General features: G+C 37.6%; 2 protein-coding genes across 2 annotated transcripts; both read right to left on the bottom strand.

The window, feature by feature from the left end:
* Positions 1–16,181: 16,181 nt before the first annotated feature.
* Positions 16,182–49,683, bottom strand: CR2 (complement C3d receptor 2; the record flags this gene model as incomplete). The annotated part of the gene is made up of 20 exons (XM_081025427.1): positions 16,182–16,933; positions 19,810–19,918; positions 24,355–24,430; positions 25,105–25,128; positions 25,755–25,943; positions 26,973–27,158; positions 28,272–28,664; positions 29,307–29,389; positions 29,741–29,825; positions 29,903–30,079; positions 30,464–30,871; positions 31,753–31,829; positions 32,122–32,212; positions 32,292–32,468; positions 33,574–33,981; positions 34,495–34,577; positions 34,815–34,914; positions 34,999–35,187; positions 36,564–36,953; positions 49,626–49,683. 19 exons carry the CDS (start codon positions 49,681–49,683, stop codon positions 19,825–19,827), a joined length of 3,288 nt encoding a protein of 1,095 aa, XP_080881553.1. The 3' UTR covers positions 16,182–16,933; positions 19,810–19,824.
* Positions 39,032–44,366, bottom strand: CR1L (complement C3b/C4b receptor 1 like; the record flags this gene model as incomplete). The annotated part of the gene is made up of 6 exons (XM_081025245.1): positions 39,032–39,216; positions 40,172–40,567; positions 41,258–41,343; positions 41,746–41,845; positions 43,182–43,361; positions 44,315–44,366. 6 exons carry the CDS (start codon positions 44,364–44,366, stop codon positions 39,032–39,034), a joined length of 999 nt encoding a protein of 332 aa, XP_080881371.1.
* Positions 49,684–60,948: the final 11,265 nt, after the last annotated feature.

Raw genomic sequence — 60,948 nt, 5'->3', positions numbered from 1 at the left:
AATTCACTCAACTCAACTCCAAAGAAACAAACAACCCAATTAAAAAATGGGCAGATGATATACAGAAACATTTTTCTAAAAAGGACATACAAATGGCAAACAGACATATGAAAAAATGCTCAACCTCACTAACCATCAGAGAAATGCAAATAAAAACCACAATGAGATACCACCTCACCCCAGTCAAAATGGCTATCATCAATAAATCAACAAATAACAAATGCTGGCATGGATGTGGAGAAAAGGGAACGCTAGTGCACTGTTGGTGGGATTGCAGATTGGTGCAGCCTCTATGGAAAACAGTATGGAGGTATCTCAGAAATCTGAAAATGGAACCACCCTATGATCCAGTAATTCCACTCCTAGGTATCTATCCGGAGAAATCCAAAACAATTTATGCACCTCTATGTTTATTGCAGCACTATACACAATAGCCAAGACATGGAAACAACCGAAATGCCCATCGGTAGATGACTGGATTAAGAAACTGTGGTACATTTATACAATGGAGTATTACACAGCCGTAAAGAAGAAGGAAATCTTACCATTTGCAACAACATGAATGGACCTAGAGAACTTTATTTTAAGTGAAATAAGTCAGACAGAGAAAGACAAATACCGTATTATGTCACATGTGGAATCTAAAGAAAAGAATAAATGAATGTACTAATCAGAAAACAAAAAGAAAAAAAAAAACAAGTGAATGATGAAATTGCCTACAAAACTCAAAAAAAAAAAAATCAGGAGTCCAGGTTACATCCCCAAAAGCTCTGACTCAGTGGGTCTGAGTTACAGGCCAGGAACCTGTATGTTTAAAAAGTTTCACAGGTGATTTGGATAAATAACAGCACTTTGAGAACCACTGTAGTAAACAGTAAAAATCTACCAAATGACAATTCCTGTGATTTCAAATAGTATGCCTTCACTTTTTCTCTGGCTCATATGTGGGATGAATGTAATTTTGAAATTTGCTGCATCCATTAATGCTGGACAAAGGAAGAGACTCCAAGTGGAACTCCTGGTGCCAAAAGTATTACTAGGAGAGGCTGTCACAGCAAAACTCACGGGGAAAGGATAGAAAGAGATCTAAAGCAACAAAGCAAATGGAATGAACTGTTCTTGAAATAGCATCCCTTTTCTTTAATTACCTAAAATTTTTACCTGAGTTCTAGGAATGGTATATGCAATAATAAAAATCCAAATTTGGGCTATCCAAAATAGCCCAAATTAAAAGGAATATATGAAACTGTCATGCAGGATCTTTGGTCCCGCTCCCCGCCTAAGAACGCAGGATATGGCGAGGCCAAAAAGGAACACCAACGGAGCTACGGATGGGGTGTTCATACCACTATAGTCTCGCTGGCGCCTGGATTGGAGATAGAGGAAGCACATGATCCGCAATCCACCGTCTGCTTCTCTGCCAACCAACAACCAACCTCTGAGAGTAGCCATGGCAGTTATATTAGTGGCTAATAGCTAACCAGAAACAGCTGATGGCCACCCAGCCACAGCAGATGGCCATCTACTACCCGAACCAGCACTCTTCCACATAAGACCGAGAGCCTGGAAACTGCTCTCCGGGACTCTGTCCCCACAATAACTCATTGCTGAATATCACTACAGTCACCTTCCAAGTATTCCCCTCGTGAAGCTGTGCACCAACGCCAGCGCTTAGTCCACCTTTCAAAGCAATTTTGAAATTCTTTTTCTGGAATGGCCATCAGAGTTTTGTCATATTACCCTTGATGTTCTGAATGTCATCAAAATGTCTCCTTTTCAATACTGCCTTTATCTTCAGGTAAACAAAGAAGTCATTGGGGGCCAGGTCAGGTGAGTAGGGAGGGTGTTCCAATACAATTATTTGTTTATTGGCTAAAAACTCCCTCATAGACAGTGCCATGTGATTGTCATGATGCAAGAGCCATGAATTGTTGACAAAAAGTTCAGGTTGTCTAACTTTTTCACGCACTTTTAAATAGTAAACTTGGTGAACTGTTTGTCTAGTTGGTACAAATTCGTAATGAATAATCCCTCTGATATCTGAAAAAGGTTAGCAATGTTGTTGCAACAAGTTCACCAAGTTAATTGTCAGAACTCGTATGTTACATTTGGTATATTATAATATTTATGTTATGTAATATGAGACATAATATGGCATATTATATAATGTATTAATTTATAATATATATTATATATGATGTATATATTATATATTAAATATATTAATATTATGTACTATAATATATATTATATATTATATATAAACTATATATACAAACTACACTTAACATATTATATTATACATTATATAGCTTAATAAAGCTATTATATATAATTGTATAATTACAATATATAATCTAATTATATATTATACAGAAACAAAAATGTAACATAATGTTATATATGTTCTAGATTATAAATGTAACATAATTTATATATAAAAAGTCATAAAATAGAAATATAATTTCATGATATGCTATATATTACACATATTAAAATATTGTTTATTTAAATATTTATATTTGATAATTGTATCTTTATAAATTACATACATATTCTAATATTGTATATTACATAAAAATATAAATTTAAAGAAATAGGATACAGATGAAATAAATATTTTAAATGCTTTCCTAATCACGCTGACTTAATATGATCATTAACTAACATCTAAAGGGACAAAAGATAGTCATAGTGACTTTCTTCGTTAATAATGGTGCATATAAAGCTATATTTTAACTGGTTTCTTGATACTTCTTACTTTTTTTTTTTGGTCAGTTGTGATTAGACTGACTGTTTCTTCCTTTTAATGTCTCTGACAAAGAGCTTGTATATGTGTGTGTCTGTGTGTCTAGGTATGTGTGTTTGTGTGACTGTGTGTGTGTGTGTGTGTATATGTGTGTGTGTGGCAAGGTGGTGGTGTTAGCTATGCCATTTTCTTGTTTGTTTGAGTTGAACTTACTAGAATTATTTCACTCAGTGTTTCTATGCAGGAAAATTTTGAAGTTACTTGTCCAATTGTGAAAATTATAATAGATAAAACTAGGTAATATAAACCATACATCTTCAATCTGAGCATATGTAAATTGAAATATGTCACAAAACACAGAAAGCAAACAGGAACACTCCTTTCAACCCTGAATCTCTACACAGCAGGGTAACAAAGTGAGATCTGAATAAAGGACCAGGTGAGGGCGCCAGAGACTGCTCTATATTAAACACTGTCCTAGTAATTCATAATTAATGCACTAATTTTTATATAAAATATACATCCCTGTGAATCACCCTGTACAACCTTTTTTTAAAAATTCACCCTAGAAGCCACCTTGAGACTTGTAGGAGAGGCAGAGACGATCAACAGACTGGTTCTACACCTGCATGTGACCATTAAGAATTGGGAGGGATACCTTGGTTGTGGAGGTTCTCCCCCCAACCCCAGGAGTGAGGAGTCCCACCCTGTCCACAGCCCAGAGTTCAAGTGTCCAGGAGAGATGTCCCCATAATTTCTGGTTGGAAAACCAGCAGAGATTGTGGCTGAGTGAGAAGGAGGGCGGCTGGAGTCCCAGGTGTTTCTCTTGAATGGACCACACGACTTACTCACTGACGGAATCACTGGCTCTGAGTTCCAGTGCTGGGGCAGCAGCTGGAGAGGTGGCAGGAACATATGGTGGGGAACTGTGTTGTCTGGCTTCAGGACGGAGGTTGGAGGGGCAGCTTTCTCCCAGATGGAGGAGCTGACACAGGCCATTGTTTCTTTGTTGAGCCCTCCCCCTTCCCAGCATGCAGACACAGGTGGCCATCAGATCTGAGTCTCCATCAAGCTGGCAAATGCTGTTTGCCACACCTTGGTGATTCTGCCCTGTCCAACATTCCAGCACACCCAAGCTGCTTTCAGTGGCTTTTTCATGTAAACCGCCTGCCTTGGCCCATGCTGCAGACTTTCCTAAGGTCTCTCAAAGGTTTGCAGAACCCAGACAAGCAGCATCTGGCTGAGTGTGTTCTGTACCTCTGGCTGAGCAGCCCTAAGCCAGGCACTAGCAGCAGCCATCTGTGGATTACTTTGCAGCTCCTGCTGGGTGGCCCCGGATGGAGCACAGGCTTCATCTGAACTTGACTAGCAGTAGGTCTCCTCCCAAGTGACCCTGGGACTGGCATGCCCAATGGCCAGCTTTGAAATGATCTGGAACATCACCCAGCCACCTCCAAGAATGACACACGCAAAGGGCAGATTGGGCAGACACTAGAGTCCTGCTGAGGCAGATCCTGCTCTGTAGGGTCAGCCCCTGCACTACAACTCCTCCACTGTAGTCACAGCCAGTCCACACAACCAATGACCCCAAGGGTCAATTCGTCCTATTGATATACAAATAGCAACCAAGGCTCAACTACAAGAGGAAGGTACACGCAACCCACACAAGGGAGACACCTGGAATGTGTGGCTTAGGTGACCAGGAAGACTGTACCACTGAGCCCCACAGAACACCTACTAGATAAGGCCCTCCTACTAAGACTGGGAGACACAGCAGCCCTACCTAATACATAGAAACAAACACAGGGAGGCAGCCAAAATGGGGAGACAAAGAAATATGTCTAAAATAAAAGAACAACAAAGCTCCAAAAAAAGAACTAAACAAAATGGAGGCAAGTAGTCTACCAGACACAGAGTTCCAAACACTGGTTATTAAGGATGCTCAATGATCTCAGGGAGAACTTCAACAAAGAGATAGGAAGCATAGAAATGGAGATAGAAAACATGAAAAAAAAAGTCAGAAATAAAGATACAATAACTGAAATGAAGAATACATTACAGGGGATCAACAGTAGATTAGATGAACCAGAGGATTGAATCAGCGACTTAGAAGAGAAATAGGACAAAACACCCAATTAGAACAACAAAAAGAAAAAAGAATCCAAAAAAAATGAAGAGAGTTTAAGGGGTCTCTAGGACAATATCAAGTGTACCAACATTTGCATTATAGGGGCACCAGAAGGAGAAGAGAGAGGGGAAGGAATTGAAAACGTATTTGAAAAAATAATGATGGAAAGCTTCCCTATTCTGGTGAAGCAAATAGATATACAAGCCCAGGAAGCACAGAGAGTTCCAAACAAGATGAACCCAAAGAGGCCAACACTAAGATACATCATAATTGAAATAATTAAAGGTTAAAGACAAACAGAGAAGCTTAAAAGCAGCAAGTGAAAAGCAGTTAGTTACATACTAAGGAGCTCCCATAAGACTGTCGGCTGATTTCTCAACAGAAACTTTGCAGGCCAGAAGGGATTGGCACAAAATATTCAACGTGATGAAAAGCAAGGACCTACAACCAAGATTACTCAGCAAAGCTATCATTTAGAATCGCAGGACAGATAAAGAGCTTCCAGACAAGAAAAAGCTAAAGGAATTCTTCACCACCAAACCAGCATTACAAGGAATCTTAGAGGGACTTCTTTAAGATGAAAAAACTAAAATAAAAAATATGAATGATAAAATGGCAATAACAATATACTTATCAATAATTACTTTCAATGTAAATTGATTAAATGCACAAATCAAAGATGGGGGGCTGAATGGATAAGAAAATAAGACCCTTACATATGCTGCCTAGAATAGACTTCAAATTGAAAGACATACACAAACTGAAAGTAAAGGGATAAAAAAATGTATTTCATGAAAACGGAAACAACCAAAAAAAGCTGGGGTAGCAATACTTATTTTAAACAAAATAGATTTTAAAACCAAGTCAACAACAAGAGACAAAGAAGAACCTAGTAATCACACTTCTGGGTATTTGTCTGAAGAAACCCAAAATGCTACTTCAAGGGGACACTCTCATCCATATGTTAATTGCAGCCTTATTTACAATAGCTAAGATATAAAGGCAACCTGGGTGGCCTTGAATGGATAAATGGATAAAGAAGAGGTGGTACATATATACAATGGAATATTACTCAGCCTTAAAATAAGAACGAAATCTTGCCATCTGCGACAATATGAATGCATTTAGAGGGTGTTGTGCTGAATGTAGTAAGTCAGACAGTGAAAGACAAACGTCATATGATTTCACTCATAAGTGGAATCCAAATGTAGGGAAGGTGTTAAGAAAATTCACCTTCATTGGCTGATGTTAGTTGTTGTTTTTTTTCTGTTTGTCTATTTCCGTCATGTGGGATGATATTAGTCTCCCCCATGTGAGGTGGTTGGTCAGATTAAGGTTGGCTTTTGGTTTCCTAACATGAGATTGTTCCTTCATATGAGGTTGTAAGTTGGCTTTCTGTTTAACCCTCAGTTGGCTTTTGGTTTCCTTACATGAAACACTGCATGTGAGGAGATGGTAAGCTTTTGTCTGTTAGCTTTTCATTCCTTTGTTCCCCCACATGAGAGACTGCATGCGGAGTGATGGTTAGCTTAGGGTTAAAAGCATTTCTCCCTTATCTCATTCTCAGCAGGAGAGATACGGGATGATGTTGCTTTCTGTCTGTTTTGCTCGCATCAGCAGATGAGGTGAAAAAGTAACTAAATTATATCAGAATGACATGACAGTCATGTTGCCAGGCTTTAGAAGGCCTTGGGCCGATGGTCCCAGGTGACATCAGCAGGTATTTCTTGTCTGAATAAACTGACCCTTCAACTGGATAAGCAATATTTTTATCACAGTAACTGCTGAACCCTCCCAGAACTGGCCATTTCCTGAGGGGGAAGCAGGAACAAGGAGTTTGGCTCTATGGTACGTCTGAAAAAATATGTAAGACAGACCTCAGTTGGCAGTGTAATTTCGTCATTTGTCATTAGTGATTCTTCATCATTCTAACATTTTGGAAACTTCCAGCAACATGCAGCTTACAACACCAGGAGACGCCCTGACTTCTAGCCGGGGACCTGGGGAGGTCTGGCTGATTCCTGACCTCTCCAGTGTTGTTCCCCACAGTTAGCCTTCTTAAGAACTTGTTAGCATTTTAGAAACTTGTATGTAGCTTGTAGCATCAGGAGACGTCCTAACTTCCAGCAACAACAACAGCAACAACAATAGCAACGACAACAACAACAGCAACGACAACAGCAGCAACATTCTTGAGAACTTGTTAGCATTTTGAAAGTTTGTATGCATCTTGCAGATCAGGAGATGCCCGAGCTTTCTCAGCTGCAGACCTGGCAAGGTTTTGATTCCTGACCTTTTACACTGTTTTTTCCCTATAGTTTGGTGAGTTTTTGGCATCTGCTGTAATAGTTACTATCCTAGAAAACTTATTACTGCTTTAGATGTTCCTTATTAATGTTATTTGTGTATTTAGCCAGGAGATTTTTGATCAATGGTAAACATATGTTGGGATCTCTTAAACCTGTATGTATGTGTACTCATTTGACATGACATTGTTATCAATGTATATAGTTTAGTCTTAACCACCTTTACTCTTTACTTTCTGTCATTAGCACATTCTATTAATTGCCTTTGTCTTTTGCTATTGTATATTGCTAAATAAATTGATTAGATATTGCTAAATAAATTAATTAATCCCTCTCTAGCATGTCCTCCTCTCTCTTCCCCCCACTCCCGCTCATCGTTACACTAAAGAACAAAATAAACAATAAATGAAACAGAAACAAACTCATAGATACAGAAAACATTTTCACTCGGGTTGGGGGTAGGTGAAAAAGAGGAAGGGATTAAGAAGTACAATAGAACACCAGAAGCTAAACATTAATGAATGCCAACTATAATTTTATATATATAATGTGATGGCTCAGTGTGAGGTCGGAGGGATAGTGGATAGGGGGAGGGGGGTTCACAGTGTGAGGGATATAAATGATGAACGTCTAAGTATTACCTTGTCTTGTACACCTGAAACTAATAAATAAATTAAAAAAAAAAAAAAGTACAATAGATTGTTACACCGTAGTCATGGGGATGAAGGGTATAACATAAGGAATATAGTCAATAATATTGTAATAACTATATATGATTCAGATGGGTACTAGATCTATTGGGGTGATAGATGGGAGGGGGTTGGAGGCAGGGTGAAAAGGTGAAGGGATTAAGAAGTACAAATTGGTAGTTATAAAATAGTCATATGGGTGTAAAGTACAGGGAATATAATCAATAATATGGTAATACTATGTATAGTGCCAGGTGGGTACTAGTTAGGGAGATCACTTTGTAAATTATATAAATGTCTAAACACTATGCTGTATACCTGAAACTAATATAAAAATAATATTGAATGTCAACTGTAATTGAAAAATTTAAAAAACGGGGTGGGGGGGGAAGTTGAAGGAGAATAAGAGGTTCAAAGTTCCAGGTATTGGTGATATAATATACAGCATAGGAAGTATAGTCAATAATATTGTGATAATGTGGTACAGTGTCAGATTGTTGCTGGACTTACAATGGTGACCACTTCTTTAGCATATTGTTGAATAACTATGATGTACCTCTGAAACTAATATAATATTGTATGTTAGCTATATTTTAATAAAAAACTTAAAAAGAATTCATCCCTTAAGGGCTGCTAAAGCCACGCTCCTTCAACTCAGATTTTTCTGATCACTGGAGTTGAAATGTCTCTGTTTCAGTCATCTGGTGTCCTGTAATGCTCTCTATGTGACTTCCTAATCATGGTTTCTTCTACATGGGGTTTTTCAGATTATGAAACAGTCACATACTTTACTTCATGCAATTTTCAGATAACAGATATCAATTATGTTCATTTTATACTCATGGACACTGAAAGACACGGATGTTAATTGACTTGCTGGGCCCAAGACCCCCATTTGGTAAGTAGCAGATGCTGGAAAAACCAGAGCCTTGGTCTTCTAATTAAGGAGATTTCATAAAACCCGGCCACCCTATTTCTACCTAGGAGATATAGCTCTCATACTTCTTTTCAACTCCAAAGTGCCATGACACTGTCAGCATTTTCTTGATCTAAATTACTTTGGCAAATAAGTTACTAGACAGTTTAGGCTGTTTCACATTAGGAGGTTATTGTGATGACCTACTAAATATATATATATATATATATATGCTTTTTGCAGTTAATAGGGTCTGGGACTGTTCTTGAACAGTAACTTAATAAACACGGGCAAGTTATAACTACATTCCAGTAAGAAGGGCGCCAGATACTCACAAGGTCCACAACAATTTCCAAGCACTGACAACTGATTGCTTAACTTACTTGGTATGCCTTTCTTCTGAAAATAAAACTTCAGGTTTTGTCACATTTCCTCACTTGACAGGTTACTTTCTGATGTCTAAAGCAATAAAGCATTAATACCAATTTATGGGGAACTTTTTTCTCTCCTTACTCTCTTAGAAGAGAAAGCTATTTCATTCCACAATGAAAGCAAAATGTTTAGTGACAGGGAAGAGCAAACTCAGTTGTCAAAAGAGGCTGGAAAAAAAGAAGTTGCCAAAGTTGCTAGGATTTGAGGCCAGGCTTGTTGCATTTCCAAACCCCTTTCTTTCACAAGGAGAAGCGCCTTGTTCTGCTTTAGCCAACCTTTGTTAACATACAAAGGCAAGGAATTTCGCGCAGCACCCATTTAGCATCTGCCCCCTCCTCTACTCTGGGGGCGACAAGAAGCCCCTGCAGAGAGCGACCTCAAGCTTTACCCAGAGGCAACGAGGATCCAGGTACACAGAGGGGATCCCAGAGCCCCCCTGCCCTCACCTTCTCGCGCGCTTAGCCCACTGAAAGCGACACCCCAGGACCCAAGAGCCCAGCGCAGGGTGAGTCCGCTGTGCTCTGGCTGCCTTGCTCCCTGGAGCCGCTCCCCACGCTCGCCCGCGTCTCACCCCAGGCTGCCGGCAGCTGGAGCAGCACCAGAACCGCTAGCAGAGCTCCTCCGGAGCAGGAGAGAGGGGGCCCCAGCGGCCGGAGAGGCTGCGGGCTCCTCGGAGAAGAGGCTCCCATCTTCCCCAAGCGCCTCTAATAACCCGATACGATCTGGAAGAAAATCGAAGTCATGGGAACCCTCAACGAAGAGACCTCACGCACGGCTCAGTGGGCAGGGTTCTGGGGAGCGCTGCTTGGGTTCCGGGGGAAAAAAGGTTTTGGCCACAACTTCCTCTAATGGGAGAGGTCTTGTTTACTATCAGTTTACATTGTTTCTAGCAAGTCTCCCTACCAAAAACCACCTCACGGAGTCATATACAGGAACAAAATCTGGCAATGCTTCAGCTCCTGATGTGTTCCGCGTGTGTGGATGGGCATTCCAGACAAAGGTGGTGGATTCTCCCAGCTCAACTTCCATACACTTTTGCCTGACCTTTGCCCTTTGCAAGAATCCACATGGGTAGGTCAGCTAACGAAATGCCAGGTGTCTGCATTTAAGAGACAGTTATAGACAAATATACAGTGTACAGTTCAGGGACTATGAAGAACAATTTTTTTTTTTATATTGAATTGTGTATACCAAGCCATTGAAAGATTTTTAAGAGAGTGATATGGAGACTGGATTGGAGTAAGGCAATAGTGGATAGGGAGACCAGAAAGGAGGCTATGCCATCATCCAAGGGAGATTTGATGGTGGCTTTGAATGGGAATAAAGTGGACGATTTAAAAAGATGTGGGAGATGGACTAAACAAAATTTGCTTGTTCGTTGGATTTTGGTTACATCCATTTTTAAAGTTAGTGGTGAGAAAAAGAAGGGAATCAATAATTAGTCCCAGGATTCTAAATGAAAGGTTTTACCCTCTATTGAAATAAAAAAAATATGTTTGGGACAAGTTTGGAGAAGAGGATTAAGAATTCAAGGATGAGAGAATTGAGGGTGTGTGACTGGCTGCATAATGGCTCCCAAAGATGTCCATGTCTTAATCCCCAGAGCCTGAGTGGTTTTGCAGATGTGATTAAATTGAGGATCTCAAGATGGGGAAGATTACACTGGATTGGCCATGTGATGACAGGGTCCTTGTTAGAGGAAGGCATTAAGTAGATCAGAGTGAGAGAAGGCAATGACTGAAGCAGAAATAAACCAAGAAATGATAGTCACCTCTAGAATCTAGAATCCAGGAATTCATTGTCACTCTCTCTAGCCATCACTCCAGGAATTCTTCTCACTCTCTCTAGCATCATTTCCCATTTTTTATTGGATTTCACTATAAGCAGGCAAATGTATTATTTTTCAGAATATAGCAAGCATAGTCCTTTTTGCCCCCTTCTATTGTTCCTTTTGCTTTCTAGAATAGGCAAGTCAGAAATTCTCTCCTGGAACTTTCAGTCCTGTTAACACCTTGGTTTTAGTCCTGTGAGGCTCATTTTGACTTCTGACTTCCAGAACTGTAAAAGAAAAAATCTGTCATTTTAATCTATAAGGTAATTTGTTTCAGCAGCAACAGGAAACTAATATGGGGGAGAGAGCATTGCTTGATCAAGAGAGAATGTCAAAGTTTCTTTGGATTTTTTTTTATCTAAAGAAAAGTTGAGTATGGGACAGATGGAATTTAGTGAGGTCCAGCGGGTGTGAGAATGTTCTAGGAAAAGTTTGGGAATATAGGTAGATTGATTATGAAGCTGGACTTCCAGAAAGGCCCAATAAAAGGCATTTTGAAAGGGAAATAGATAAGTGAAAATCTCAGGAATTGGTGAAAGAGTTAAAGGAGAACATTTAGAATAAGCAATAGGAAGATTAGGATTGAAACATATAAACCACATCCATGCAGAGGTTTTTAATATTTTTGCATCTATTTGTGTCTTTGTCTGTTGGTCAAGCCTATGGATTCCTTCTCAGAATTATTTGGAAATGTGTAAAATGAAGCACATGGGATTGATTACAAAGGAAACCAGTTATACTGAAAAGTCAATTCTAGCCATGATCCTTTGGAGGTCGATGGCCCCTGAGAAAAGAACCCCAGATTTAAAAATTAGTAGGAATGAGTTCAGTTGTTTCTAAAGCAAGAGTTGGAATGAGTTGTATGGAATTCCAAATATTAAATGCTGTAGAGAGGGGTGTAGGAAGAGGCTTGTGAAGATACTGTAGCAGATATTACAGTAAACGTGCTAGCTCTCTTCTCCTCCATGCATAGTTATGATTCCTGGTGAAGTAAAGACACTCAAAGTGCAAACTATACTCTGTGCAGCTCATGACGGAAGACCTACAGTCTAGCAAATCTATGTCACCCAGCACGTATAGCCTCAGCTCACACAAAGTTTCCAGAATACTGCCTTACTTCATTTGTCCCTCTTACTCAAGTCTCAGCTCCTATTCTTACTAGTTGAGAAAGGACAGTGTTCCAAATGCCAGGTATGTTTCTTTCTTTTTTTTTTTTTTCCCCCCAGGTATGTTTCTTATTTTTCATTAGTTTCCATTAGGCTCTCTTCCAAAACTCTGATGAAAGAAATACCTACTTTGATCATACCATGTATCAAATCTCCTTTTTAACACACCCAATACCATTCTTTCAAGGATCTAATAGCATCCTTTCAAGTTATTTACATAGAGCAATGGAAGAAGAAGCCATGTCATAGTAGGCTGAGGAAAAGGGAATAGACAATTCAATTCCCCAGCCTTACATCACATGCTATTAGAATATGCCACTCATCAGAACTTCTTTTGCACTAATCTCCTAGCATATGCTTTCTCCCCTCATTCTTTGAAGGTTTTATTTCCTAGCTCACAACAACTTTCTGTACTGTTAATCTTGTCCTAGTTCTCAGTGATTTGACATTCACAATGATGATATTTTCAAGTGCCTGGATTTTCAGCACCTTGATCTTCTCTGCCAATGATCTTATCCTTCACTCTACTATGCCACTTATGCCCATGACCATACCCTAGATCATGTCCTCATTAATAACTGCAACCCCTCCAGAATTTTGACCATCCCACTCTCCAACCACCAATCCTGTCTTTCTAGTCTGCACTGATTCCAACAATCTTTGTATTTCTCAGTACCTATATCCATTGATCTCACCACCACATTTTTTAGTCTCAAACATCCTTACTGTTTTCATTTTCATCTTTATGATGGTTGGTTATTTATGATGAGGTTAAATTCCATGGTCCATTATTATAATCACTTTCTTGCATACAACCTCAGTTCCATTGCCCTTCTCTCACTTTATTATATTCATTAGACAAACAACAATTCTGGTTAGAGTTAATTCTCCATAATTTTGACCCTGTTCCCATGAAACTGAATGTGGCTGGAGAAAAATATATATTCATGATGACTGGTCTTATTTTAATGACGACTGATTTCAATGGACCATTGTAGTGCTGCCAGATATTCTTGCTGTATTTGCCTAGTCCATTTACTCTCTCATTCTCCTAAGTGACTACTTCCTGTTTTATTTAGATGTTACACTTGCACGTCTCTATCATTCTTAATCTTTGTTTATAGTTTTGCTTTTTTTCCCAGAGAAAATAGAGGCAATCAAAGAGAATTTCCACACACTTGACCCAAAGACCTGTATGTGGCCTGTATAGCTTCCTTAGGTCCTGATAGTATGGTTATATTGTTCACACCCTTGTCTAAGCTAACCTCTCCACCATTGCCTAGATTTTATCTGCTCTCACTTGCTCAAGGCCATCACTCCAGGAATTCTTCTCACTCTTTGTAGGATCATTTCCCCTTTTCTATTGGATTTTATTATAAGCAGGCAAATGTATTATTTTTCAGAACACAGCAGAAATAGTCTCTTTTGCCCCCTTCTAGTGTTCCTTTTGCTTGGACCACTTTCTGACCAGATTTCTATCTGCATGGCTACCTCCCTCATCTTCAGTGCTTTTGCTCAAATGTGACCCCCTCAAAGAAGCTTTCCTTGCCCACTATTAACAACTGCACATTCATTCAGAATGTGCTTTCCTCTTTCCCTGCTTTATATAATTTTAAAATTGTACTTTTCATGTATTACTATTTGGCAATCTATTTATTGTCTGGAATATCACACAATAAAATGAATAGAATAAAAGCTCACTAGATTAAAGCTACATGATGACTGCCATTTTCTCAGTCTTATACCTCACAACCTAAAACATTGGTTGGCACATAGGAGGATTTACATAATTATGTGTTGAATGAATGAGTGAAATAATCAAGGTAGCTAAAGTTAACCACTTTTCAAAAAAATATGATGGCAAGGCGAAGGGAGATGGTTTAAAAGAGTAACATGGGTGGTTAGGGGAACATTTGTTTCCAGATGGAGGGTATGTTAGATATTTGTTGCTTAAACTGGGCCCCTTCTTGTGGAACTGGCCCCCTGCTTTTTCCTTTGGGAAATTCTCTCTCTCCCATGGTTCCATGTGGTTCATATAGACATGGTTTCTCCGCTGTGACACTATTGACATGTTGAATCAGATAATTTTTTTTGTGTGTGGGGGGTGTTTGTCATGTGCTTTGTGGGATTTTTAACAGCATCTCTGGCCTCTATCCACTAGATTCCAAACTTGCCCCTCCTCCAGCTGTAACCAAAAATGTCTGGAGATATTACCAGTGTCCTCTGAGGGAGTGTGATCACCCCACTTGAGAACGACTAAAGTAAATCAACCTACCCCAGCTCCAAGCCTGGACAGGCATCTCAGGCCTTGTCCTTTGCTATTTCACTGCCCTGGCCTTACTAAGTAGTTCAGTTGGGGACATGTGACCCTTTGTAGACAAACTAGAGTTAGTGCAGGGACTTTGAAGGAGTTACTGGACAAAAAAAGCTCTTTGTTCTGGAATGCTAAGCTGACAAAGTGTCTGATTGGCATTGTGAACCAAATAGTTGACCAGTTTTTAGGGAGTGTGTACCAGAGAATGAGGCCAGCAAGGAAAAGCAGGACCAGGGGATAGAAGAGTTTCCTGAGGATATGCTCTGAATATATAATTACTGTTTTGAGTAAAGCCAGCCAGCTGTACCCTTCACCTTTTCTATCTTGTTCTATAATAAAATCCCTCTTTGGTCTCAGTCAGTGTGAGATGGATTTCTGTCACTTGCAGATTAATTAGTACTGGCTTGAGCATGTTTGCAGATGGAAAGGAGCCAGTGATGAGAGAGGGTAAACCTGATGAAGCAATGTTCTGGAAAGGACAGAAAGGGATGAGAGAGAACAGTATAGTCTGTGAAAAGTGGTAAGTACAAATGGTGATCAAGATGAGTGGATATACGTAGATAAGCTTGGAGATGGAGGGAGAGGAAGTTGAGTGTTACCCTGTAATGTTTTCATCATCTGCTAAGAGGACATAGAATAGATTACAGATAAAGGTAGAATAGACTAGATGGTTTGAGGTGCATGAACAGATAATCTGGAGAAATGAAAATGGGACTGACTGTGAATGAATAAAAGATGCTGAACAATACCCCACTTCTGTGTAAATATCCAAAAGAATTAAAAGTAATGCATTGAAGAGATATTTGCACACACGTGTTCAAAGCATATTATTCACAACAGCCATGAGGTGAAAACAAGCCAAAAGTCCATCGACGAATGAATGGATAAACAAAATGTTGTATGTATGTGCAATGAAATATTATTGAGCCTGAAAAAGGAAGAAAATTCTGACACATGCTACAACACGTATGAACCTTGAGGACATTATGCTATGTGAAATAAACCTGTCATAAAAAAGCAAATACTGTACCGTTCCACCTATATGAAGTATCTAAAGTAGCTAAATTCATAGAAACAGAAAGTAGAATGGTGGTAGAGGAAAAGGGGAAATGCGGAGTTATTGTTTAATGGGGATAGCATGTCATTTTTGTAGATTAAAAAGTTCTGGAAATGTGTTGAACAATGATGCGAATATACTCAACACTTCTGAACTGTATACTTAAAAATGGTTCAGATGATAAATTTTATGTTACATGCTTTTTACCGCTATTAAAAAACAGAGAAGATGCTAAACAGCACACATAGTCTAGGAAATGATGGGGAGAGTAAATTTGTGGTAGCCATTGAGCACGGTTTTATTTAGTCAACAGTTTAATTGCTATATCAGAAAATTGACAGCTGGATTTAGAGTGTGATCAGAGGGAAGAGTATGGTGATGAGCTGGGGAAGGTGTTGGCTGACAAATGTAAGAGAAAGTCTTGAGGATGAGGGAACAGAGTTTGTAGGTTAAGGCTTTGGCCCAAAAGACAAACTGGTGGGATCCAGAATGCATAAATATTAAATCAGGGATGCTATAAACCGTGACTAAGTCTGTATTCAAGAGTTCATTGACTCTAGAAAAAAAATCATAAAAGGCAAGTGGTTTTTTTTAAAGATAAAATATATTTGAATAACTAATGTACATATTATTAAATGACATTTTACAAGCAACTAGAGCTTCTGACAAAACTGCCAAGGAAACACCCAAACCTTGAACTGCACACCAAAACTTAAGAATTAAAAATTGACACCCATAACTTTAAAAAAATGTGCAAATTAGAATTACTAATTATGGAAAGACAACAAATAAACCAATAACCAATAAATTATAGCCAATAAACCAATGCCTACAGGCAATATATTGTGAGAAAAACTTAAGTAGAAATAAAAGTGAAATGTTTAGCCATATCTGAGAAAGATGCTATTATTAAAATCAGATTTCCCAACAAAACTCATGATAATCTCAGGAAATGTTTCATACTTTGCTGAAAAATCAAAACCACACTACAGGCAAAAGTATATGGTAACAGTAAGTATGCTGACTACAAGGACAGCTCTTTTTAGTGTCTCTCTTTAAAAAGTGACACTTTCAGAGCTGTGTAATCGCTCATAGCCATAGCCTGGCTCCAGGCACATCACAGGTGAGGCTTTGAAAAGTCCTTGAAGAGCACGTGGAAGTGAAACTGGGCTCCCATCTTTATCATTAATCAAACTTTCTCCGTTCTGCTTGAGAATAAGTGCGCAGAGGAAGTTACAGCTTATGAGGTCATTTCTCTGATGTTGAGAGCATACAAATAGACTTGCTGGTATTCAAATGGTTTCTTTCCAACCCATGTTCAGTTTGATTCCAAGCGGAAGGCACACTGAAACAGATCATTTCTGTTTAGGAGGCAGCATGAATAGCAGTGGTGTAAATCAAAGTTAAATAATAAAATTGTTAACATTCTCTGTATATACCGATTATGAGTGCTATAACTAATAAAGCATCAACCTTTTAGAAAATATTCTATTAAGAGGTTCTTCTTCAGATAATGTGATCTGGAGCAAATAATAATTAAATTTTATAGTGATAAATGTGAATAAAAAAAAGGGAGAGACTGAGCAGTATTCTCATTTGATCTCAGTATTCTCATTTAATCATATGTTCATTCAACAAATATTTAAGTAATAGCTTTACTTTGGACCCCCACTGGTTTGGATTTAAGATCACTCTGGCATGGACTCTCCTGTTCTCAACCGTTTCCTCTGACTCACCAGCAACAAGTAACCTTTTCTTTCTCCACTGCCAGAGCATTTTTTCTGTATCTTGTTTATGGTATGTATTCTTACTCTATGGTATGTATGGGTTTTTGTTTTTTTCTAAAATAAGTTCTAAGAGGGCCAAGGTGATATCTTTTATTTTACAGATTTTGTAGGAGAAGGCAGTTTGAAGTCAGATTTGAGCTTAAATTCTACCTTTGCCAATTGCTGACCCTGAGACCTTGGCCAAGACAAACTTTTAGCTTTGGTTTTCTCACCTTGGATATTATATGCTCACCTGGCATTATCTTGTGATAATACTCACCTTTCTGTATTGTAATCGGGATAAATGAGATAAGCCATGAGAGACCCTCAGCATAGTGCTTGGGCATAAAAACCCTTCAATTGTTCACCCTCATTTTCTCCTGAGAACCTCGGGGAGGGGGAGGACACTTCCTGTTGCCTGTCTGCCTTTCTATCCTCCCTATCATTCAGTTTTCAACAATCATTGTGGCTATTTAATGCCTTCACCTTTCATCTTAAATTCCTATTATCTCCTTTCCCAAACTTCCTCTCAGCTGATCGTTTTACTTTCTTCTCATTGAGGAAACAGAATTATCAGAAGGGAACTTCCTCACCTGCTTTCACCATCACATTTCCCTGCCTGCCTTCATCTGTACCCATGTGTTCTGCCTTCTCTCCTGTTATTAAGGCCACGCTCCTATGTGAGGTCTGCAGACCCGACCTGAGCACTAGATCCTGTTCCTTCAGGCTACCCAGACATTGCTCCAGTAATTCTTCCTTTTCTCTCCTGACATCATTTCCCCCTTTTCTACTAGATTATTCTCATCAGCATGTAGGAATAGAATCATAGCTGCTATTTCTCCATTCTTAAAAATATTTCTCTAACTTACTTACTTTTGCCATCACTCTATTTATCTGTTCCTCCTTATAGAAAAACTTGAAGGAGTTGTCTGTAGCTGATGTCTCTAATTCATCTCCTTGCATTCTCTCTTAAGTTCACTTCAGTCAGGGACTTGCTTCCTTCCTCTCCACCAAAATTATTCTTGTCAAGTTCACTGACAAGTTTTGTGCTGCTAAATACAACAGGCACCTTTCGCTACTTATATTTCTTGGTCTATCAGCAGCATTTGACAGAGTTGATCACTCCCTCCTCAAAATTCTTTCTTCACATGACCTCTAGAACACCACATTCTGGGGGTTTTCTCCTGTATCAGGCTACTTCTTTGCTCATTTGTTGGTTCCTTCTCAGTCCATGAATCCTAATATTGGAGAATCTAACACTCAGCATGTGGGCCTTTTCTCTTTCCTAGCTTCTTTCACCAGCTTGGTGATCTTATTCTGTATTCTTATTATGTATGTCCATAAGCTGACAAGGCCCAAATTTATATGTTGAGCCTGGACCTATTTTGTACTTCCTGTTGCCTTCTTCACAATTCTACTTGAATGTCTATTTGATACATCACACTTAATATCTCTATAGTTGGGCTTGTTGTTTTTCTCCCCAATCCTGCTTTTCTCACTTGTCTTAATTAAGAGCAATTCTATCCTTTCAGTTGCTCAGGCCAAAAATCTCTGGTATTGTTGTTGACTCCTCCCTTTTTCTCATATTTTGATACAAACTGTCAGCAAAGCCTACTGCCACTATCCTAAAAATGTGTGCAGAACCTGACCTCTCCTCAACAGTTGCTGGTAGCCACTCCCAGCCTTCTTCCTGGATTATAGTAATAGAGTCTTCATTGATTCCCCATCTTCTGCCCTTGGTGTCCTACACTCTGTTCTTAACAAAGCAGTTAAGCTGATTATTTGTTCCTCCACTTAAAACCCTCCAATGATTTCCATCTTGGAATAAACATCAAGTTTGTTACAATGACCTGGCATACTCTTATAATCGATCATCCTCACCCTCTTCCCCTTCCACCTCTGATTTCCTCACGACCACTTTCTTCTGGCACAACCCATATGAGCTTGTATTAGGCCACACATAGACTTGCTCATGGAATGTTTTCTTTCCAACCAATGCTGTGCCTCCAGCACAGCGGACACACAACATCTTATGGTCTTTGCACTTACTGTTCTGTCTTCCCGGAATGTTCTTCCCTTTAGGGCTGGCACTTTACTTCACTCTAGTCTTTGCTCAAATGCCATTTTCCTAGTAAGGACTTACATTCAACTACCCTGCACTCTCTACCAGCCTTTCCTGCTTTATTTCTCTTCATAATACTTACCATTTTCTTATTTCTTTTATTCTTAATTATTTTGCTAATATTTAAATATTTGTTGAATAGATGAATGAACTAAAAAAAACAGGGACATTAATTGGCAATATTAAGTAGGTAAGTTAACAACTACTATGCATTGTTACAAAAGAACTGTGCAATAGAACTATACATACTTAGTACTATTCTTATTGATAAATACAAATCGAAGGAAATTTTGACATAGAAATTAATAAAAATATTTCAGTTTCATTAGATACCATTTTGTCTTCCGATTAGCTTGCTGGGTTGTATGGATCGATAGAATATACTTCGCGTGTTTCTAAATGCAGTTCTCCTTCTGTAGGGCTTTTAGTTGTATAATAATTGCTAAATGGAAGAAAGAAGAAGAATGCAAAATCTTTACTCATTGATCACGATTACTGTAAAGATATAACAGTTGTTTGTTTTTCACAGTTCCCAATACATGGCAAGTACTTTTCATGAATGATTCCATTTCATTGTCCTAAGTAGCCTATGAAGTAATCACTGTAATCCCCATTGTTCGGAAAAACCCATAAAAATGAGTAACTTGCTAGGCTTCTAACTGTTGAAGTCAGAATTTAGGCAGTTTTACCTCAGATCCAGGATTCTTAATAACTAACAACTATGATCCCAGTGTCATATCAAAGTATCATATATATATATATATATATATATATATACATATATATATATATATATGTATATATATATATATATATATAAAGCTTTTATGTTAGGATATGATCATAAATTTACCTATTTGAGACACAATCTTCCAATTTAACTTAAAAGAAAATTTTTGTATTTGACGTTTAATTCAAAACCTTTACATGGTCATACAGCACTAAAAGCTTTAATTTTTAAAAGGATGTTTTTACTTTTACTCTTTGAAAGCACATACACTTTACTGTGCTTCTAAAACCACTTTGCCAAATTAGCAACAGACAATAAAATGTGTTTATGCTATCATGGAGAAGTCTGAAATAAAGTATTAAAAAACGGATGGTGAAGAAAGATTACTGCTAAGGGTACTTAGAGCATCGCACTCACTACCGTATTTAAGGTCAGCTTATAGGAAGATACATTAAGAAAACTATAAAATGGAATTTTTAGGTCAATGTCAGATTTCGATTTTAAAATATCTTACAGGGCTAGAAAAGAATAGCATAGTTTCTTCTTCAAATGTTTAGACGGCTTTTGTAAATATTACATTTCATACAGGACATTCATTTTTAATGATTAGTGATCTCATTTAAAAAGTATTTAAGGTAGTTCAAATACCTATATCAACTATCAGAAAACCTATTGGACTCAGTTAGAAAATGGAAATAAAGTAAGAAAGTGATGCTTAGGAATTTAGTTTAACATATTTTTTGGTTCATATCAATTGAGGCATTTAAATAATAGTATGTGGTATAATCATGTTAAACTTAATGATAGTCAGGCTGGAACGTTATGAATTATTAGAGCTTACAGACATTTTCTAAGGTTGCAAATTTTCCTACACATGCCATGTCCTGATAGCAAACTTAGGAAAGAGCATGAAGGAAAGAGATAGACACCACATTTTCTATTTATTTAAATTTGTAATTACTCTTAGCTAAAATTGTCTTCTAACTTCCTGTGAGGAAAGCCATACGAATTACATCCCTATTTTTTTTCTTGAGACTTTTTCTCCCTTGAATTCTGTGAAATACTCTCTCCAGCTTTCCTCTTACCTCTGACTGTTTCTTACCCTCCTGCCTTTCAAGCATTACTGTCCTTCTGCAATCAGATCTCATCCCTATTTTTATTTTTCATGTTCTTTTTGGTTCCAAGGCTACAACTGTAATTTAATGTCACCTATCTCACTCCAGGTCCCTCTCTCTTGAGTCCTACATCACAGGTGCCACAAAGGGGCAGGTCAGAACTGAACTCATCATGTTTCCCTACAAACCCATTTCTCTTCTCTTTTGGTGAAACACTGGGATGACCCACTGACCTCCACTTTAGCTCATTCTTTATATTCCCTCGCCTCTATATTCAGCAAGACACTCAGTCTTGGAAATCCCATTTTGTTAAAAGTGAAGCTATCTTACATCTGTTCAATCCTCTTGATCCACCCCTACCATTGCTTCTTTGGCTGACAGCCCCATCCTTCCCCTTGTTTTGAAAATACAAATCTGAACATATTTTTCCCTTGCTTAAGATCCTACTTGTTTAAGATACACTCCAATTCCTTTTCATGGCCTGCAGGCCTTTGATGATCTAGTTCCTGACCACCTTTCTAAACTGTTAAATAGAACAATGTCTGTTAAATTTCCAAGGGATGTTAAAAGTATTATGTGAGAAAAAAGAGTTGTGTAACCCAATTAGTTTGGGAAACTCTGATTACAAAAAACCCACAATTAAACAGACTACTTTATTATAGGACTTTAAATATTCTCATGGTGATTGTGAATCTTCATGAGAAAAATATAGTATGCAATATGTCCCCATCTTATTTGGTCATAGAATGCCCTTTTCCCCGAAGTCATTCACAACAACAGGGTTATGTGGCGTACCTTCTGGTAAGCACTGCAGTCTAAAGTACCTTCCAGCTGCAGACCCTTGCCAGACCTGCTGTGCTCGGGCCCTCCCAGGAGCAGAACAAACTACTCAGGTTTATAGATGCCATCATTGCATAGTTTCACTGTATTCCCTTTATGCCCAATTACGTACACATTATACAACTGTGAAAAATGTCATCAGATGGCACTGTGGGCATGCTAAATAAAGGATCCAGGTGACTTGGTACATTAAGAAAATTTTGTTAGAGTTTGTGAGTGACATGTTTAGTATGACATCACTTGGTCATCCCCCACTGGAATTTGAGCTTGGTAAGACTTCTCTGGTTATCCTCCCTAACTCTGGCATGTACAGAGACTCGATAACTTAGAACATTCCCAGGCTGATATATAATGATGCTATTTGCTTAAAATGTACCTTTTGCACATATCAGAATATTCTGTAATTTCCACAAGATTTTTGTGTCAGAGGGATTTTTTATGCCATTGCCTCCACCTAAAAACCACCTATGCCACCTTCACCTTCAAACACATTCTATTCATGTTCAAACACATTCTACGCACACTATTTCCCGATCATTTCAGGTTGCTTTTTGTAGTTCTCACAATATGTAATGGAATGATAAGCCTCTGGGTCTTTATTCAAACTGTTCCTTCTACCTGGAATACCTTTTCCTTCTGGTCTATACTCTCTCGAGGCTCACATGAAGCATGCGTGTCTTTCACTGCGGAATTTTGATCAAAATTCTCAAGTACTGGTTATTTGCTTTGTGTCCTCACCCAAAATCACATAACACACTAGGGCAACATTATTTTATAGATTCAAATGTAGAAAAAATTAATTAATTCAAAATAAAATGTAAAAATATGTCTAATTTCTGGGTATTAACACAATAGTTTCTGAGTATAACAAAGCATAGAAACATAGTAATACACTTCAGTAGTGTTGAAACAACAGCTGAGTGAGAGAAAGATTACTTGAACTTGAAAGACTTAGTATTTTTTCTGAATGGGAAGACATAATTTATCACAAATTAATCTATAGTCTTAAATGCAATTACAACATACAAAAACAGAAAAGAAGAGGAAAATCCTGAAAAATTATAGCGAGGGGATTCCCACCAAATATTATAACAGTAGAAAGCCATACTAATTAAAAACAAAGTGGTCTATGTTGGAATAGGCAGATCAATAAAGCAGAAAAAGGAGTCCAGAAACACAACATACCCAGATATATTAATTATTTCATTTATAATCAGTTAGAAAAATTTCATGAAAAGTCACTTGGCAATATTTATTAAGCATCTTAAATGTTCACACATTTATCCCTACTAAGTCTAGAAATCTATACTAAGGATATAAGTAGATGTGCAAAAGGTTTATTAAAAAGTATCCCTCAGCAACAAATGAACAACACAAACAAACAAAAACTCATGGAAACAGAACAGTTTAGTGGTTACCAGAGGGTAAGGGGGGAGGAGAGGTAGTAGAAGAGAGAAAGGGGTTCAAATATATGGTGACAGAAGGAGATTTGACTTTGGGTGGTGCAAATATATAGATGACGTATTATAGAATTGCACAATGCAATGTATAGATTACATATTACAGAATTCCACAATTGAAACCTATATAATTTTATTAACCAATGTCACCTCAATAAATTCAATAGGAAGGTGTCCCTCATATTATTATTTGTTATCAAATAAATGTGGAAGCAACCTAAAATTTCCACCATATAGAAATATATATAATAGAACAGTACGTTATTTTGTAACTAAAAGAGAAACATGACTTAAAAACACAAAAAATTATCACACAGTGGAAAAGTTTGTGAAATTAATTGTCCGAACTTTCGTATGTACAATAGGCTAAATGAAAAAAAGTTAAGGCAGGAGACTATGATGCCAAAATTTTAGTGTATAAAGAAAAAAAAGAAAAGAACATAAGAAAAAGATCACGTAGGAATATACCAAAATATCTGTAGTCCTTATCACTGGGATATTTTTTCTTTCTATTTTTTTAGATTTTTTAAATAATGTATCATCTGAATAAATATTTCAATAAAGACTGTTTGATATATTTTAAGTTCTTACAGATAGGGCTTCCTTCTATATACCACAAAATATCACATTCCAGTTATCACATTGCTATACTCATTTCATGTAACTTGTGTTTAATTTCAGGGAAGAAACCAAAACCTTTTGTGCATTTTCGTCAAATGTGCATTGAACTTACCGATTTCTGTGTTTTAATATCATGCATAAGGTGACAATAACCAGGAAGATAAGAACTACTAAGCCTGCAGAAAACCCTAGAAAACAAAACAGCAAGTATCAAATGCCAGAAAAATGTGACCTATATTGTTTTGAAGTGATTGTGGGGTCTATTCCTAGTGGTAGGGAAATATGTTATGTTACTTTTATACTTAGTCTTTCTGAGCTACACAAATATTGATTTCCTAAATAATCACACTTGGGCTTAAGGTTTTTCTGATTCAATCTAGTCCACATTTAATCGAAAGTACCAAACATTTGACCACAGGATTCAGTCAAGTTCTGTTGGGCGTTTCTGTTCCTTTCAGTTTTATTAGTAATATTCTCGTCACTAGGGTAAAATTAGGAGCTCAGAACACCAGGATCCACGACTTTGCATAAAGACATTTTACTCTCAGTTGTGAAATATATTTTTCTACTGCAGAACAATCCAACGTATTTTAATAGTGTCAAATCATGCAAAAGACCGAGAGTTAATGTAAACTAAACTTTCAATTTAAAAACTGGGAAGAGCTTGCTGTTTAAATTATTTATTCAACTCTATCTAAAAGTGACAATTTGTAATGTGAAGTGCACGTTAAAAGTTCCTGAAACCACCAAAACAGTTAATTTCCTATGAGTTAAAGTGAAGAGCACTTCAGGACCTCAAACTTTATATGTGTTTGTATAAAACATTATTAGAACTTTTCTTCAAGTATGTAAGAAAACTTACCACCAGCAAGAAGAGGAAATGAGCCTAAGGAGAATACAAAATCATGAACATATTAGTCTTGTTGCACGATTCAATGCAGTCCAAAGTCCCACGGTAATGTCCTAGAGTTAACACTCAGCTCCCTTCCCTCCATGTCTACTTAAAAGATATTCTGCCCTGGATTCTACCCACTCTTCCTTTGTTTCTTATGTAACAACTCACTGGACTTAAAAAAAAAAAATTAACCTTAACTAAGTTGGGAGAGTTCATCAATTGACAAAAACAATATACTCAGTATAATGAGGGATTTCTTACATTAGAATGCAAGTATTAACTGTTGTAACAGGTGGGTTAACATATTTTGGGAGGTCCCTGTCAGATTGGTAAGCACTTATAAATTAAGTTTCAGCAATAAGGGAATTACAAAATGTAAGGTTTCTAGTTTTACACCTTTAAGTTAATGCTCCTCTATTTTCTTTTCTTCCTGTGTCCTCAGGAAATTTTGCTTTTTCTAGTATAGATGACCAACTTCCAATCTGTCTATTACTGTACCGCTGGTTATAGACCTACGTCAACTGAAAATTCAGGAGTCCCTAATATGGAGGGATACTCCTCACTCCCTTCTCTCCAATGAGACAAGTACCAGAGGCAGCAAAGCCCCTTGCACTTACCTTGTGATTTGCAAACAGCCAGGGGAGGGTTCCATCGGTGATCCTCCTGGCACTGGCTCTGGGGACTGCCTTCCAGGGTATATCCATCTTCACACTCCAAAGTGACAATAGCTCCATACTGATACTTTTTCCCAGACTCCAGCCCTTTCTGGATTCCATTCATATACTCTGGGAAGCTACAGTTTACCTCTGAAATCAAAGGAATCTAATTTACCAATGTAGTAGATATTACTCTTAATGGAAAGGTTTATGAAACCAACTTAGTTCAGCCTCACTGAAATAGCACAAAATGATATCCCAGGCAGAGTGTTTCAGTGTCAGCCATCTTTCTCAATAACCTTTAGGTAATTTAAGCCAGACTATTTTCCTTCTTTGTGCTTTAGTTTCTAAACTAATAGTGTTGAATAATTTTAATGATTTGTTAGAGAAATGGTGAGGGCTGAATGGGTAATATTAAGTATTCTGAATTACTGCCTTATCAGTTGCTGCTCTTAGTCTCCAATTCTTCATACATCTACATGCTTCCTCATTTTTTTTTTTTCATTTTTCAGTGTAGAGGTCAATAGTGTGAAATTTTGGATTTGAATCCTGACTCTAGGACTTCCTAATGTTACAAATCTCTCCATTCGATTGAGACTTCCTTTATAATATAGGAATAATAAATGGCATGAACTTCACATGGTTCTCATAAAGATTGAATGACAAGGTATGCAAAATGCTGTGCACAGGTCTGGGGTTTAGCAAGTAGTGCTCAACAAATATTAGATGTGAACTTACTACTCATATTTCACAGGCCTCGTGAAAATGACATTCTAAACTTTTACAAAAAATGTATCCATAATCCCATCATTACTCAGAGAAAATACACTGAAAAGATGATTATGCTTTTCTTATTTGTATTTTGTCAAATGCACACTTATCATAACTGCAGTCATAGTGTACATTCAGTCTGCACTTTGGTTGTTTAATTTACATAAGCATTCCAACTTTCTATATTTAAGTGACTAAATAAGTGAGCACCCATCAGAGAGACTATACTCCACATCATTTTTTCTCATTTTGTGGTATTTAGATTAATTAATGTATTAATCCAATTAAATTCATTTAATTAAATGATCTAATTAATGCATTTTTGGGCAATTTTAAATGGAAAGTACCTAACCAAATATACCTAATTGGGATGAATTTAATTTAAAAATAAAAAAATAGATAATGCACCTTTACAATAAGGGGCAGGTTGGCTCCAGGTTCCCTCATGTGTGCAAAGAAGGAGTGCGTCTCCTATCAGCAGGTAGCCTTGGTCACAGCTGTACAGGATTGACATTCCAGGAGAAAATCGAGCTACATCTCCACCAGTATGATTCCCATTGGGGATCTTAAATGGAGGTTGACATCCTAAGAAAGCTTAAATACCAATAAAAAAAAATTTTTTTTTTAACTTAGCACAGAGCAACGTATAGCCAACAGTATCTATGGGTGATAGCGATACAGAAAGAAGGCAGGAACAAGCCAATTAATTGGTATCTAGAAATGTTCATTGCACTCAAACCAAGCAGCACTGGACAGAGATTGGCATTGCCTACATATATTGTATATGATCTGAAGAAAAATGTCAAAAGTAATATAATGACACATCAATGGTTGCAGCTCACAATTGTAATTGATCAACCAATTGTATTCTTTTCTTTTCCCTTTGAATAGCAGAAAGGCAGTAGTCTAAGGGTCACACCCTCAAATGCCTACAGGACTCAGGAAATGAAGTCATGAGATCTGACAAATGAGAGAGCTCTTCTAAAAATGACAACCACAGCCCAATTCAAGCAACTGGTGCCTTGCAGGAAAGCAAAGGGGCCCTAACTGAATCACAGGTTCACCATTTATCTTGGGTTGTGCAAAAGGGGTTTCACTTAAAATGAGACTACTGTGCTGGCCAAAGAAAAACAGTTCTGATGAGCTAAATTCAGTTACTGAGTCACCAACTGGCAGCCTCTGTTGTAGATAGTCAGAAATAGGAATAAAACTGCCAAATGATAATTAAAATGACAAGGACAATTCAGTGGGTTTGAAGGCCAACTTCACTCTTTGGGACACCCAAAGTTCTCTTTCTCCTGATATTAAGCCTTAATATCACTCATTAGGCAATATTACTGCCAACATTTGCCTCTGCCCAAAAAGGTAGGTGTATTTTTCTTATTGTAAATTAATAAAAATAACAAATTTTGGAGACACCATCAATTTGGAAGTGAAACATTATTCTTTCATGTTCTTTTTTCAACACACTTAAAAGGAAAGGGAATAAGAAAATCAGGTAAGAAGATAAGGCAGGTATTTTATAAAACAATTGTATAAAGCAGGTATTTTATAAAACAATTGTATAAAGGCAGGTATTTTATAAAACAATTGTAATTGCCTTAGCTTTTACATGCTTTTCCTTAGGCAGACTGGCAAGCGCAGTTTCAAAAACCTTTGTCTTTATTCTGTGCAACACCCCGTGGCTTGTTCCTTACAATATCTTACCTTTTTTAATACAAGTCGGTATACCTGGCACCCACTGGTTATTGGTATGGCACCTAATCGAGTGACTGCCATTCATGATGAAGCCGGGGTTGCAGACAACATACACTATGTCATTGTGGGAATATGAAGAATGAGTTTTATTTAACTTGTGTCCATTTTTGACTTCTGGGTTAGGGCAGCGGGTCACAGGAGGAGGTTTCAAGCACTGTGGAGGCAGTCCACTCCAAGATCCGAGTCCTTTAGAATCACGTATGCATCGTATACTCTTCTGTCCCAGAAGAGAGAACCCTGGGTCACATTCATAAGATACTTCAGTTCCATACGGAAAGTGTTCAGCCGTCAGACCGATGTGCCTCCCATTGGGAGTCCCTTTTGGGGGTTGACAGTGAATAACTGTAGAAGAGAGGAAGGCAATTCTACTTCAGTTACTACACCAAAATAGACAGTCTTCATTCAGGAATAAATGACACTATGCAATGTACGTATTGCACATAACTATAAAATTATTCAGATTTACAAACTGAATTATTCCTATTTGTAACTGTAATTTTTCCCCATTTTCAAGCTTATTCCATTCCTTATTCTTTTTTTCAGTTATTTATTTTTTCAGTTATAGTTGACACTCAGTATTATTTTATATTAGTTTCAGATGTATAGCATAACCACTATGAATTATCTTCTCTTTAAAACAGCTTTATTAATATTTCTGATTATGAGTAGTACATATTCATTCCAAAATATTTAAAAATACAGTAAAGTAATAAGAAAGAAATGCAACTATATTATCATGAACTAGAGATATAGGCTATATTTGTCTTTTTTAATCTTCAGCAAATATATGGCAAATCCATGGTTCCTATTAGACAAGTTTGTTTCCCAATGACAGAGCTGACCAAACACTGAAAGATATTTTTCTTGTGTTGTGTGCACTGAGCTAGAACACATAGACTGTAAAGGTAGCTATAGACTAGTTCATCAGTGGCCTATCTTCTCTAACCCCTACTACCCCGGTGACAACTTTAATTTCTATCTTACCTTTACAGAGTGGAATTCTTTGGAACCAAACACCGTTCTCAGTATCCTGACACTTCCGATAAGCATGTCCAGTCAACTGGTACCTAGAAAGAGATTATGATGCATTTCCTCTTCCCATTACCAAGTCTCTGCAACCTAGCCTCCTCAAGCCACAAATACAGAGGACTTAAGAACTCTGGCAGAGAGGAGTTAAAACCCTTGGTCTCCAAGTAAGAAAACTATTTTAGACCTAGACTTGCTCACAGCAAAGGCATTGCCATTTCAAGAAAGAAATGAAAAGCCAGAGATGCTACTTAGACCTTTGGAGCCTCACATTGTGTGTAAGTGTGACAACGAGGAACCTCTAAAAGGTGTCACCAAGGCAAGCTGAGGGTAGAATTAATGCACAGAACAAAATGGAGACCCTTTCTCAAAATGGATCATCTCACACTCACCCATCTTGACAGGTTGTATTAACCAGTATCACATGCGAACCAGCCGGAGGCTCTTGAACATCTTCTCCCACAGGTTGGCATCGTGCTTCTAGAGGAGCAAAGTTGCAATTACTTATACACATCTGATATGAAAGAGAAAGAGAACACTTGGACTAAAAGTACCTTCACACCGAGGGGCAGAAGGACTCCAATTTCCTGAAGGCATACAGTGAATGGATTTGTTTCCCACAAGCAAGTAGCCAGGGTCACAGGTGTAGTCTACAGTCATCCCAGAGACAAAGAAGACCCTATTTCCACCTGTATGCTGACCATGGTGGAGCCCAGAGGGTGGCTGGCAGCCTGAAGAGAAAACTCCCCACATAAATACCAACGAAAGAGGAATTCATACTCAGGAACATTAAGCACACACAATTTGACAACAAACAATCTTAAAATTTTAAGCCAAAGATCATAAAGCTCTAATTCATTCCTGAAGGCTTTCTGCTCTTTGGAAAGAACTAGGCATCTCTAAACGGATCCTCTCATTATCTATGCTGAATATATTCCAGATACAAGAGGCATTAACACGAAGAACATATACATCACACATAGAATGTTCTACTACAGAATTAAAGAAATAGGACAGTAACCTGTGCCTTCTTGACTTCTTGCATGACTCTAGTTTGGGGTGGGAGATAAGGAGAAACAAGTAAATACCTCATTTTCCCCCCATTGGGTTTTTACCTTTTTCACAGACTGGTATTTCAGGATCCCAGGTGTTATTGGCTTTGCAACGAATCTGACTGCTGCCCTTCAAAGTAAATCCATTATTACATTTGAATGTCACACTGTCGTTGTAGAAATATGGGGCTTCTTTGTCAGATATCTGGTATCCATTTGCGACGTGGACACGTGAGCACTGAACAGCAGGGAGGGAAAGTTTACAGAGAGGAGCAGGGCCACTCCAGATGCCCCTCTCCTGATTGTTGCTTGTACAATGGATGGTGCTCTCCCCAATGAGGTTGAATGTTACTCCTCTCTCTGGCCCGGGGTTACATGTGTAAGTGACTGTGGTTCCATATAGAATGTCTTCTGAGGAACTCCCTGTGTGTTTCCCATTGATGATAACAGGGGGTGGTGGGCAGGTGATTTCTGAAGAGATGAGAAGTTACTGTAGAATTCTGTTGCAGTATTGACACCATAAAAGAGAAATGAAGCTAGTAATGAAGCTGCAGTTATCACATTTCCTGGACGATATGGTCAAGTTTTGATGATACAAGTTATTTCATGATATATGTAAAATTCAACTCAAACAGGTTTCATAATGGAAACCTTTGTTAGAAGTGAACATGTATGTCAATGTCATATTGTGAGGCAGTAAAGTCCAGTAGTAAATTATTAATTGAAAAATAGTCTCTTTTTAATAACCAATTGGTGAATAAAAGGCACAATGAAATAGAATTAAGCTTTTCTGAGTACCATCTTTGTCCTAGGATGATGTGATACTTTGGCCAAGAATGTTGATTGAGCATCTACTTTTTGACAGGCAATTTTCTCATGTACAAAGTAGGGATAGTACCATTTAATTATAACAGCTTTGAAGTCTGCATTCTTATGCTGACTTTACAGATGAGGGACTAGAGATTCAGAGAAGTTACATAAATTGCCCAAGATCATATTAAGCAATAGATACAGAATATGAGATAATATCCCACACAAATCTTTTTCTCCACTAAACTACGGTATACCCAAATTGAGCATGGTAGATTACATACTCACCACTTTCATCAATCTTATATTTCTAAATCATAAAACAGAACCAGTCATTAAACACATTTAAATTAAGTGATTTTTATGTTTGGAAGTAGAAAGAGGTGACAGTAGAAAGACAGCAAAACTGTGCAACCTTAACTGTTGACAAAGTTAATAGAATATAATATTCTCATTCCAATAACATGGCCTAAAATAGAAATCTCCCAATAAAAGCATAGCTCTCACATTGTTTCAGGTTCTCTGTTATTTTTGCTACTCACCTTTACAAAGACGAATTTCCATAAACCAAGGAATCGCACCTTGACACTGCTGATAAACACTCTCACCTAATCGGTACCTAGAGACAGAGTCATGTCATTTTGACAGCTGGAGATGACTAAGCTAAGCAAGAGCTAGTGGCTCAAAAGCAAACTCACCACTTTCAGGACAAGAAGCAATAGGAACAAAAATATAGCCAGCCTCAGCACCACCCATCCATTGCATAGGCATAGTTTCCATGGATAGAAAAAAAGCACGATCAACATTTTCGTGAACACATGACAGGGAAGGGTCTTTGAGATAAACTCTTACACAGAGCCTGCAGTGTGCACTGAAAAGACAGACCTAGTTCAGACGTCGCCAACACTCACCCTTCATCGCAAGAAGAGTTAACATCCAGTCTAATAAATTGATCCCGGGGTTTTTCATACAGATATTTTCCTATGGGTTCACATTCTGCCACTAAGAAAAGAGACTAGGATGAGAAATCAACTCAAGGCAATCTCAAAACCACAAAACACCTACATTCAAAGCCTGGCACCTTTGCATTTGGGGGCAGTGGGTGTCCACACCCCCTCAGAGGTACAATGTAAAGATTCTTCTCCCACTAGCACATAGCCAACGTCACAGATATATTTTATGGATGTTCCAGGGTCAAAGCGGATCCTGTGTCTATCTTCCTTTTGCCCATTGAGGATTTTAGGAGGAGCTTGGCACTCTAAAAGAAAGGGAGACAATTTTTCTTATAGAACATCAAAAGGAAGAAACAGGCCAAAAAATTGTTGTTAAAGCTACAATTTTACTCTGGTGGCAGTTATAATGGTACAGAAAGTATCTTGCAGCCCAGCTTAGGGTAGTTGAAAGCAGTGGTTCTCCATCTTTTTCTCTATTCATCACTTCGACTGCTGCAGATTTTATTCAGTTCCCACTTGGTGCTCTAACTCTTCACCTGTCGCTTCCTTTCTTAAGGAATCGCCTTGTATGCTTTTAATGGGAGATTCTGATAGAGCCATGCAGTGGGGGCTTTGCTGACTTCCCTTTTAAGAAATCTCATTTAGGACAAACAAGCATTTTTTTCTCTCCCTAAAGAAGTGGGCAACTTAGTGGTCTTTAGTATTTCCTCCCCCACGGATACTCCCACAAAATGACACAATGCTGGGGGCAGTGTCAAGAAAGCCTTCTAAAGACTATGCGAATGAACTAATCAGAGTCAGTTTTGGGGACGCAGAGAAAAAACCGAGAGTGGTTAGATGGGTGTGTGGGAGGGGGTTGGGGATAAGGGGAAAGGTGAAGGGATTTGGAAGCAGCTGGTAACCACAAGATGGCCTCAGGGTTTTTTTTTTGAAAATTAATTTGGGGAAGGTATTCTATAATGTTGTAAAGATTTTGTTAGGTATCCGATGGACATGCGTCCTATTTGGGAGACCACCTCAGGGATACTGTGGATACCTGATCATGGCATTGTACATCAGAAGCTAAACATTAATGAATGCCAACTATAATTTTATATATATAATGTGATGGTTCAGTGTGAGGTAGGAGGGATAGTGGATGGGGGGAGGGGGGTTCACAGTATGAGGGATATAAATGATGAACGTCTAAGTATTACCTTGTTTTGTACACCTGAAACTAATAAATAAATTAATTAATTAAAAAAAAAAAAAAGAAAGAAAGCCTTCTATATAATTTATATTCGCTATGCATGTTTAGTAGAATTGAGGGAACTAGAACCTGGGAAAGACCCTGTTCAAGTCCATAACCTCTTCCTCTCACTCTCGAAAAGATGAACCAGTAGTATTCTTTCTGAATATTGGAACACCCACCCTTCTCACAGACTGGTGCGGATGGCTCCCACGTGCCTTGGGCATTACATCGGATTCCCTTGCTGCCCTTCAAGGTGAAGCCATTCAAGCAAGCAAATACCACAGTGTCATTATAGGAATATTTATCTTTCTTCCCAGATGATATTTGGCCTCTTAGGATCTGGGGAGGTTGACACTGAGTCGCAGGAACAGAAAGTTCACAGCGCGGGGCAGGGCCACTCCACATCCCAGTCTTCTGACTGTCAGTGGTACAACGGATGGTGTTCTCCCCAATCAGGATGAAGTTCACTCCCTTCTCTGGGTCCGGGTCACAAGTGTAAGTGACTGTGCTTCCATATGGGACATTCATTGAAGGGTGGCCTGTATGTCTTCCATTGAGAATGGGAGAAGGTGGCAGGCAAAGAATTTCTAGAGAAATTACAGAGAGAGATGACAAGATTTTTGCTGTGCTGTAAACAAAGAAGCAAGTAGTCATAGCCTGATACCACTCTCACCTCCTGGGTTGAGGGACAGTGATATTTGAATCTGTCATGAGTCAGTTAAGGCAGGTATAGCATTAGAATTCCAACAGTATGATTTGAATTGTAATCCCTGAATACTTCTACTCTGCTGATCCTTGCTTTTGTTTTACTGAATATACAGTCTCCTTTATGTTCATGGCCTGGCTGGCAAGTCTACTTAGATTTCAGAGGAAGAAAAGCCCAGGAACACTGTTTTCATTGAGTAAGCAGAGAATAAAGTTGTAACTGAAGGCTCTTCAGTGAAGAATATATCCCTTAAAGAGGTCTAGGAGAGATGTTTGCTCTATAAGCCTCTGTATAGTAATGACTGGACCAAAAGCTCTTAGTTAAGCTGAGAATGCAGTGTACTGTTGAGCCTCTGACAAAGAACTCGTTGCAAACCACAAGTTGCCTGACCTACCTTCACAAACAGGCATCTTGGTCCATAAAGCTTCCTGTCCAACAATTACACACCTACTGGAAGGTTGGCCTTGTAATCGATACCTGGAGATAGAGGGTGGTCATTCAGAACTATCAGGCAGTTGGTCTTGGGGAACATTAACCTCTACTTAAAGTCCATGACAAATTCACTTAATTCATGTGCAACAACTACTTTTATTAGCATTATCTCTCAGCCTCACCCCAGGGTGTCCATAGATCCTCACAGAGGAGCTTTCAGAGGTCACACCATGCATATGTAATCCAAATGAAGTAAATCACATAGATCCTTTAGACACTCACCCTTCATTACAGGAAAAGTTCACAGTTTTGCCAACCCGAAGACTTGGAGGCCCCTTCATCTGCCCATTGAGAAGTGGTCCTGGAGGTTTACACCGTGCTTCTAAGGAAACAAGCCAAAGGTGTGCAAAGCATTACAATAACCAAATAGTCCAATTACTGAAAGTTGATTTTAAATTTTGGTTACCTTTGCATGTGGGAATGACAGCACTCCAGTATCCTGACGACAAACAGCTAATGGTCTTTTCTCCAACAAGCAAGTAGCCAGGTTCACAGCTGTAAGTCACAGAAAAACCAGGGACAAAGGGGCCAACGTTCTTTCCTGTGTGATGTCCATTGGGGATCATGGGAAGTGGTGGACACTCCAGAGGGAAATCTTCAAATGTTAGAAGAAAGGTGATCAGATGATACATCTTACACAATCTAGATTTTGACTTAGTAAACGGATCCAAATAAATGTCACATGATCTATGGAACCAGTCATCATTAATTTCCAACTCAATCTTTTAAAGATCAAACAGTTATGGTTTATTTATATACATTTTATATCAGAAGTAGCACATTATTTTCCATTTTTGTTACACTTTATGATTTGTCTGTGAAAAATTTCAATTACTCAAAAAATGTCTATTCTACCCTCTCATCCTACTCTTAAATCTATTGTCCACTCCAAAAGTACCATGTTATTAGTTAGGGATTCATCTTGCTAGATATTAGTGACATAGTTTTATGGGATCCTATATGTGATACGCACACATGCACACACACACACACAGATAAAGGGTGTGTACATGTGTACTAAATACATCTTACTCTATGCCTTCCTTTCTTTGCTGAATAATCTATGATATCTTTCTGGGTCAATACATATAGTTCTACCTAAATCTTTATAAAGGCTTAATTATTTTCTATAATCACCTCATTTTGTGACTCTCTTCAGATAGTCCTTACATCCAAGATTATATATCTATCTATAAATAGATAGAATCATATTTTTCTAATAATAGATTTTCAACTCATTAATCAATTTAGAATAGATCAACATTGTTCTTCACTAAGAAAATTAAGAGCTAATTTTGATGGCATAATCTTTGTCAAATATGCCAGTCCCTGTAATTATATATTGAAATTCAGATTTAGATTTCAGCAGCAACATAAACAAACCAAAAAAAAAAGGAAAAGAAGAACTTACAGTAGTCCCTACTTTTAAAGTCATTTGATCAGAAATGTTATGCTTAGGAGATGACTTGGGAAAATAGTGGATTTCTTCAGAAAGTGTTCACAGACACCACAGACAACAAGGTATCGTTTCTATCAGACTATATTAACAGCTACTTATAGATGAGTTTTAAATCCACTGGGTGTATTTTTGCTAATAGATTTCACATTTCTTCTACTTTTAACATTAACCCTGATATATAGTTCATAACCACCCAATTTGCATAGCACCAACCAATTCTGGCCCCCATCCTTGTAAGGTTTAACGATTCAGCTATTAGGTATGTTCAGTTTCCTATTCCCATTATACTTTGAAAGGCTTTGCTCTATTGATGTTTGTTAAATGAACATTTATATACCCATGACTAAAAAAAAACAGGAAATCACAATTTTCACACTTTCCCTTGCTTCTTCCCTTGCCCTCACCATTTATACATCCACACTTTTCTTCCTTCATTATGATACAGAACTTGATCTGCACAGAAATGCAAGGCTCCAACCTCCCAACTCAGTTTTATCTTGGTTCTTACTCACCACTCTCACAGGTTGGTAATGGTGTCGGTCCCCAAGTTTTGTTTGCTTGGCACCAAACAGACCTGTTTCCTTTCATGGTGAAGTTGGTATAACAGGTAAATGTCACAGAATCACCATGTCTGTATGGTGGCTTAGATCTTTTATCTTTGTATCCTCCTGGTACTATGGGTTCAGCACAAATGGAATTTCTGTTGTAATATTCACATATAGGAGCAGCTTTGTCCCAGATTCCTTTCATTTGGTCATTACTTATACAAAAAAGATTTCTGTCTCCAATTAGGCGGAAGCCATGTGAACAGGAGTACCTTACCAAACTGTTAATACGTATGGGGCCAGAAACATAACCATTCCAGCCATTTTTGATAGGAGGAGGAGGGTCACAAGAAATCCCTGAAAAGTAGAAAAAGAAATACGTGGTCATGCTGATTATAACAACAAAAGATTCAAATTTAGGTTAAGCATCCAAATACAAGTCATGTCAAGTTTTCAGACAGACTAAAATTTTTATAATTTATTTCTTACTCATAATCCCTGCTTATTCCCAGACTCCTAAATTCTTACCTTTTTCTTGATCTTCAGCAAACAAGTCAATATAGGATTTATAAGCACCATCTTGACCCAATAGTGACAATGAAACAATTTATTGAGTAGTTCTGAATCTAATAAATTTAAATAATGAAACAAAAGGCAAACAGCACATGAAAATAATTGTTAACGACAAGCTAATCACATGTGGGGAGGTAACGTGGACTAGTGAAATAGGGTTCAGTAGATCTGGTTTCAAATCCTCACTGTCATTCAATAGCTGTGTGACCTTAGGCAAGTCTTACCCTCCCTAAGCCTCAGTTTCCTAGGTTGTCGTATAAATCAAGCTACTTCATAAGGTTGAATTGAGAATCCAACGAGAGAAAACTACCTGAAAGGGGCAAGTACAAAACCTGGAACATACAAATTATTTGATACCCGTTTGAAACACACATCTGGGGCTACAAGTGGTGAAAGTACTTCTGTCCTACGACAGATACTGCAGTCTCACGATAGTCATTTGTCATCCTTTTATGCTGGACCCCTTTGAAAAAGCCACAGGAAGTGATTAGAGGTTTGGAATAATAACCCCACATCCTTTATTTACTTGATCTCATGTGCATGAAGGATATTAATTGTTTATAGCTGTGTTGGTATATGCACGTCTTTCCTGAATGAGTCTCAGAGTAAAGGGAAAATTGGCAACCTCCAGAACTTCCTGTTGATTTCCACTTAGCTCCAGGAGGGCTCATCAGTAGAGGAAATGGAATAAGGAAGGCATGGCCAAACCGTTTCAGCACAGCAGTGCTACTCAGTTTCAGTAGGGGTAACCATCTTAATACAAATACAATACAATACAATACAATACAAATGTAGTCAACTGAATAAAATTAGTTTGAGTCTGCATTCTAGAACATACAGAAGAGTACACATATGGATAAGATGTTATAATGGATAAATGCAAGAAAGCACACCAAAAATCAAGAGGTATGATCCATACTTAACTATTTTTGCTTTCTACTCACATTCACAGACAGGAAACTTATTATTCCAGAGTACTCTCATTCCCTCTGCAACACATTGACTAGAAGATTTTCCATTTAACCGATACCTTAAATAATAAGGGGTAGCAAATGTCACCAGAACAAACCAATTCTCACTTGCATGGAATTAATCACTTCTCTCAAGTATAAGGCATTAATGAGCTCTATTTTTAAACATTTCTGGCTTAAGAACAAAGTCCAAGAATATGAATTATCTCAGTTATGTGATGACTTCAGACCAGGTAAAAGCACAGTGAAAAAGAAAATCCTAATGATTATATTCTTTTTAAAAAATTTCTCCTTTTTCTCTTTGGCGTCCAAATGTCAAGATTCTGTTGACCATTTAGAAGGAAAAAGCTCAGTTACTAATGAAGAAATATCAAAGACCCAGTTCCCTAAGCTCACTGCAAAGAGCCCATCTTACTGAACCCCCATCATCTATTCATTTGCCATAATAGGAGCCTTAACTTCTGACACCAAACTTTGTTTTTCCAAATGATGAATGGACAATTCCCAGCTTTGGCTGGCCATGCACCATACATAGACTTGGATAAAGCCAATAGGATTTACTTAATCAGAGAATTCCTAGTAATAAAGGTAAAGAAAAAGAGGGGGGGAAATCAGAAAGAGGAAAAAAAAATTCACTATCTTTAGAGATCACATTTTGCAATGCTTAGCTATGAATCACAGGTCTCAATTCTGGGCCGGTCACCTCACACTCACCCCTCATCACAAATAAATGAAACCTCTGCCCCAAGCTGGAGACTAGGAGGAACCACCACATGGCCGTTGAGAAGTTCGTTTGGAATGGCATCACATGATTTCACTAGGAAAAAAGAGACAAAGCTAGCCTGTGAAGAGTCAGGAAACAGTTGAGTTTCCTTAAGATGGAATAATGTTTTAGGCACCTTCACATTTGGGGGCTCTATGGCTCCAGGTTCCCATGGATGTACACTGCATAGAGTCAGCTCCAATGAGAGTGTAGCCAGGCTCACAGCTGTAGGACACTTCCTGTCCAGTTGGAAAGAATTCTTTATCCATTTTGTTATAATTACCATGGTGGATATGTGGAGGTGGGAGACACCCTGAGAAAAGAGCAGGACCAGAGGCCTTTTATTTCCGAAATAAGAACTTTCTTCTATACAACCTAAGCCAACACGGTGTTGGCAGGTGTGGGATGAAGGTGGTCACATCATCTCTCCTAAGTGTAAAGCAGAGAGTCTTTTGATGAGGTGGAGTGGGGCTAACGTGCATTACTTTTTTTAGATGTGATAAACCATGCAACTATCTGCTTTCCCTATCTCGACCTGTGCTAGAAAACATTACATCCATTCATCATTTTCTACTTCATTTAACTAAATGATCTCAGATGTCCTCTATAATATTGTAGCCAAGAGAACCAAACTTTTGTAATACATGTTTCACCATCAAAAATCTGTGTCTTTTTCCTGCTTCCCAACTCAGGTTAATGAAGATACTGAGCCTTGAAGAAGGGGCTCCCAACGTTGCCAGGTTTTTGTAAGTCAGAAATTTCTCAATAAGAGTAGGGGAGAAAGGGAGACAAGGGGAAGAGACTCAACCTTAATTCGCCTTATTCCATGAGTCTACATTTTTCAGTATAAGAAGGTATAATGTTTATAGTATTTTGAATCAAATTCTGACATCAGCCAATTTCCTCCATTGGCATGGCCAATAGGATTGAGAGTTTATATTGTTCTCACTTAACTAAAACCTAATCAGATATATGTTGTGGAAAAACCTCTGATCTCTGGCTCTGATACTATCCTTTTATTTTTTATTTTTTGTAGTGTCTTCTCATTTTCCCACATTAATGTAGATCTAGCACTTTCCCGGTATATGGTAAATCTCCTACCTCTTCAACGTTTAGATATTATTTTTAAAGTTTACTTTCAAAGTCTTTAACCAGGATACCCAACCACATATACGATCTTTCTCCTCCTCTTCTCATAGCCATCATGTATCTCTTCCTCTAAAAGTCTCCTTTTATTTCTAGGTCCCCAAATTTTCAGCCCAACTCACCCTTGAAGCACTTCGGCAGTGGAGGATTCCATTTACTGTTTGGTTGGCACCATAGTATATTGCTTCCTTTCATGGTAAAGCCAGGCTTACACTTGAACATCACAGCATCATTTAAAGAAAAAGAATGTTTAAATCCAGATTCCATAATTCCATTTTCCACTTCTGGAATTGGGCACTTGACTAGATCAATACACTGAGGGGGAGGGCTGCTCCAGATGCCCACTTGACTGTCTTTGCTGGTGCAGTATATTGACTTCGCACCCACGAGATCAAACAGCTTTTTCCCGTTGTGTCCACTGTGGCACTCATAAGTCACCACCATTCCATAATAAAACTCGCTACTGCTGCTGTGAAAGTACCCATGGAAGATGGGTGGGGGTGACTCACAAGGAATAGCTTTTTGCGGGGTTGGCAGGAAAAGAGAGAAGACATGTAAATGTTATAACTTCTGGGAATTTTGTCTTCAGTCTTGCAAACCAAACTCTAATTCAGGCTACCATTAACCCATATTGTTGCAATTGTGTACCTTTATCTCTCAGATGGCTCTAAATAGGAAGTAGCAAGGTAGAAAGGTACATGAAACTTCTCTGATGAAAAACTCAAAAAATTATGATCTGGTTACTAGTACCCATCCCCAGAATATAAATAAACTGTTGTAGGAGGCACCTAGGGTGGCCTACATTTTGCATGGAATAAAGTTGGCAATGTGCAATCTCATGGCATATTTTAGATTTAAGCACTATTCAGTATGAAACAACCTATCATCAAAGGAGAGTAATCAAAGGAGAGTAATCAAAGAAAAGTGTGGTAGGATTGCAGGAAGGGGAGTGGATTAGAAGAAGATATACAAACCACAGCTCTGTGCCCAGAACTTCCCAAACCAAGTGTAACCTTCCTGAGTTACTCATTTTGATGTGTAGATGTGGGGAGTTGCATGTCCACATTTGTGCTTCTGAAAGATAATTTGTGCAGTAGGAGATGTGTATAGAAGATGTGCTGGGCCAGTGGAGACCAGAGTTAGAAAGGTGAATTAGAAGGGGATAAGAGGAATTACATAGGGTACAATAAAGGGACTGTTTTACTCACATTCACAGAAAGGCATGTCCTTATCCCAGATTACAGTATTGTCTGAGATAATACATGTAGCAGATGAGTCACCAATGAGTCGGTATCTAAAGACAAAGAGATAAGTGACCATCTCCCAGCTAGATATACATTTTAGGAATTCTTAGTTTTTTGTCCACTGAAAGAATGGCAAAGAATGGAATATCATGTATTATAAGTAGTGGTGATAGACTAAAGAATCATATAAAAAGTTCAACAATCTAAACCCAAATTAAGTTTGATCTCCTGGAGATATAAAATTGGAAGAAGAGTAGATCAAGCTTCTTTCTCTTCCAGGAATCCTCTCTAGTTTGTAATCTCTAGAGCAATTCAGGAAGGTGATTCTCTTTTTGCTTATCTATTTTTAAGGATAAGTGGAAATTACTCAGATCTCTTTTGGAAGACTGGTAGTTTCTTGTTGAAACTATTTTAATATCCATGTACACTGGAGATGTCTCCTGCCAACTCACCCTTCATCACAAGAATATGTAATTGTTGACCCAAACACGATACCCATGGGTGTGAGGACAGAGCCATGGAGGAGTTCTCTAGGACTCACACATGATTTACCTACAAGGAAAAACAAAACAAAACAGAATTTGGGATTGGGATTTGGGGTGACTTTTGTGTTTTATATTAAATCCCAATTTAACTGGACTTATTGACTATCCTATTCATGTTTATTCAAAAACATTTTTGACATTTACAAAACTTCTGTCTTCCAAAGGACAGTTAACTCCATAACAGTATTTGTTCAAAGTGGATGCAAACATTTGTGGTCATCCATAGTTTATAATCTCTATTTCCCCTTTTTATATTTTGTCATTTGATGACATCAACTATAAAGTGGCTTAAAAACATAAAGTCACTGTCATCATTTCCTTTCTACAACTCATTCTTTACCCCCTGACTTTCATTCAATTAGTCACCAAATTTCAGTGACTGAATTCCAGAAATCTCTCTCCAGACCAACTACTTTACCACTGCTGTAATCTCTCATGGGATCATTAACAAAACTCACCTTTCTAACTCTGGTCTCCATTCACCATGTACATCTTCTGTGCACATCTACCACTGCACTGCACACATTATCTTTCAGAAGCACAAATGTGGAAGTGCAACTCCCCACATTTAAAAACATATGACTTCCCATTGTTTATTGGGGAAATAAATGCATGGCCTGTCACAATTAAGCTTCAAACCACAAAATCAACTACTATTCCTCACCATGTACCTTATCCTCCAACCACACTGAATTTTTCTTTTTCCAAAGACATCATGTTCTTTCACACCTCTATGCTTGTGCCTATGCTGTTTCTTTTGCCTGTAATGCCTCCATTTCCCTAATTCTCCTAGATAGAATTTATTATTTACTTCTCTATGATCTCATAGAATTTTATTGCTATGAATAAATAAAGTATATCATAGTATAGTATTTGTTTAAAAGTTAAATTTACAATTAATATAGGAGTTCCTCAAAGGAAGGGACTAGCAGGTTTTTATGGTTCTTCCCAGCCCTGTCATTTAGCCTAAGGCTTCATACCTAGTAGTTACTCAAAAATATCTCTTGAATTAAATAGGGTAGAAATAAAGTGAAACTAATATTCCTTGTATACTAACTTCTAACCTCACTCTAACACAGTACAGAGAGCATAGAGCAAGGTCATAGAGATTATAGAAAACCAGGGCTGGCCAGCTGTGATGATTTAACCTCTGATGATTTAACCTCAATACCCAATGCCCTTAGGAGTAAAAGAAAACATGGGGAACCCAGGAAATCTTCCCCCTCCTCGCCTTAATTTGAGATGAGTTACTAATTCACTGGTCTTTTATCTTGAAAAATAACAGGTTAGCCCATAGAGATACACTAATAGACCCAAAGATGCCTTTACTACAGATTACTCACGTTTACAGTATTTCTTAGCATCTGACCACCTGGAGGTTTCTAGGCACGTGGTAAAGAATGACTTCTTGCTATACCCAGGAAGGCATTCATATTCCCAAGATGTCCCAACAGCAAACTCAGACTGATCACTCTGAATTTTAGGCTTAGCAAAATCATACACTGGCAGGAACTTACACTGACCTAGAGACAAAGATCACAGGAATATCAAAAGTAAGAGAGGCTAAAACTTCTACTCTGCTTCTGTTTTGCCATCAATTACCATATAACTTGCAGTGTGGGTGCATATACAGAGAAATAAGCTCAGACGTTCAGATCTTTTAGGATAGATTTCAGAGGAAGAGCTGGAAAAAAAATAATTTTTCATCAAAGTCCATAAAGACCCTGGAGTTGTTCCATCTTCTTACGACCTCATAAATAAAAACTAAAACCTTATAAAAACTTTTCTGGATGGCACAGGAAACTAAAGTACATCAGGGACCTTATAAGCTCAGCACGTGTATGATCTCCTAAAATTACTTTAATGAATTAACATTACTATTTTAGTCATTAAAGTTTTAGACTATAGCAATAAGAAAATATGCTTATTTATTATTCTTCATTATTGTGTTCCATTAACCTAGTTGTGTAATATGCCTCCTAAGAGAACTTAGTAAATAGATTCTGATGGGTACTAGATAAAAGGAACTAGTTATTTAAAGACAGTTCCCGGTGACTTCAAATAATAATATTATTCTTATTAATAATGAAACAAATCTTATCCCAGGAGATGGATAAGAAACTGTAACACCCAGATACTTGAAGATATACCCAGAAAAGTCATTTTTCTAGGTATGAAAGAGAGCTCAAGTTTTAACTCCAGAATGGCAATATATTTGAATATCAAATTTATAAATCTTTTTTTCACATAAGTATGAAACAGGAACAGGTGAAAGTCAAAGAACTCACATGGTCTAACTGACACAGAGCTAAGTAACTGACACATGGTCTAAGTAAATACAGAGCTCCCAAGGTTGTAGCCAGATCCAGCCTTTCTGTCACTCAACACATCTGTTGGAGAAGTCATATAGACTGGATCTAAGAATAGCTATCATTGTTTGGGACCCAGATCTAATTATAGATACCCTATTTCTTACCTAAACTCCTTTGATTTCCTCCATTAATACCTAGAAATGTCTCCAAGTGCATACCTGTTCAGAACAGCAAGACTGTATAGGGAGAGTCAGGGTTTGACTTCAATGAAGACCAATTCATGACGCTGATATTCCTTGTGTCAATTCACCTTAAGCAAGTGATTTAACCTGCAAATATCCAGTGTGAATAAAAACAATACTAAATGATTCTCCAGAAGCTGGAAAACCACTTTAAATACTCAAGAATTGATCAGCAGCAGTGGACCAAGATGGAACCAAGATTTTGAAGCAGCAAAAGCAGGAAGGTACTTTATAATATGACCTTCTGAGCTGAAAGGAAGTGAAAATCACACTTTTTGGATGAGAAATAATGGGAAATTCTAATCCCCAATAAGGAGACTTGGGGCCTCTCTCTTCTTTGAGGGATGCTTGCTCTAATTAGGATTCAAATTGCTAAAATCCCAAATCACAAGATAGAATTTCCAGCAATCACGATCTCTTCCATATCAAAAAAGGGAAGGTTAATGAATGAATCATTAAATAATATGACATTTCTTAAGGGTTACTGCACCCTCTTCACATCTTTCTAAAATCAGGAATAAAAATCCAGAGTAGATCATGACTAGGCCTAAAATAGAAGATAGTGGCAAGATATTTACATATAGATCCCCCAAACCCTGTTAAAAACTAACTAGGCCAAGCAGCTTTTAGAGAACAGAGTTACATTTAGCTCTTCGTTTAGCTTTACCTTGAATGAATGAAGAATAAATATATAGTATAATAATAATAAAACTAAAAGTTAGGTCAGAAAGCAGTTAGGAGGAGAAATGATTATTAAGAATGAGAATTGTTATAATCAAATGCCTTAACACTGTGATTCCTGGTCATTTGATCATTTTTGAATGACGGTCATGCATATTAACCAAGGTACTGTCTTCAGCACAGAAGATGCATCAGTGAGCATTAGGGACAAGGTTCCCACCCTCATGAAATTTACATTTCAAGAGAGGGAGACAGATCATAAATAAATACCAATAAATAAATAGATGGTATGTAAAGGACATAAATAGTGAAGTGTCAAATGTAATGCACCAAAAGGAAAAGGGGACAGGATGGAATACCCTTCCTTATGATGGGTAAGGAAGACCTCTGAAGAGGAGACATTGAATTTTGATGGAAGGATAAGGAGACAGCCAGTCAAAGCACTGGACAAAAGCATTTTAGGCAGAGGCCTAACGTCAGAGACGCTTTTGCTATGCTTTAAGGAAAGATAGAAGGCAAGTGTGACTGGAATGCAGTGGTCAAAACAGAGTGGGATGACATCAAGTTAAGACAGCTCAACAGTAAGGTAGCTGCATATTATCCTGAGTGGAAGTCATTGGAAGGTTCAAGCAGGAGAATCACACAGCTGACTTACTTTTTAAAAAGAATAGTCTGGCAACTGGGTGGAGAATGGACTGGATTTTTAGTTTCAGAAGCAGAGAATGCAGTCTAGCGGCCACTGTAGTAGTTCAGACACACACAAAAAAATGAGGCTTGGGCCACCACAGCGAGACAGTGAGAAGTGGATGAATTTGGAATATATTTTTGAAGTACAACTGGCTTTTTGTTATATTAGATGTGGGACTAAGAATATGGGAGGATTCAGTAATAGCTTCTAGGCTTTTGACTTGAGCGACTTGGTTGATGTGAACACCAGTGCTAAGAAGAGAAAACCTGGGAAAGGAATAGTTTTTTGGTTTTGGGGTGTGTGTGTATTGTATGATGTTGTAAGAACAGGATTCGTTCCACTTTAGACTTGGTATATTTAACACATTTACTGGGCCTCCAGATGGAGATGCCAGGTAAAGCAGTTGGATGTACAAATTTGCCATTCAGGAGATAGGTCAGGACTATAGATAACAAATATGAGTAATACATATAAGTAATACAAGTATTTAAAGCCATGAGACTGGGTGAGATCTCTTAGGAAGAAGGCATTGAGAAAAACAGAATAGGATCAGTGTTGAGCCCCCAAACCCTCTAAAATTTAGAGTCAGGGCAAAAGGGACTTAGAGCAAACAGACAGGTACAGAAAAAAAATAGATAATAAGAGTGTCCTGTCTTGGAAAATGAGAAAAACTGTTTCAAGAAGGTGGAAGTATTCAACTTTTGCTGAAAGACTGAGAAAGATAAAGACAGAAAAATGATCATTGTATTTGCCAGCATGAAGGTCAGTAGTGAGAATAGTGAGGAAAGAAGCCTGTCAGGAGTGAGTTAAGAAGATAAAGAAATGTGACCAAGTAGTTGATGAGAAGTTTTGCTGAGAAGAGGATGAGAAGAAGGACAGAAAAATGCAGTTCCATTGGGTCACAAGAAGTCCTCTTTCCCTAATAAAGGATGTTCTGGGGCATATTTTATGGGGATGATCTAACAAGTGATATAAATAGTGATGCAAGATGGAATATCCCCAGAAGTAAAGTCCTTACAAATGCAAGAGGGGATGGAATGTGATCAAGAATACAAAAAAAGGAGTTGACTTTTGTCATCAGAAAGGATACTTTTTCCATTGTTAAATGAGGAAAAGAACATTCTTATTGAACTCCTAGTTATATGCTTATGCTAGGATTCATTAGGCAATGAGACAGATAAAAGTCTTGCTCCTCTGGAAATTATATTCCAGTGAGGGATCAAACACAAACAAGTAAATAAACAAGGTTTCATATGATGATAGGTGCTCTTCGGAAAATAGAACATGGTTATGTGATAGTTACCTCGGGTCCAACTGCATCAGATAAGAAAGAAGAGCCAAGTTAGAGTCAAGACCTGAATTTCCAAAAAGAGACAGGCAACAGATGATCTGTAGGAAGAGCATTTCAACAGAGGGAACACCTAGTGCAAAGACTAAACAAATGTGAGCGTGTTCAATAGCAAGAAAGCCAGTGGGGCTGCAGCAGAGGGAATGAGGGTGAGTAGGACAGAGAATTTCAGAGAGGCAGAGGCCTGTAGTCAAGGATAAGGGGCACGGATTTTGTTTTTTTCTCAATGTGATGGGAAGCCCTTAGCACATTTTAAGCTGGAGACAGAAAGGATCTGATCTTAGGTGGAGGTAGATGATTAGAAAACAAGAAAATTCCTATTTGATGATTTTGGCAAGAGCAGAATTTAATAGTGCAGGAAATTTGAATCACTTTATACAAATAGACAAAAGAGGGAAAATACTGGGGAAATACTCTATACAAATATTGGGGAAATACTCTAAGTTGGAAATTTGCTTCCCATATGACTATGCTCATAGCAGTATGCCTTATAGAAACATGCTTCAGAATCTTCCAGAATGCTTGTCAAACTTCAGCTTCCTGGGCCACAGCCCAAACCTGTGAATCTCTGGAGGGTGAGGTGGGAACCTGCACTTAAAAAGGCACCTGAAGAGTTTCTTAAGCATACTCAAGGGCAGGTACTAGCCAAGAGCCATGGGAAAGTCTGGGGAGGGTATACAGTAGGAGCAAATTCAGGATGGGGTCATGGGCAAAATATGAGCAAAGAACCACGAAATGACAGTCAGGAGAGATGATGGACAGTACATTCATGATAGGAAGCAATGGGGAATCGGAGGGCCATGCTTAGGTGAGATCTGATTACAATGGGCTGGAAAAGCTGAAGACATTTGATTTAAAAAAAAAAAAAAAACCCACAGGCAGTAGGAAGCCCTTTAAATTTTTTTGAGCAAGGGAGTGAAGTAATGAAAAAAAAATAGTTCTAAAATTTTGGTTTTCACCATTAGAAAGGGTAAAGACTGGTATCAGAGTGACCTGTAGGAGAGAAGGCTGTTACACAGATAATCATAACGGTTAGGTGTAAAATACTGCTGTGAGCATGAAAATACAAACAGAAGCACATTAGCTATAACAGTTGGCAAATAGGTAGACCTGGTCTTTCATGTGTCTATAGTTAAGTGACCTAGAGGCTGGCCCTGCTCTGGTACCAGGAGGGGATGCTCTGGCATACTTGGAGGGGATGATGAATTGGCAGGGCTGGTGAAGAATTTGATTTTCAACTGATGATAGCCTCTCTGAAATTTAGAAACAGGAATTCAAGGCCTATGAGAAGTCAGGTCTGGAATTATGCGATGCAGAGGTGTTAGAGAAAGTTGCGAATGTGCATTTGTTCAAAAGGAGTTAATACATAGGAGAGAGAGAAAGATGAAGGTAATGGTTTAGAGAAATGTCGGATTAAGGGTCAGGAGACAGTCCAATGTCAGGAAGCAGACCAAATAGTTGTAATAGAACCAATGTGTGCAGTTTCCCTTAACCAACTGGGGGTGGTTGAGCTTAAATGATGGCTCCATAAAATTAAGCCCTTTCAGTCAGTCTTATTACTGACATGTAGTATTAACAACTAACATCTAACTCTCGTTTGCCAATTACATCTGCCATTCAGGGCAGCTCAGTAGGGTGGTAGGGAAGTTTATCACTGGCTTCATTTCCCAAATGACTTGCCAAAAGTCACCCAGTTATTGAGGTCTGCATACAGCAACTTCTTAATGAACTAGGAATTCACTGTACCCTGGAAGTAATTAGAAAGTTACACCCATCTTAATACCAGGAGACGCTAATCATAGCAAATTACAATATTTCTTTAAAATTACCCCAATTTTGAGGAAAATGAGTTATAATAAACATCGAATGAGACCTTCTGAAGCCTTCACCATTACAGATGGTAAATAACACGAAGACAACTGTAATTTTAATTCACTTCTTAACTTTCTAAATAACTCCAGGAGTTGGTCATTTAGGATCTCTTTTCCATGAGATATATAAATCTCATGCCTGGGAGCCAGACATTATTCCTAATCAGGGAAGACAGCGGGAGGATCTGCTGCTCTTACTGGCCAGGAACGACTTCAGAGGATCAGAAACTCCCGCGCCTAATGGAATTTGCTGCAGACTTTCTGCACATCATGGGTAGGTTTTGGTTACGTGGCCCATTAGCGCCGGCAGACCTCTGGGGGCGAGAGCGAGGAGCACCTGGTGAGACCCAGGGGCGGAGAGCCCAGAAAGGACAGACCTAGCACGCCACCTGCCACACCGGGTAGATCACACAGTGCCCCTCTGTGGTACAGCCTCCAGGTCTTGATGGTCCCGGCCCGGGGTGGCGCAAGTGAGGGCATTCAAACCCGAGAGACCCCGGGGGTTTCCCCCAAAGCAAGCGGGAGGAAGGCAAGCATCCGACACTGCCCCCACCTTCTCGCTTTTGACTGTGCTTTGTACCGCGGCACAGAGGCCATCCCTGCCCCAAACGCGTCCCTACCGCCGTGCTCCCCCTCCTAGCTCACCGAGGACCCCTGGCGTGACGACAGCCAAGAAAACCCAGAGCAGGCTGGCGGTGCCCATGCCACAGAGGCAGCCCCAACGGCGGTACGAGTTCCGAGACCCGCGAGCCTCCGGCAGCTCCCGTAGGGCAGGGCTGGAGTAAGAGGCGGCGGCACGCACGGGAAGGTGGGCCCTTAAATAGTGTCTGGCACCACGTGCTCGCTTTGCGCGCACACCTTCGGGCTGTCTGGGGGCGGGACGCCCACACGTGTAAGGGCGGCCCAGGCGGCGAAGGTGGGGTAGGCAGAAAACACTCGGCTCCAGTCATTGGCACAGACTAGCCCTCAGTGCAGTGGCTTTCCAACTTTTTGACCATGCAACTCGGTGCATCCATTTGTGCCTCTCTGGAGAACTGAAACAAGTTTCACAAAATAGTCATCACCCTTACTAATCTACAATGAGCTAGTCTGTCCTCTCCTCCCCTCCCCTCTCCTGTCCTCTTCCTTGGATCCACTAAATTCATTTCAAAAGCTATTAATGATTTCAACCCTCAGCTTGAAAGAACAGTTTACTTAGAAAGGAAACTTATGAACAGCAACAACTGCTGTTATTATGTCCTTTGTATTTTGAAATAATTTCTATGGAAAAGTGGCAAAAATAGTACAAATAATTTATATATAAAATTATATATATATATAATCTCCAAATGTTAACATTTCACTGTTTTATCATTCTCTGTCTCTCTCACTTTGGGTGAATATATACATGGCATATATATAGAGAGAGAGAGATACATACAAATAATTATGTAATTATACAATTGTTACTTTAGAACTGTTTAATTATTTTGTGGGTATTTTCTAAAAACAAGAATATTGTCTTCCATAACTACAGTGCAGTGAGCAAAAACAGGAACTTAATATCAATACAATACTATTATCTAAATGACAGACTGTACTCAAATTTCTCCAGTGTCTCAGTAATCTTCATTATAGCATATACACACACACATAAACACACACACTTTTTTTTTTGCCTAGTCCACGATGATTCTAAGATCACATATTGCATTTGATGTGTCTTTTTTTCTCAGTTAATCTGAAAAAGATCTTCAGTTTTTGTTGTTGTTGTTGTTTGTTTTGGTCTTTCATGATCTTAATACGTTTGAAGAGAACACAGCAATTATTTTAGTACAATGACATTTAAATTAGTTATCTATTGCATAGTAACAAATTATTCTAAACTTACTGATTTAAAGCAAGATAAACATTTATTACCTCACAGTTTCTGTGTCAAGAATTCAAGAGCAGCTTAGCTAGGTGGTTCTGGTTTGAGATTCTCATGAGGTCGCAGTCAAGAAATCAGCCAGAACTGCAGTCACTCTAAGGCTTGGCTGGGACTGGAGGGTCCATGTCTAAGATGACTCACTCACCTGGCTGTTAGCTAGAGGCATCATATCCTCACCATGTGGACCTCATCATAGGACTATTTGAGTGTCCTTGTGACATTGTAGCTTGGTTCTGGTTCTTCTCTCAGAACAAGAGAGAAAGGCAGAAGCCATGATGTCTTTTATAATCTATCCTCAGAAGTCACACTGTGTAATTCCCACATTATCCTATTGGATACTATGATGGTTAATTTTATTGTCAATGTGACTGGGCAATAGGGTGCTCAGATATATAGTCAAATATAATTCTGAGTCTTTCAATAAGGATGTTTATGGATGAGATTAACATTTTTTATAGTGGTAACTGATATATTTATTTTTATTCTTTCCATTTTGTTTTTTCCCAGCTTTGTTGAGATATAATTGGCATATAATATTGTATTAGTTTATGCAACATATTGATTTGATGTATGTATACATTGTGAAATAATCATCCTAGTAAGATTAGTTAACTACCATCACGTACATAGTGATAATTTTTTTCTTAAGATCTATTCTCTTAATAACTTTCAACTGTACAGTATAGCATTGTTAACTATACTCACCATGCTATATATTACAGCTCCAAAACTTACTTACCTTGTAACAGGAACTTTTGCCTTTTGACCACCTTCACCATTTTCTCCATTCCCTGCCCTCCACCTCTGGCATCCACCAACCTGCTCTCTGTTTCTATGAGTTTGGTTTTGTTAGATTCCATATGTAAGTGAGATCATACAGTGTTTCACAGTCTGACTTGTTTCACTTAGCATAACGCTCTCAGTGTCTGTCTATGTTGTCACAAATGGCGAGATTTTATTCTTTTTAATAGCAGAATAATATTCCATTGTGTGTGTGTGTGTGTATGTGTATGTGTATCATAATTTCTTTATGCATTTATCCATCTCTTTGAGATAGTGATTTCTTTTCTTTCGGACATATACCCAGAAGTGGAATTGCTGGATTATATGATAGCTCTATTTTTATTTATTTTTTTTGTGGTTGATGTTTGCATGCTAACATTTTTCAATTTTTAAAAACTTTCCATATTTTATCTACATTTTGAAGTGAATATATGTCTCCTGCAGATAGAATATAGTTCCTGTTTTTCGTGCATTCCGAAAACATGCGTATTTTGTTTGAACTGTTTAATCTGGTAAACATTTATTGTTATGTTTCATGTATTTGGATTTATGTCTTCAATTTGTATTTCTTTTTTTTATATTTTTAATTTTTTTGAGGAATTGCCATACTGATTTCCATAGTGGCTGCTCCAATTTACATTCCCAACAGCAGACTACAAGGGTTCACTTTTATCCACATCCTCTCCAACATTTGTTACTTGTCTTTTTGATAATAGCCATTCTAACAAGTGTGAAGTATCTCACTGTGGTTTTGATTTGCATTGCCCTGATGATAAGTGATGTTGAACACCTTTTCGTGTTTACTGTGCAGAAGTGGTTTAGTTTGAGATAGTCACAATTGTTTATTTTTGCTTATGTTGTCTTTGCTTTTGGTGTCAAATCCAAAATATAATTGCCAAGACCAATGTCAAGGAGCTTACCCGCTATGTTTTCTTTTAGGAATTTTATGGTTTCAGGTCTTATATTCAAGTCTTTAATCCACTTTTGGTTGATTTTTTTGTATGGTGTAAGATAGAAGTACAGTTTCATTCTTTTGCATGTGGCTGTCAAGTTTGACCAACACTTTGAAAAGACTATCTTCATAATCTCATTGTACATTCTTGGCTCCTGTGTCATAAATTAATTGACGATATATGTGTCGGTGTGCTTCTGGATTCTCTATTCTGTTACATTGATTTATGTATCTGTTTTTATGCCAATAACATACTGTTTTGATTTTTATAGCTTTATGATATAGTTTGAAATCAGAAAGTATGATGACTTTATTCTTTCTCAATATTGCTTTGGCTACTTGGAGTCTTTTGTGGTGCCGTACAAATTTTAGGATGTTTTTCTATATATGTGAAAAATCTCATTAGAATTTTGATAGGGATTGCATTGGATCTGTACATTGCTTTGGGTACTCTGCACATTATAACAATATTAATTTTTCCAAGCCATGAGCACAGAATATGTTTCCATTTATTTGTGTCTTCTTCAATTTCATCAGTGTTTATAGTTTTTAGTGTATAGATCTTTTACTTTCTGGTTAAAGCATTTCCTAGGTATTTTATTCTTTTTTATGCAATTTTAAATAGTATTGTTTTCTTAATTTCTCCTTTTGATATTTTGTTGTAAACTATTTCTGTGTCTATGAGTTTTTGTTTCTCATTTGTTTGTCTTGTTCTTTTGTTGTTTTTGGTTCATATACCACATATCAGTGAAATCATATGGTTCTCTGCTTTTTCTGTCTGACTTATTTCACTTAACATTATGATCTCAAGGTCCATCCATGTTGTCACAGATGCTCATATTTTATCTTTTCTTACCGGCGAATAGTATTCCATTGTGTATATGTACCACAACTTCTTTATCCAATCATCTATCAAAGGACATTTTGGTTGTTTCCATGTCTTGGCCACCGTAAATAAAGCTTCAATGAACATTGGAGCACACTTGTCTTTATGGATAAATGTTTTCAGATTATTTGGATAGATACCCAGGAGAGGGATTGCTGGGTCATATGGTAATTCTATTCGTAATTTATTGAGGAACCTCCACATTGCTTTCCATAGCGGCTGCAACAGTCTGCATTGCCACCAACAGTGTATGAGGGGTCTCTTTTCTCCACAGCCTCCCCAACACTTGTTACTGTTTGTTTTGTTGATTACCAGAGGGTAAGGGGGTGGTAGATGAGGGTAAAGGGGATCAAATACATGGTGATGGAAGGAGAACTGACTCTGAGTGGTGAACACACAATGTGATTTATGAATGATGTAATACAGAATTGTATACCTGAAATCTATGTAACTTTACTAACAACTGTCACCCCAATAAACTTTAATAAAAAAAAAGCAATTTCTTTCTTTTTGCATATTGATCTTGGATCCTAAAACTTTACTGAATTGATTAGTTCTAACAATTTTTGGTGGAGTCTATATGATAGCTTGTCATCTTCAAATAGAGACAGTTTTACTTTTCCTTTCTCATTTAAATTGCCTCTTATCTCCTTTTCTTGACTGATGTGAATGCCTCTTATTTTTTTCTTTTTTTAATTTTTTATGTTTTTGACTAATCACTCTGCCTTGGACTTCCAGTACTATTTTGAATAAAGTGGTACAAGTGGTCATCCTTGTCTTGTTCCTGATCTTAAAGGTAAAGCTTTCAGCTTTTCATGATTGAGTATGATGTTACCTGTGTGTTTGTCATATATGGCCATTATTATATTGAGGTACATTTCCTCTCTACCCAGTTTGTTGAGTTTTTATCATGAATGGATGTTGAATTTTGTCACATGCTGTTTCTACATCTATTGAGATGATCATGTGGTTTTTATCCATCATTTTTTTTAATGTGCTGTATCACATTGACTGATTTTTGGATGCTGAACTGTTCTTGCATCCCTAAAATAAATCTCACTTATTCATGGTATATGATCCTTTCAATGTGTTAAATTTGATTTGCTAAATTTTGTTAAGGATTTTTGCATCTATGTTGATGAGGGATGATGGCCTGTAATGTTCTTTTCTTTTAGTATCCTTCTCTGGTTTTGCTATGAGAGTAATGCTGGCCTCGTTAAATGAGTTTGGAAGTATTCCCTTCTTTTCTATTTTTGGAAGAGTTTGAAAAGGATTTGTATTAGTTCTTTAAATGATTGGTAGAATTCACCAAGGAAGCCAGTGGTCCTGGACTTTTCTAGGTTGGGAGGTTTTTGATTACTGGTTCAATATCATTACTAGTAATTGGTCTGTTTAGATTTTCTTTTCTTCATCATTCAATCTTGGAAGGTTGTACAGTTCTAGGAATTTATCCATTTCTTTTAGATTGTCCAAATTTTGGGGTATATAATTGTTCATAGTAGTCTCTGATGATCCTTTGTATTTATGTGGTATCAGTAATGTACCCTCTTTTATTTCTAATTTTATTTGAGTTCTTTTTTTTCTTGGTAAATCTAGCTAAGCTTTGTCAATTTTGTTTATCTTTTAACCAAACCAGCTTTTAGTTTTGTTGATTATTTTATATTGTATTTTTAGTCTCTATCTTTTATTTCTACTCTAATCTTTATTTCCTTTCTTATGCTAACTTTGGCTTTGTTCTTCTCTTTCAAGTTTCTTGAGGGGTGAAGTTAGGTTGTTTATTTGAGCTTTTATCCCCCTTGATGTAGGCATTTATCACTATGAACTTCCCTCTCAGAATTGCCTTTGCTGTATCCTGCAAGTTTTGGTATGTGATATTTCCATTTTTATTTGTCTCAAGATTTTTTTTTTAACTTCTTGTTTGATTTTTTTTGAACCATTGGTTGTTCAGTGGTATGTTGTTAAATCTCCACATATCTATAAAAATTTCAGTTTTTATTCTGTAATTGAATCCTAGTTCATACCATTGTGGTCAGAAAAGATGTTTGATATGGTTTTTATCTTCTTAAATTTGTTAATGCTTGCTTGTGGCTTAACATATGCTGGAGGACATTTTATGTGCACTTGAGAAGAATGTGTATTCTGCTGCTGTTAGATGCAATGTTCTTCCATCTTGTCTAACATGTAGTTTAAATCTAATGTTTATTGATTTCTGTTTGGATGATGTATCCATTGCTAAAAGTGGGGTATTGAAGTCCCCTTTTATTATTATTGAAGTCCCCAATTATTATTGTATTGCTGTCTATTTCTCTTTCAAGTCTGTTAATATTTGCTTTATATATTTACATATTCCTATGTTGGATACATAAATATTTACAAATGTTATATTCTTTTCTTGGGTTGACTCCTTCATAATTATATAATGACCATATTTGTCTCTTTTCACAGTCTTTGTTTTAAAATATATTTTGTCTGTTATAAGTATAGCTACTCCTGTTTATTTTGGTTTTCATTTGTATGAATTTTTCCCCCATCCCTTCACTTTCAGTGTGTGTGTCCTTAAAGCTAAAGCAAGTCTCTAGTAGACAGCATAGAGATTGGATCTTTATTTTTAAAATCCATTCAGTCACTCTATTTTTTTATCAGATAATTTAGTCCATTTACATTTAAAGTAATTATTGATAGGTATGGACTTACTATTGCCATTTCCTTGTTTTCTGCTGTTCTGTAATTCCTGTTTTTCTTTCTTTTTATCTCTTCCTTTGTGATTTGATAATTTTCTATAGTAGTATGCTTAGAATCTTTTCTCTTTATTTTTTGTGTATCTATTATAGGTTTTTGCTCTGTGGTTACCATGAGGCTTATATAAAACATCTTACGTTTATAACACCCCATTTTAAATTCTATACTTTTACCCTTACTAAAGTTCTAAAGTTCTTTTTCATACTAAAGTTCTATACTTTTACTCTTCCTCACCAATGTTTTGTTTTTGATATCACAATTTATGTTTTTACCTATGTACCCATTAATAAATTATTGTAGTTATAGTTATTTTTACTACTTTTGTATTTTAACCTTCATAGTAGATTTATAAGTGATTTACCCACCACCATTACATTAGAGTATTCTGAATTTAACTATATATTTACCTTTACCAGTGAGATTTATACTTTCACGTTTTCTGTTACTAATTTGCATCTTTTTATTTCAGCTTGAAGAAGTCCCTATAACATTTCTTGTAAGACTGTTCTTCTGGTTATGAATTACTTCAGCTTTTGCATGTCTGGAAAACTCCCTTTCAATACCTAGCTTTGTTGGGTGGAGTATTTTTGGTTCGGAGTGTTTTTCTGTGTGTGTTTTTTCAGCACTTGAATATATCATGCCATTCCTTCTGGCCATAAGTTTCTACTTAAAAATCTGCTAAAGTCTTATGGGGGGTTCCTTGTATGTAATGTGTTGTTTTTCATGCGATGCTTTTAAGAGTACCTCCCTTTCCTCAAAAAATTAAGAACAGAATTACCATATGACCCAGCAATCCTCTCCTGGGATTGCTGAAAACATTTATCCATAAAGCTATATGTTCTCAAATGTTCATTGCAGCTTTATTTACAGTGGCCAAGACATGGAAACAATGAAAGTATCCTTCAATAGATGACAGGATAAAAAAGATGTGGTATATATACACAATGGAATGCTACTCTGCCATAAGATGAAATACTGCCATTTGTGACCACATGGATGGATCTTGAGATTATTATGCTAAGTGAAATAAGTCAGACACAAAAAGTAGAGAACAATATGACTTCACTGATATGTGGGATATAAAACTGAAAGCAACAAAAGAACAAAGAAGAAAACAAAAACTCATAGACACAGACAATAGTTTAGTGGTTACCAGAGGGTAAGGGGGGTAGGGAGATGGTAAAAGAGGGTCTAGGGTGTCAAACATATGGTAATGGAAGGAGAACTGACTATGGTTGGTAAACACACAATGTAATATATAGATGATGTATTACAGAATTGTACACCTGAAATCTATGTAACTTTACTGACAATTGTCACCCCAATAAACTTAAAAAAAAACAAAACAGTACCTCCTTGTCTTTAACTTTTGACAATTTAGTTATAATGTATCCTGGTGTGGGTCTCTTTGGATTAAACTTATTGGAACTCTATGGTATTCTGGATCTGATGTCTGTTTCTTTCCCCAAGTTAGGGAACTTTTCAGCTATTATTTTCTTGAATAAGCTTTTTTGTCCCTCTCTCTCACTTTTCCTTCTATAATTATCCCCTCTAATGTGAATATTGATCCAGTTGATGGTATCTCACAAGCCTCTTAATTTGTCTTCAACATTTTTATTCCTTTTCTCCTTTTCCTCCTTTTATTGGATTAAGTTCATTGTCTTATCAGTTTACTGATCCTTTCTTCTACTTGACTTAGTCTGATATAGAAACCCTCTATTGGTATTTTTTTTAGTTTAGATATTGGATTCTTCAGCTATATAATTTTTATATTTTCTATATCTTTGTTTAAATTCTCACCTTGTTCATGAATTGTTCTCCTGATCTCAGTGAGAATCTTTATGACCATCATTTTGAACTCTTTACCTTCATTTCATTAAGTCCTATTTCTGGAATTTTATCTTATTCTTTTGTATATAATATATTTCTGTTTCTTCATTTGCCTTGATTCTCTATTGGTGCATTAGATAAAACAACCACCTCTTCTAGTCTGACAGACTGGGTTTATGTAGGAGATGAACTTTATCATTCATTCCAGCCCTAGCTCTTGATTGTCTCTCAAATCTTTGAGATTGCCCAAGCCACCTTCTTTGTTATTAGTGGGTCCCGAGAGTTGAGGGTATGCCAAAATCTTTCAGTGCCCCAAAAGGGAGGACCTCAATCAGCACCTAGATGCATGCTAATTGGAAGCTAAACCCTCAAGAAGCAGGTTTTAAAGTATGCATGTAGACCTTTTTCCGGGAAAGATGGATCTGTGCATTTTTGTATGCTTTCTCTGTGTTGAGCCCTGGAGAGATAGCTGGTTAAGAACCGTTTCTTTGTTTGCTATAGTCTTTTGGGAACCTGGAACTCAAGCAGAAGTGACCACCAGAGCCAAGTGATCAAGGGGTTTGTCCCCTGGGTGGTAGCTGCAAAAGCCAAGGTGTTAGATGTGTAAACAGCTCTTTCCAAGGTGACACTAATGACATGCAGCTGGCCAGAAGGAGAATGGGGAGATGGCACCTGTAGGTCTCCTTGGTCTCCAGAGAAGATTGCAGTCCACCTCTACATGAGTATTAAAATGGAAGCTTGATTTTCTGATTACTACTTTTAAGATATGCAAATCAGCTTCTTTCATGGAAATATAGGGAAGTGGGCATTCCTGTCTGCTGCTTCTCAGTTGAGCCCTGGGAGGCTAGCCAAAGTCCATGTGACCATTCTAAAAACTGCCTCTTAGTTCACTGTAGCCTTGTGGGTCTCATGGATGTAAGCTTTCAGAGTTGGATGTTTTGGGGACCCATCCCTCAGGTGCAAGTCTTAAAAGTTGGGTGCTAGATATTGTGTCCAAACTATTCACTCTTTAGGAAGAAGCTGGCAATTGAGTTGACTCCTAATTGTATGTGGCTGTGCTGGGGATGAGGTTTATGGAAAGATTATGTCATAACCTTTTCTACTCATTTTTATGAGGGTTTTTTCTTATTTTCCCAGTGTGTAGGAGTCATTCAGCTAGTTTCTGGATTTCTTTCAAAGGGAATTGTTCCATGTGTAGCTTAGATTCAGCCAGTCTATGGGAGGAAGTGAGTTCAGGAGCCTCCTATGTCACCATATTGGACTAGTACTTGTGAGATTAACACTTAAATCTGTAGAATGAGTAAAGAAGATTGCCCTGCCTAATGTGGGAGGGCCTCATCCAATCAGTTGAAAGCCTGAATAGAAGAAAAGGTTCATAATTTCATGAGTGGGCTAAAATTCTTCCTGTCTGACTACCCCTAAACTAGGACTTTTTTTCTTACTTTTAGACTCAAACTGATATGTAAGCTCTTCCTGGGTCTCAAGCCTGCTGGCCTTTAAACAAGAACTGCACATTGGCTCTCCTAAGTCTCCAGCTTGCCAGCTTACCTTACAGATCTTGGGACTTGTCAGCCTCCATAATTGTATGTGCTAACTCCTTATAATAAAATTCTCTCTCATATATATATATGTTATATAGCTATATAGATAGATATAGATATAGATAGAGAGATAGATAGAAAGATAGAGATGTAGATATATATCTATAGGTATATAGGTAGATATACTAGGGGTGCCAAAAAATGTACACAAGTGAACACTTTTGTCAACCTTGCTCAAGCAGTAGTTCGCCATAATCAGAAGTGTCTGGACGCTGATGGGAACCACTTTGAGCACCTCTTGTCATTGCAGAAGTCAAACGTGACTTGTATTCATCTTTTGTTTTTGGTGTATATTGAGTATTACAATTTTAATAGTTTTTTTCCTTTCTTAAAATGTGTATAGATTTTTTGGCATCCTCTGTAGATACCTGTCTATAGATAAATAGATATAATATAGGTCATATTAATCCTGTTTCTCAAGAGACCCTTGAGTAATAAATATGCACAGAGCAGCCCTTTTTAGTGTGAGGGGGCACTATACAAGAATGTGAATACCAGGAGGCGGGGATAGCCCGAGGACATCTTGGAAGCTGGCTGCCATATGCCTCAATTTGGTTTTGTCTGATGTTTCTTCACAATCAAATTTACGTAATGCCTTTTTGACAGAAACACCACAGAAGGGATGTTGTGTGCTTTTCAGTGCATTATATCAGGAGGCATATGTTGTCTATTTATCCTGTTGTTAACTGTGTTAATTTTGATCACTTATTTAAGGTTGTCTGCTAGGTTTTTCTAGTGTAAAGTAACTATTTTTCCTTTGTAATTAATAAACATTTTTGTGAGGAGATAATTTAAAACTATGTAAATGTCTCAATTTTCATCCAATTTTCACCCACTCATTTTAGTATTTAGTGTTTTAGGTAACTCTTGCCTGAATCAATGTTTACTATGATGGCAGCCAAATGGTGATTTTTTTTCTCATTTAATCATAATTTCTATATTCATTAGTTGGCATTCGACTGTAAAGGAAAGCTTTCCTTTCTCTCCCATTTATTTGTTTATTTATTTACTTATATCAACATGGCTCAATATCTATAGACTTCATTTATTCAATGGGTTGCAATTTATTACTATCATTATTTATTCTGTTACTCAGATTGCCTCTGGTTTGGCCAATGGGAGCCCTTAAATTAGCTTCTGTGTTCTATTGACCAGTTCCTCTGAATTCTTTGAGCTCTTCCTTTCTGACAAGACAAGATATTCCAGGCTCACCTGGCATTTTTCCACACCCAACACTGGAACTTACCATTTCTCCAAAGAATGCTGGT

This window comes from Rhinolophus hipposideros, assembly GCF_964194185.1.
Source record: "Rhinolophus hipposideros genome assembly, chromosome: 19".
Taxonomy (NCBI): Eukaryota; Metazoa; Chordata; class Mammalia; order Chiroptera; family Rhinolophidae; genus Rhinolophus; species Rhinolophus hipposideros.
The sequence above is the reverse complement of the archived record's forward strand: the minus strand, read 5'-3'. Positions and strand labels throughout refer to the sequence as shown.